At 38.6% G+C, this 72,089-nt stretch overlaps 1 protein-coding gene across 2 annotated transcripts; it reads right to left on the reverse strand.

Annotated features, from left to right (window-relative positions):
- Nucleotides 1-32,522: 32,522 nt before the first annotated feature.
- ppm1bb (protein phosphatase, Mg2+/Mn2+ dependent, 1Bb) lies at nt 32,523-60,202 on the reverse strand. Of its 2 annotated transcripts, none has more exons than XM_065242260.1 (6): nt 59,843-60,202; nt 40,601-41,446; nt 39,736-39,853; nt 38,514-38,625; nt 38,361-38,418; nt 32,523-34,729 (listed from the first exon to the last, which is right to left on the reverse strand). In XM_065242260.1, the coding sequence occupies exons 2-6, from the start codon at nt 41,429-41,431 to the stop codon at nt 34,700-34,702; spliced, it is 1,149 nt and encodes a 382-aa protein (XP_065098332.1). In that variant the 5' UTR covers nt 41,432-41,446; nt 59,843-60,202; the 3' UTR covers nt 32,523-34,699. The 2 variants fall into 2 exon arrangements, with proteins under 2 accessions (XP_065098332.1, XP_065098331.1); XM_065242259.2 differs by lacking the exon at nt 32,523-34,729 and adding an exon at nt 34,738-37,281.
- Nucleotides 60,203-72,089: the final 11,887 nt, after the last annotated feature.

The raw sequence follows: 72,089 nt of genomic DNA on the forward strand, positions 1-72,089 counted from the left end.
TCAAAAGTGTCAAAGGGTCGGCGAGTTTGGGAAGGGAGAGAAATGTGTGTTGATGCCGTATGACTATGCTGAGAAAGATGGAAAGGGGGTTTGGGGGTGGGGGTGCAGTGTATTAAAATTCATGACTCTCTCGGCAGCATTTGTATAAGAAAAAGATTAAGAGGGGCCCGGGTGGAAAAAGAAGCGGCATTATCAGCTTCTCTCCCGCACGAGCAGCTCGCTTCTGTGCCGAGACTCGGGTTTTAAGAGGATAACTGCCCTTCTGAACCATGTGCGGCGGACACCACAGCTGCTTCTGTCTACACTCATAACCCGCTCCATGCTCTACAGACTCCCAGAGGATATGAAATATTTACTCAAGGGTACAAATTCTGACAAGACAAGAGTGGTATTACCAAAAAGAAAATAACAACACTATTACACCAACCTTTAAGCCTGGTGGGCTTGTATGCGGGTGGCCTGGGTTTGAATCTGACTTGGGTCATTTCTTGTTCTTCTCTTCTGGTTGGTTTCCATCAATGCTTCATTGGTGTGTTTACTTATGAAAAAAAAAATATGTTAAATAAGGTGCCTATGTTGATATTTTTACCAAAGAAGTTTTAACTTAAAAGATTTATGTTTACGTTTTTAAGGTTTTAAAATCAGTCAACTTCAACCGAACTATGAATGTACTGAAGATGACTTTAAAAGAAAAGACTGAACAGCACAATTACCCATTTTTGCTCTGCTTAATCATATTTTAAACAATACAAAGTCAAAGGTCACCTATTATGAATACAGTTATGTCTGGAGCTGTGACATTGTTATACTATTACGCAAATCAATGATTCAGTAATGGAAAAAACAAAGCAGAGTCTTAAGGTCTGGTATTAGTGACCTCTGCAAAATGGAGCTGTTAGTCAATTCTCCAGAGACCGGTGAGAGGTGCTGCTCCATTATGTGTGCATGTATTCCCAAGGCAAACAGAATCAGCTCCCATCTTAACAGACTCAGTATTGCCTCCTGTTCTGTCTGACAGCAGATAAGAGGAACGATTCAATCAGAGGCTAATCCTCACCTGCCCGCTCCAGACTGCATCTGCATACTTCACCTCAGCGTCCTGTCCGTACGGCTCCGGTTTACAATGTTCGTAAATGCATGGATGGATGGAATGAGTGAATTCATGTGGGAGAAGTGAGTATTGGTATTTATCTGAAATTGAAAACAAACAAACAAACAAACAAACAAACAAAAGGGGGTGACAGTATGAGTACTACCTGACCGCAGTATAACCTCACAACAGCTACTCAAATCTGGAGATGAAGGCAGGTAACCTTACCGCGTTACTTAATCCCAGGCTCTAATTGGTGTGAAACTCTACCTGTTTCCTTGATCCTGTGCTCAAATTGGAGGGTAACTCCACCTGACTTATTAATCCTGCATTCTAATTGGTGGGTAACCCTAGCCGGTGAACTAATGTGAATTTCTAAGTGTCACACATTGTGCCATGTGTCACAAAAATATCTATCAGTGCTCTGACTGACGGTATTCTGTGTCACTCTATTCAAAGCTGCTGATTTTCCCTCACACTCTCTCACACCTTTGCAAGTCCATACCTGCACTACAAACTTTTATCGTGTACTGATTTTAAACTGAGAATTTAGCGTAGGAGTGTTTTTAAAGCTGGTGAAAATGTTTGTAAATGTGATTTAACTGCAGGTGAGAAAATCAGGGCACATTTACTGTTAAATGTGTAGCACAATGCACAACGCAACATCATCAACCCACAACCCGTCATCATCCATATCAACCCAATATCATGGCACATGTTTATCTGCACTGTGTGTTAAGTCTACATTTGTCCTTGTGTATAGCACGTTCTCTGTGTATATCATGTGTATATCACTGTGTATAATGTATATAGTAATTGGTACAGTTTGTCCTATTGTTTTCGGCACTGTTTAAAGCACGGAGCCATGCACTGTTGGTGATGTGACAAAAAAGTGATTTGATTTTGTAGCACAAATTTATTTACAGTAGTTTACAGTATGTAGTGTTTACTTTGCTTGTAAAATCTATAACAGAAAAAGAGCATTTTCTGTTTCAATGCATCATCTGTCTTTTTTTTTACTTTAAATTTTGTAGATGAAAATGTGATATTCAGACTGAGAAACTGCTGTAATATTCCTCTGCAAGAAACATGCAGATATTAAATAAAAACAAAATCAAACCAGCAAAATCTCCAGCAACAACAAATGTCCACACAATAACATCATCATTTATTATAATGGCAATATATAAAAAAAATAACACATTAATATATGTTTTAATAATACAAATATATATTATCATAAATAAATAAATACATTTATTTATTTGTTTATTTGTTTGAAGTTTACACATAATAAGAAAAAAATCCACAAAGTGAATGACTAATATTATATACATTTTTAGATATAAATAAAATGTTAGATTTTTATGATTGTTTTTACATTATTTAAATATTCAAAGTTTAATATTCACCAATATATAATAGGGAAAAAACCCTGATATTTATTTCACAGTACTATTAAATTAAAGACAAAACTGTTTACATCTAAGCCAATCCTTCTCTGATATACTGTTTTCTGTCATTAAAAGGACTGGCCAAATGTTTATCATTTTCAGCTATTTAATTAATTTAGTTGAAAAAATACTGTCAATTTGGCATGAAATGTTTTTAGTGGCTGTTTATAATTACCGAGGGGCTTAAGAAACAAAAACAAAAACAGCTGTCTGGTGCACAACACACAGCTGTTTACCGGTCAAAATGCTTGATGTTTTTACGAGACACACTCACAATCCTTCATAACCTCGCAGACTTTACTATAAACCCCAGCAATCAAAATACAATTATTTTATGCCAGTCAAATTCATATGACATGATAACAGATTGCTCCTCCATCAAACACGATCGACACAAATTTCCATGTGAATGTACAAGTCAAACACATGAAGGATGTAATCATTTGCTGAACCAAAAACACAAACACAGATTCAATTTTGATCTTGATTTTCAAGTGCATAAAATAAGAAATGAGTGAGGTAAATTTGAACCCAGTTTCCTCGCTCTGCCAATATGTGTGTGCACCTCAAAAAAAAAAAAAAAAAAGGGTTACAAATGAGAGCCGGCCCCAAGAGAGTATTCAATTTGCTTCTTATTTTCTCAGACAAATGTGTCTCTTTATCAAAGTGAATAGTCCAACCTAGGAAAGATAAACAATAATCTCATTCAGCGCTTAATGTTTTCCCATTGCGCTCTACCCAACTCAGCCCTCTCTTATCTGGCAGCCTGGGTGCCAAGGGTCTCCGCGTAGATTAGCCAAAGGCATCAGACAGATAAAGACTATAAATCCAAATTGCATATGAAAAATATTAAAGCATTACGATGTATTAATCTGGTCATTGCATTATTTATCTTAATGGTTGAGTGGCAGTGAGCGAGTCGCTCGGTACAATAAGGACACCTCATCGTGTGATGGGTTCGAGAGGAATTACATAAACCAAAGACCAGCGGCACTACTGCAATACCCAGCCACAGCTGTAGCCTCAAGCATTACAGATATTCCTTAACATTTTAAATTTCATAAAAAACTAATCATTAATGTATCTGTCTGGTGAAAGCTCCATCTGACCTTCACAGCCTTATAAATGGGGGTCCAGGGGCCCCTAAACCCACAGTGTGGAGTCTCAGCAGGGGAAGGGAGGAGATGTCAGGTCATCACTGATGCCGGTCGCACATCTCCCCATAATCTGTTCTAATCTCTCCTCTGCTCACCTAATCAAAGCAATGAAACCTGAGTGTCCGATGGGAACAATGGGCGAGATGAGCATTTACTAAATTACTCAGCTAAAATCATATGGTTCTGCTTAAAGACACTTACTCTAGTCAGTTACAGTACCAGTTTATGTTATAAGCGATTAGGCATTTATGGATATGTGTGGCCATGTGGAAATAATTGGGTTGACAGATTTTTTTGTCCATTTACTTTCATTGAGTGCATTGTAATCAAGTCATCTGTTTTATTTCTTTGCATAATAACTTTGGCTTTGTTTGCATCCATAGTGCTCGGATGTTGTCACAAGTAGCACTTATGATAGCAATAGCTTCATTTCTTCAATGTTTTTACACTCTCCATACTGTTCTGTAAAGGTCCTTCACATGCCTATTGCCATAGAAAGCCAAGATCCGATACACAATTTTATTATACAGTCAAATTTAACACACTTGTGTGATATAAATCTCAGTTTCTCAAAAACTGCATTTACTAGAGACATCTCAAGTGCTAAACACAAGTATTAGCTTTCTATTTTCATATATACTTGGCACAACACCACAAAGCCGGGTTTTCAAAGGAAACCCAAGGCTGCGTACTTAAAGTATGTCAAGCAAAAAGTGTAAAAGTGTCCTTCTTAATTCATGAAAGAAGCACATAAAAAATAACTTATACGATAATAGAACAGGTTATCTAAACACTTCAAAAGATGAAAGATATAAAGCATGTATATGTGTGTGCGTGTATTGACTATATTACTAAAGGCTAGATTTTTAAACATAAGGAGATTTGACATGGCCCTCACATCTAATTCATCCAAATCAGTTTTGCTTTAAATCTAATAATGTCACAGGTTTCTGTGGAGGTTACATTTTGGGGTAGGGTATAGTAAATACTATCCTTGCACTAAATCCATGAGGAGTCCACAGTAATACCATTTGATTTCCTACGCACCATTAAAACTCATGCTCCTCTGCATAATTGTCTGTTTTATGCTGCCATACGCACCAGTTCTTTCTTGCCAACTGATCCATGAAAAATTCGAGAAAAAAATAAAGAATGTCTTTCGCGGCATATCAGGGTGGAGGGGCAATGGTATGATGCAATATATTTTGTTACAGGGACCATCTGATGAATGTCTTTTCTGGTTTGGCACAAGGTTAGAGATACACCCCGGGCATTGACGGGGTGGCAGAACGTGCCTTCACTAGTGACGGCAGTTCAACAGTGCCCTTTGGCCTCTGAACGTGTCAAAAAATGAGAGCTTAACGGAGTCAAAGCCACAAACTGACAGAAACGGGTCCCTACCCGTTAATAAACACTCACAGCCTGCCTGCCAATCATTCTTTACCAGCCTGAATCATTTGTAATTGTCTGAGCTGTGTTTTTCCATACTGATTCTCATTATTTTAGTCTGCTGTTCAAATCTCAATGTAAGTATTGTTTAAAGAGAGAGTTTACCCCCCAAAAAAACAATTTAAAGTCTTTTTTATATATTATAATATATATTTATATATAAAATCATCCTACATGATGTAAAGAACATTCTGTGAAATATAAGCTTAAAGGGATAGTTAAAAATGTAATTAATGACTCATGTCATTCCAAACTCGGAAGTTCATCTTTGGAAACACAGTTTAAGATGTTTTATATTTAGTCCAAGAGCTTGCTGACTCTCCATTGAAAATCTTTGTACGGTTTACTGACCATGTTCAGAAAGGTAATAAAAACATCATCAAAGTAGTCCATGTCACATCATTGGGTCAGTTAGAGTGTGTTGAAGCATTGAAAATACATTTTGGTCCAAAAATAAAAAAAATTACAAATGTATTCAACATTGTCTTCTCTTCTGGTTCTGTTGTGAACTGCGTGCAATGATGCGGCTGACGTATGACGCGGCTGACGTGTTATCTGGTGCGCCCAGTGTTTTTTTTTTTGTGTGCGCCCGAGCTTCGATTACAGTCTAAGGAAGACGCACGCTGTAAATAAAAAAAAAACTTCGCAAACATGTCTGAGGATAACACGTCAGCCGCGTCACTGTCACGTGACTTCAGTCTCAAATATAAGACAATGCTGAAAAAATCTTAATTTTTGTTATTTTTGGATCAAAATGTTTTTTTGATGCTTCAACACATTCTAACTGACCCACTGATGTCATGACTGCTTTGATGGTGTTTTTATTACCTTTCTGGTCATGGACAGTAAACCGTACATAGATTTTAAAGTCGCAATGAAAGTAAAATAAAAAACTGTAATTTGTTTTGTAATATTGTGGTATTTTTTACAAATGATTTATCTGTGAGCTTCATACATTTTTTAAAATTCATGTGCCCTCATAATCTTTAATCAAAAATGCAAATCTCCTACCCTCCTAAAAACGATCTCTCTTTACTTCCGGTCACAATGTATGGCAGGTGGGCGGGGTCCGGGAGAATATCGCTGCGATTAGCAATTAGCAACACGACCAGACTTCAATGATCAGATCTCGATGGACAAATTCAAATCCAGCCCTGCCTTATTTCATTTCAGAGGCCGGTTTTACTCGGATACACGTCACCACGGGCAGGGGCGCTGCTAAGGATTTTGGGCCCCATGAAAAGAATCTTGACAGGGCCCCCAACACAGCTGAGACTTTTTTAGTCATTAATGACATCATTTTCATGTTTGGGTGAAGTAATCTTTTAATATCTTTAATATTATCTGAGTAAGGTCAAAGATTGAAATTTAAATCAATGATTGAAATCAAAATTTAATGCTACTAATCTCATAATTATATTAAGAGACTTTAGCCTGGATTTCACAAACAGGGTCACAAATATGATGGACTTGAACCAGAAATGAACCGAAAAAGAAATTTGATCAAAGCAGGTGGGGCCCGGTGTCACAGTCAACTATTATGTAATCATTACATTGGACCAATGGGAGTAAGATGTTTAACAGCTACACCGTAAAAAATGCAGAATTTTTGTCAAATCAACATATGTTTTTATGTTACTTTAGTTAAAAAAAAAAAATTATTCAATAACAATTTCAGCTTGATTGTATAAGATGTCAACTTATCACAAGCCAAAACTTAAAATTGTAATTGATTTGCAACACCAAGTTGTTTAACTTCATGCTGCATTTTTTTACAGTGTAGTCCAAAGTAAAAAAAAAATAGTCAGTTAGGTTTATCATCATGTAAAAATGTTGAAAGCCAAAAATGTCTTTTTTCATTTCTTGATATACAGGTATATATATATATTTAAACATATTTTAATCTCCAGAAAAGTTAGAAACTTCATTTATGTCAGATACAGGTCATGTCACACCCGAAATATATCGCCCTTTATACCATCATAAAAAGATCTTTACCGAGTAAAAGGAATTTGAACATCATCCCTGAGGCCTCAGAGGAGAAGCTGTGATCAAGCGGCCAGTCTCTGATTAATAATCACTCGTTATTCACACTCACTACACTAAAATTACGCCTGGGGGAAACACTATTTCTGCCCACGGCAGGGTGCCCTTACCAGCCCCCCTTCAGCCAATCACGCTCCAAACTTACGGCCCCCTCAAACTACACGCTCCGACCGTACTCCTAATCTGCAAAGACAACAATGGAGACTAATTACACGTTTACGTCTTCAGTCTCTTCTCTGAGTGTAAATACGTGACAAGATGGGCGTGGCAGAAGAGGCGGAGCACTGCTCAACAGTTCAAAGTCAAAAGCTCTCTGAAGGACAAAATGAAACACTCAAATGCAGACCCCCCCCCCAAAAAAAACCAAGTAAAAACACAGATTTTCTCTCTGCCTCTACGTCTGTCATACATTCAGCTCGGTGCAGCAGGACATATTCAGATAGTATATAGAGATAGTATTGTTCATCCGGCCCAAACTGTATCTGTGTCAGAGGTAGCAGTATGGAAAACGGTCACAAATCCTGTCAATCTCGCAGCACTTTTCTGCCCTTATGTTCTTTTTTCTTACATTCTAATCATTAAGTCACATCAGTCAATAGCTTTATTATCTGGTTGCCTGCGAGCCTCTATCTTGCTATCGCCCTGTAGAGTAATTGCATTGTGACAGGGGATGATGGGGACTGAAGAGCCTTTTATTTGCAGGTAAGCGTTTATCAGTTAGAGCCATCGCACATCGCACAGTGCTGTCACTCTGCCATCCGCTCGCTCGGACCGTCTGATGTCCTTCTTGTAACTTTGTTCGACAGCGATTTTTCCATTTTGGCCTCTTTATTTTGGTGTTTATGGAGATGTGTGTGTGATGGAGAGAGGTTCTTCAGATGTTTCTTGATGAAGCCACTTAGCCAAAAGGTTCTTCAATAGCATCGGGAAGCACTTTTTTCTCAATGGTGTACACTGCAAATACCACTTGCCCGTCACAGGTAACACAATGTAGCTGTATACTAAAAACATGCTGGGTTTTTAAGCCAATGATTGGGTCAAATATGCAATTTTTTTTATTTAATTCAGTGTATGGATTTGTATATATAAGTCAAAGATCCCATATGTGAGAAATCTGTGTGTGACTTAAAAAAGTAAGGAATTCATGCGTAAAAAAACGTCTCTTTTGCATTTTCGTCATTTAATACAAAAGTTATTAGAAACATCAATGCAATGGAAATTTTAAATGACAAGCGGAATAGAGAGAGGTACATCACTTTCACAGTTTCTTTGGTGTGTCCATCCTTTGCTTTAATGCACTCAAGTTTGGCTTGGACTCCATAGTCCTTGTGCTAAAGCTGATGATCCATGTTATCCCATGTGTGCTTATTGTGTGCTTGAATAGAAAGAAATCTGACCTTTTGTACAAATTCCAATGTCAGAAAGTTGCTCATTTAGAGTGCTTTCACGTTTGTAGTTTGGTTCATTTGGTCCGGACCAAAGGCAAAAAATGATACATTGTAGCTTTTTAGCAATTTTGGTTTCTTTTCACACCACACTGATTGCTCTGGTCCGCACCAGTTGAAACGAACCAAAATGCAGTCATGTGATAACATCCACATCACTTATTGGCCACATGTCTAAACTGCTTCTCAATTGGTCAGAATCAACGTGCGGGAAATTCCAACGGAACCCCGGAAATAAAAAATACTTCAATACAGCAGACACCATGGAGAGACAACTGCATGCTGTAATTATGTTCGTAGTTGTTATATACTACATAGTTTGTATACAGCACTCTAGACAAACTATTAATTTCCAGAATGAAGCGCGGATGCGGCTTGAAAACAGCGTTTAAATGCACTGCAAACGGCGAAGCCACCAAATTTCTATGAGGCTCCGCACATCCTCGCAACTCCAGGTATGTTCACGACCTGCAATTGTACTTATATTAAAACTGTCAATAAACACCTCCTCATCCCATAATGTACAGCACAGCTGACTACGGCAGCTGTTTTAGTCCAAAAACTCCAACCTAATCTCACAAATATCTGTGGTATATTTCCGTGGTCATGGATATTTTGCTCATTGTCAAGTATCTCCGCATTGTCCATGTCCATACCACGGATTTTCTTTTCCATGTCAGTTTTACAAATTGGTTACACAGTTGTTTTTCCTATTTTTAACCATTGTCGCTTGGGTTTGGGGTTAGATTTGGATTTCTAGTTAGGATGTCATTTTAACTATTGGTTTATATTATTTTTTCTGATTTTTAAACCATTGCCGCCTGGCGTTAGAGTTAGAGTTGGGTTTGGGTTAGGATGTCATTTTATGTAACAGAAAGTAGTCCAAACCCAAGCAACAATGGTTTGTGGTACGAACACGGAAAAATGCGGAGAACCGTGACAATGACACAGATAAATGAGCAAAATATTCCATGAATATACTACGAAAATTTGTGAGATCAGGCTAAAAATTCGCCTGACTCAAACTCCAAATCTTACCCCAAACCCAAGCGACAATGGTTTAAAAATAGGAAAAACAATTGAGTAACCAAAACGTAAAACTGACACGGAAAAGAAAGTCGGTGGTACGGACACAGAAAAATGCAGAGATTCGTGACAATGACACGGATAAATGAGCAAAATATTCCGTAACTATACCACGGAGATTTGTGAGATACAGTAAGGCTGAAAATTCTCCTGACTCAAACTCCACATCTAACCCCAAACCCAAGCAACAATGGTTTAAAAATAGGGAAAACAATTGAGTAACCAATACGTGAAACTGACACGGAAAAGAAAGTCTTGTGGCATGGATGCAGAAAAATGCGCAGATCCGTGACAATGACACGGATATATGAGCAAAATATTCCGTGACTATACCACAGAAATTTGTGAGATTAGGTTGGAATTTTTCGAATAAACCAGCTGTCGTAGTGGACCAAACAAGTGGACTACTCCACTTGTTTGTTCCGCTTTTGTTGTGCACCAGAGTTCGATTGCTGCATTCTCACCTGCCCAAACCAACCACACCAAGTCAGTTATCGAACTCTGGTATGATTCAACCGCACTAACTAAGGCAGTTGTAAAAGAACCTGAAATGTGCAGAACATTGCGAACAGTACACATTTTACATTTACAACTTCTCATTTTACAGTTCTTAAAACAAATCCCAACACGTTCTATGTTTTTTCACATTTATATCAAAAAATGCGTTTGATACATTTTCATTGTCTGTAGTTTCTAATGTATGGACCGCACTGTTTCACCTTCATCTAAGTTGCCTTCATAACAGGTCTACAAAATAAAAACAAAAGTCTGATCTTTGTCAAATAGTCTAAATTATTCCTCCACATGCTTGTGCTCAGGTAAACTGTGGAAGATTAAAAGGAAATGTGTCAATCAATAGTTCAGACCCAATTGGTTTCACAATTTCAGACATCCATCCTCAGCAGAACGTTGATCTGAGTGCTTCTGAATAGAAATCATTGATTTATGAGCTTCTATCACAGTGTCCCTCATCCTCGAGTAAATCCTCTTTACATTTCACTCTCTCGCTTTGTATTTCTGCCCTTTAGCAGTTCCCAGGTTCAAAAGAATTAACCTTGATTGGGATAATTGAGCCCAGGCCAAAGAGAATTGATTGTGTTTTATGAACCTGTTCTCTTCCTCTTGGTCTCTAACCCCCCACACCTTTTCATCTCTTCTTCACTGACAATTTGCTCACCCCTCCTCATCCCAGCCGTCATCATCACAGAAAAGGTTTCATCTTTGTCCTTTTTATGCTCCTTTAGTATGATTTGAATGATTCAATGCCAAAGCAGACACTATAACGTGGTTCAGGCCTTTGGGTTTCTTAGGACATGGCAATAGCACAGAACCACTCAAGGCTTAGTTCATCTGAACAAACAAAATTATCAAAGACGAACTGACCTTCAACTACTGGTATTAATCAATGCAGTCACCATAAAAAAAAAAGAGTCATTCTGTGGCTTCTGAAAATACATACGGTTTGAGGCATGCGAGACGAATACGAATTTCCTCATGACAACATATGCTCGGGAGTGCGCGAGTGTGTGTATACCCATAAGTGCCTGGGCCACACGCTGAAAAGGAAAAGAAGCAGGCAGTCAATATCATAAGCGGCTTACAAACAGGCGTCTACCGCTTCTCACAACAGATAGAGAGAGTCTTGTGTAGCAGCCCTCTCTGTCAGTTCAAGATTAGTGGCAGCGAGAGGGATTTCATCACCTTTATTCAGAGCGGAAAAAGGGAAGGGAAGATTGCTAATCTGGAAATGTGCATGCACAAACTACTGTAACCATTCCCCCTCCCCTCCAAAATAAAAAACTCCTCTATCCGTTCTCCACAGAGGCCCGTGATTGCTCCACACTTCACTGGACTTGAGGGGTAAAGCCGGAAGGACAATAAGCCTCGGCAGATACATTAAAGGAGGTCTAACACTGTCCAGGTTACTGACGGATGAGTTTCTGATAGCAGAGAGAGGGAACAGGTGAGGAGCTCGGCGCTGAATGTGTGCGATTACAGAACCTCATGAAACCGCACAGCCGTGCACAAAGCTTGGAGAGGTCTGTAGACATCCTGATTATGGGAGACCTTTTGAAGAGCAATATACAGTTTCTCCAGCATTCCGTATTCAAATCACAGAGTTTAATGAAGCAAAAAAGTGGATGGGATGGGGCAAAAAAAATCAAATAAATAAGCCGTGCAGGTGCTGGGAATTTAAATTCAGTGTTTGGAAAATGCATAAAGCTGAGATTCAGCCGGTCTGCTTGGCAAAGCACATCTTTACATAGAGGCTAAAATCATTTCGGCTTCAATAAACTAACCACCCCCTCCTCAACACAGGAGCCAAGGGGAGATCGTTCACATCAGTTTAGGTTAAGGTTTTTAAAGCTGTGCCGAGTGTCAAGGACCTCAAGGGCTCAATCTTGGAACGTATCCCACAATTCTCTTTGAGACTGTTACAGCCAATAGCTTTCTCTACTTTCGCAGAAGGCAAAGTGGACTTTACTTAATTTACTTTAATTTCACCAGGTTTGCATCAGAACGTCTCAGACCACTCATTAAACAGTTAATCTTCTTATAAGGTCAGACAAAGAGTCATTGTGTATTTGACATAGCGAACATTCAGTGCCAGATGAACCTACTGTAGCTAAATAACCCATTTGTACTTACCTCACACTAAACACATATTCTTAGTCTTGTCTTAGTTGACCTTGTCTATTTCTAAAAACCGATTGCTGCCTTTATGATCGTAAGCTCTCTTTTTGTATGACAAAGCTGGCCTTTGGCTGACAGGAGAGGCAAAGTTCAGAATATTGAAAAGGAAATGTGTTTCACTACTCGGACTCGTCGTGAATTGTCTCTGTCGTTCTTTTGATCTTTTACATTCTCCGCTGTTTCTTTCAGGTTAATTGCCTGTTAACCCTCCACTTACAGTAATTACGGCCCCCAATTACCATCTGACAGAAGTGCATGACGACCAGGAAAGAATATGATTTTTTTATATTTATGTCTATTTTTTTATGCATTTTTTATCTATTTTTTTCTATGTGCCTGTATCTTTCCAAGGTTACACATATCTATCGAGATGAAAAATAAACCTTTAGTCAGTAATTAATTACACTTCTTGTTAAAACATCCCTGCTCACCAACTTAAGGAAATAATTGCTTTCCACTGTAACTTAACATTGTGACACCCACATCGGAAATTAAACATTTGTTTCAATAAGCATTGCTTTACAGTGACTTTCAATAAAGGTGAACATATGAAAAGACTAAATAGTTATAAATGAGCATGCATTTTAATTACTTATTTGGCTTTGCTTGTTTACACTTTAAGATCATACAACGAAGCAAGAGCAGGATTCAAAGGTAAAAATGGATTGTGAACAACCGCCTACAAAAAAAGTCTGAGATAAAACCAAGTGCTTGGTTTGACATTAAACAGAACTTACAGGGGACATGATGTTTTAAATGAAAACAAAACTGCCTTTTTGAATATTTTATCTGCAGAAATGATTTTGTGAGAGTGCTGAAATGGCTCCCAGGGACCTTCGAGCACTTTGCATTTTCCTGCCTTTTCTTTCCAGCTATTCCCCACAGACGCTCTTCGTCACTGCCTGCCAGATCCAACATTCGCAATTTTCCACCTCCCTACACCCCTAATTACAGGAGACACAACTGGCACAGAAACTTGACTGTATATGTAGATAACTTGTAGTGTAACAGTTGTCACTGATATGTCAAGAGGCCTTTACAACAGCGCATAATTTGGTAACGTAACTAAAAAGTTAAAATTAAGCGTGTTAAAAGATTTGAACTATTGATTATTAACCTTATCTTCTGAACTCCCTTCAAGGTGCACAGTAATTTTATTCTCAATTAAAACTTTTACCACCATGGTGGACCATCATTTTAAAATCACATGCCACACGAATACTACTCAGCATCCATAATACTGGACACAAATGCTATTTAGCAAAAAACATTTGTATCCATGTTTTTTCCCAAGATAGGGGTTTTTGCATCAATTTCTGGAATGATGAGCACAACAAAGGAAATTCCAGATTGACTACAAATTTTCAAAATTTTCTAAAGAAGGTCTTTAGTGCTAACTAAAATCCATTAGGCTGATTTCACCAATTTCATTTAGTTAGCTTTTTCAATTTTGATAAAACCCATCCACTAGTGGAATGTCATATTTGTGTCTGTGAATATCACTTTAATTATTTGCAAGTCTTACAAACATCAGAAAGTCTTTTTAGATTTCAGTTTGAGAGAATTTTATTAGCAACGTGTTACATTAGTTCACAGCTTGATATTCGCTGCCATTTACTCTCTTACAAGTTTTTTTTTTGGCTTCCCGACCAAAAACGTTTAGAGAATGGTCACGTGTTTCACGAGGTTAATGGATCTGCAGTCCTACAAGTAATCTAGGTACAGAAAAATGACCTCTTGTATTATGAAAGGTTTATTGCTTCGCAAGATCTGACGTTGCCAAGTTGGTTCAGTCTATAGCTGCTGCCATTCACCTTTTAGCTTATTGTGACATGCAGCTGCATTGAAAGAACAGCATCTGCCTATAACCACCGTAGAGCGGAGCGTGCGGCAATGAAAAGCCTGTTATCAAACGCTTTGCACACCTATTCTTTTACCCTCTTTGCAGAGTATTTCTGATTTCAACATTTTCATCTCAGAAAGCATACTGCTACATTTACCACTTTATTCAGATTTTCTGCAGTGCAAAAGTCATATTTTGCATGTTTTGTCGCAGACGTCAGTAAGGTTGTGTTAGCAACTGCACTGTGCAAATGACTGCATAAATATGCACATTGAAAACACACACACACACACACACAGAATATCTGCAATCAGCATCCAGCTGTTCTGCATTCTCTCTCTCCTATCCTGTTAAAATGCAATTTCTGGAGTGGTGAATATGAAAAACAAACACACACATAAATCACTTCCAGCAGTAAATTACCTGAGGCCCGATTGCATCTGACCCTTCACCCCACTGTCAGTAGCCAATTACAACCCCTCTCTGTGAATGTGGCACAACCTTGGGATTGGGACGTCAAAAGCAACTTCTTGAATTCAGATAAAGCAGCGCCAAACATCTCGGCCTTTTTTGTGCAATTTACTATCCCGTTGTTATCTCACGATCTTGGGAATTGTTTACTATTTGGTGGTTATGTGCTGACAATCAGTGAATGTCATGTATTCACATCACGTGGCCACTATTTTATTTACTTCTGTCAAAATTTAACTTGGTGTTAAGAGCAATATTTGATTATATTTCTAATTTCTGTCAAGCCAGATAAAAAAGACAGCATGGCATCCATCTCAAATGTCACTATCAAATACAATATAGCAATTTAATTGAAATAAACACTCAATCTGATCAATAACAAAAATAAATGAAAATAAAATTAAATGTTTTAAACAGTTAACACAACACAAACACCATGAAACATTGTATACATGCCACATAAAATACATCATGGTACATTTTTATTACTTTGTTGGATGTTTTGTGTTTTCATTATGCACTCTCAAAAAAAAAAAAAGGTACAAAAGTTGTCACTGGGGGAGTACCTTTTTTAAAAAGTAGATTGTACCTAAAAGGTGCATATTGATACCTCAAAGGTACACATTAGAGGTACATGCTGAATTAGTATCAAAATAGTACTTTTTTTTAAGGTATCGTCCCAGTGACAACTTTGTACCTTTTTTTCTGAGAGTGTAGATCACTTCATATTCTCTTCAAATCAAAACTCAACTAGGAAATTGAAACTGTAATCTGATTACAGGCCATATTATGCTATTTAAAAGACATCAAAAACAAGAAATCCCTTAAAAAAACTATGAAAATGTTACCCTGTCTGTAAAATGCATGCTAAAGTCTCAGAATCTAATAATAATCAATCATTGATTTCACTTTTATTGCAATCTTTGATCAAAAGCCTTTTTCACATAGACATTATGGAAAATACACAGAAAAAGCATCCATGATTTGTCCGGGATTGTTCGATTTTTTGTTTATTTACACTGCCAATGATTTTCCAGAATCTGTGACTGCATCCGAAACCGCATACTGTGTATTAGATGAAGTACCTACTCATTAACAGTTAAAACAGTACATTCTTATGGATAGTATGAATGAATTCAGACGTACTACATTCGCCATGTTGAAACATCATGTGACATATGTTGTCATAACAACAGGTTAGACGTGAACTGGAATGACGTTAAACTAGCGCAATTAAACCACAAGGGACAGCTGTTAAATATATGTATTTGCATTTGAATAGAGCTCCTTTACCGTTTTTGGAAATTTTTGAATAAAACAACGCCACTCCATCTTCTTTTTACGTTGGATAACTTCATTGGTCCACACTTCGGGATTTTGCAGAAAGTAGTAGGCCATCTGGGCACTTTTCGTCTACTGTTTTTAGAATACTACGAATTCGGACATACTAATCGCCCCTCGCCTACTGCTTTCGCCTACTTTATAGTATGGAAGTTTCGGACACCCTCTGTGTGCGTTCACACAGATACGTAAGACATGTGATGTGTTTAAATTCCTGCACTTTGTAGATTTTATCCACAGCGTCTTAAGTTTGCTTATTATCCATTATTTCTCTCTTCAGAAACCACTCGCATGCATTTTTGTTTATGATAAGACTATAAAGGAGGACGTGATGCGCTGTTCTAGTATGCTATTGAATGATGTCAGCTTCAGAGTGGATATTTGACGAGCTCCCTGATCTCTGCTTCATTCCAGTTCGCAGACATTTCTCATCGTGAATGTTAATATGCATTTAAAACCCCCATTTAAAGAGCTGAATGATTTATCTTGTTGCGATGACGCATGTGCATTTTTGTTTATTATAAGCTCATAGCGCATGACGCTATATTGTTTTATGCTGCTGAATGATTTCTGCTTTATATAGATGTGTGACGATACTATAGGCTATAGATAGTGACGAGCTCCCTGGTCTCTGCTTCAGTCCAGTTCGCCGACATTTCTCATTGTGAATGTTAATCTGCATGTAAATCGCTTGTTTTAAAGAGCTGAACCATAACTTCATGTTGCCATGACACGTGCGTCCTTAATACGGCATGGCCCTTACGGCATTGTTTCTGAGTCTCTTTCACAGAGAGGGCTTTCCGGGTATCTTACGGCAATGTTACTAGGTCCCCTTTCCGGGAACGATCCCAGAACATAGACGGGCCGTGTTTGTGTTCACACAGAAGCCTGTCTGCCAATTTTACGAGTATTTTCTGGGACCAAAGTGCTGTGTGAATGAGGTTAATATTAAAGATATTAAGTTTTTTCAAAGTTGTTTACAACAGTGGTTCTTAAACTGGGGGCCGTGGTAGGGGGCCCCAGTTTTATGACATTTTATCAAATTCCTTAATTTAACATAAATTCTGTGTTAATAAACCTCAGAAAAATAAGGCTACTAACCAACAGCACTACATTGTATAATGTAATATGTTTTGTTTCAAAAAGTTTTGTCATAAATTTTCTTTGGGTAAGCACAAAGGGATGCACCATACACAAGGGGTTCCACACGCCGAAAAAGTTTGTGAACTCCTGCTCTACATTATGTAAAACTGTAAATCACAGGGTCACATATATTGAGCATTAGATGTCAGATTCAAAAAGCCACATTCGTGATGGTGGAGATGAAAAATCTAAAGCATTTTTGGCTGAAGCCCGGTTGATTTCTGATCTTGGTATCTATCATCTCTCACCACCTCACACGCTCATTATCAATGAAACAAAACAATTAAGATTTCCTCTGTCTCATCTTTCTCTCTCTCCTTCTCTCACTCTCTCCTCTGCAGTGCTAAAGCGCTGCATTAATCATCTTAAGTCTCTGGTCAATATGCAGGCGAAGAGCAAAGCAGCTCAGCACTCTGCTTATTTAACGGCTCAGTGCCTTTCCACCTCTGTGGATTAGAGAAGAACGACCTGCATTTACACATTTATTCACTCCACAGAGACCTGCTCATCTTCCACTCTTCGCTATCAGGGGGAGAGAGGGAGAGAGAGAGAGAGAGAGAGAGAGAGAAAGAGAGAAAGCGTGTGACCTCACCGGCCATCAACATACTGTTGAAAACACTGTGTTCTCCTGCTTCACTGCCCGTGAGCACATGCGTCTATATTTTACTGATACCGCTTTGGGATTCGATGGATTGAAAGCACACAGTGGATTAAATTGCTCTGTTATGAAATTGCCCTAAAAGTGATGAGATGAACAGACACAAGAGGAACAGCCTTTAAACATAATGGCAGCTTGATAGACAGCGTGGCACTTAAATTTTAAGAGGCACTTAAGAGCAATAATTGAGTAATGTCTTCGCGCCGCGTCTTATTGAAGGGACGCAACAGGCGCATTGTCGTTTTAAGAGAACTGAGAAGTTTTTAAAAAGTGATGGTGATTGTTTGACGAGTTTATACGTTCACTTTGAATATGCATAATTTCTTAGTCGACGTGGCCAATGTTAACTCAAATGGGGGTGATTCTCACAAAATCCAGATTTAGAAGGTGTCCAGCATCAGAATTTTTAAAAAGCCATTGAAGACATATTTTTTTGTACATCTAAGATTAAGGTCTGAACTTACTATAACTATTATATTTAGATGATTTAAAAAATATTTCCTATAGAATTATTCGATTTTTTTTAGAATATCATTATCAAAAATTATCATTACCGCAACATAATATTACATTAAATATATGCATTTACAAACTCATGTTTCGGTAATGAGAACTAAAAAGTTGTCTAGTTACTATGACAAACAAAATTTAAATTTTTATCTGGAGAGAAAAATAAGAACTGCTTACCTGGTTGTGCAGTTCCTACAATGTCCCTTCCAACATTTTTTAAATATTTTTGAAAATGTTAGTTCTTTGAGGGCTTAAACAATGATTGAAAATTGTTGCGGAGGATGAGAAAATTGGTCTTGGACACATTTCTATTCCTTATTATTGTTTCTACATTTACCAATGATCCCCAAATACCACATGTTTCTTTACTGTAAATGTTTATAGTATAACATGCACTGAAGCTTTTTGTTTTTTAGATTTTTTTAATTATAAATATTTTCATGTCAAAGAACCCAAATCCAGTCATGGACACGTTGCGGTAATGAAAATGTTCCCCTTAAATGTGGAAAAAAGTCTAATTTCGCGAGAATCACCATGGGCATAAGTGCTCTTTAAGACTTTAAGAGGATCTCTTGACATAAATCCAATATAATATACATAACAATATTATCAGTGGTGTATGAAGACCCTACAAAATGAACTGTATTATTTTTATTACCTTAGAATGAGACGTTTTTATCTACATACACCATGGGTCTCCTTACATGGAAGTCTTCACCATGTTTCTACAGTAGCCCTAAACGGACAAACTGTTCTACAGAGCGTGTTTAGTTCCTACGTTGTCTAAGACAATTACATGTTTATCCTGTGGCAGCTATCGTAGCTTCTCATTGCGTTTCTAAATTGAGGATGGATGGTTGCACTTCAAGTCTCTTCTACTTACATTGTAGGCAAAGAAAACTTATTATAGATAATTTTTTATAAAACTGTGGAATGGTTGCCGAAGAATAAGTGGGCATGGGTTCAGGTGTGACTTCTACAAACTGGTGTAATTTGGGGGCATATGCCAGTCCTCCATTCGACCCCTAGGGTACTACGCAATTCTATCCATCAGAAATAGGGCACAGAGAATGCAAAGGCAGGGCTTGTTAGACAGCAATGGGGGCAGCATGCTGGGCACAGCGGAGAGCCCCAGTCTGAATGGTGGGGTCAACGGTTGGGCCTGTTTCTTTATAATGGCCTGCTGAGGAGGAATGAATAAATGGAGAGCAACGAAGGAAAACGTGGGCCATAGGACAGAAGAGGCCCAATAAGCAGTGCGTGGCGACAAGGGGGTCTGTTAAAGGCCATTTCAGTTAACGGCCTCGCGAACATACAATGCCTTGTGCTTTCACAATCTACACGGCAAAGTGAATAGGGTTGACCACCTCTATCTAGTTGATAGGAGGTCATGCTGTAATTACGATCCAATTTTTACCTGCAGGGTTTTTTATCCTCATCCTGCGTGTGACGCCAAAATTGTTAATGTCAAACGCTTCATTGAATAATGAACAATATTGGAGAAATCCAAATTAAAACCCATTAAATGCATGTAATATTCAAAGCTTCTGATTTAGGCTTTTAGAGGGAGCCTGGGTAGCACTAGATGCTTGCAGGATGCCCTAAAGCAAGAGCAATCTGTGCAGCGGAGGACCATAAGAACACCTGCTTGAAATGGTCCCTAAGTCTCTAAACACATCAACTAGGGACTTGTTTAAAGTATGGGAGGTTACTCTGAATGTTGAAGTGTTGAGAGGAATCTCTAATTTTAAAACCAACTCTTCCACCACTAATTTGGGTAGTTTTGGTGCTGCTGGTGTACCTTGTTGGCCTATTTTATATAGTGAGACACTAAAACGAGGCTCTTCCTGTAATGAGAAGCTTTGCACGAATGGTTTAGAGTTTGGAGGAGCTTTGCTAAATCCTGTCCCATTACAATATGAAATTAATCACAAAAAGAGAGCAATTATATCAATATGGTCTTTTGTCATTAGAGAGGCCACACCTGCCACAAGCCTGCTCTCCGTCAGGGTGACCTGGGTAATGGTCCACGGAAACGCACCGGTCCTCCATCAACGAAATTATATCGGCTTGACCCCTCACAATAGGCAGCGACAATGCGTGCATAATCTCTTAATCCACAATCCTGATTGGGAACACCTTTCAGTTATGATTGCATTATGATGGACAGCCGGCCATTAAGCTTGTGGATGCGCAAGACATCAAAAAACAAAAGAGCAGGGAATCATTCCACTTATCCAGCTATTCTGCTGAGCTCCCCGGACCAATCGGACATGATTAGAGAATTATATTGACATCTTTCCACCAACCTGCGCAGTCTAGTCCTGTATCAGTGCTGTGAGCTCTACTCGACCGTCATATCCCTGAGCCAAAACCAGCGGCTAAAAGCAAGCACACCTTCCACTCCAATTAAGACCTGCATCCGATCATCAGAGATCCATCCTTAATCTCATAATACCACCCTCACACAGCAGAGGTGTAGATAAGGCAGCCACAGGTGTATCTTAGAGAGAAGGGGAGCGAGAAAGACAGTAAAATGGAGATTTGTGAAGGTGACAAAGTTCAGGGATTAAACTAGGAAAGAGAGAAGCCTTTCTGTGGGAAAATGGGAGTACGGTAATAGGTACACTCTTAAAAATAAATGGGCTGGCAGCAGCAGTGCCATAGAAGAACCATTTTTGATTCCCCAAAGAAAATGTTTATCCACTACAAAGACTCCTTTGTGCAACAGAAAGGTTCTGCAGATGTTAAAGGTTCTTAATGAAACCATATAGCCCGATAAAGTATCTTGTAGGGGCATTTTTTAAGAGTGTAAATAGGGATAGCGTAGATCTGACCCTGAATTTAGATGTAAAGAGACACATTTAAGAGATAGTTAAAAGTTGTTGCAAAAACACCCTATAGTTGAAAATGATATTAAAGGAATAGTTCACCCCCCCAAAAAAATAAATAAATAAAATCTGACATAATTTACTCACCCTTTAGTTGTTCCAAACCTATAGAAATGTATTTGTTCTGCTGAACACAAATGAAAATATATTGAAAAATGTTTGGAAGCAAGCACATCTGGGGCACCATTCACTTTCATAGTAGGAGAAAGTAATACTAAGAAAGTTAGGGTGACCATATGTGGCATTTTTTCTTGCCAGGATTTCATGTGCGTCCTCCGGAAGTCTGATTTGTCGACCACATACATCATCGGGGTTCTCACATTTTAGTTAAAAAATATTATAAAATTAACATTTATTTAAAACATATGAATTTAGTTGCTTATTTGAAATAGAACCTGGAATAATAAACCTCGATGACGTATGTGGTCAACAAATGTGACTTCTGGAGGACGCACCCGAAATCCTGGCCAGGATGTGTCTGGGAAAAATGGCACTTATGGTCACCCTAATGGAAGTCAATGGTGTCCCAGATCTGTTTGTTTAAATATCTTTATTTGTGTTCAGCAGACCAAAGTAATTTAGTCAAATTTGGATCAACTTGAGGAAGAGTAAATGATAACAAAATATTTATTTTTCGATTAACTATCCCTATTAATTGGTTGAAGAACTTCCAATATAAATAAAAAATGTATTAAACATTCATTTTATTATTATCACACCAACTAGCTGCAACCCACTTGTGTCCATGCTTTACGGTGAGTTTTAAGTGGATTGGGGTATTCTACTGGTGAAATCAATGTAACGAAAAGCCTCTTGTGTTTTATTGCTTTGGCAAATCCTGTGCAAGCAGGTTTGAGAGCAGAGGGATCTCGTATTACCCTCTTGTGCATTAACTACACGTCAGTCCTGTGGTTATTTAGCATAAATTTTAAATGTCCACCTCAGGAAACCAAACAGAACTAATAACATGTGAATGACAAAAAAAGTACCATTTGGCAAGTGTTTTTTGTGCCTCAGTCTTAAAGTTCACTTTCTCCAGTGTGTTCTGCAGAGATTGCTTTTGCTCTGGGGCAACCTGCAAGCATTCAGCTCTTTCAAGCCCAAATTAGAAATACTGAATGTTGCATGTTTACATAAAGTTTTACAGTTATAATCTGTCAGATTCTTAAAATCCACCAGACTAGAGGCCCCTAAATAAGCTCACCATGCAAGAAGTGGAGACTGCTGCCACCCACTGGTGGCAAACGGTGGTGCAGCACAGCAATATACATATATACATCATGTCAGTCAAAATTGTTTGGTTTTTGAGTTTCTTTTTGGATTAAAATATTAAAAATTAAAGAGTATTGCAGGATCAAGCATTTAAAGCAGTAGATGTTTTAATCATATAGTAAAAGCTCCACTAATACGATTCAGGTCTATTTTCCACGTGACACTCATAGTGCAAAAAACACTGTGTGCTGTGGTCATGTGTATAAAACAGTCTGAGTGAACCAGAAGATCAAATCAGGGCTCCCTTGCAAAAGAGATTTGAATATCTCAATGGGATATCACCTGGTAAAATAAAGGTGAATAAATAAAAAAATTAATCTGTTAATCTGTGAGAAATATTTGCATAAACACATATGGGCATCAATAGCATATATTGGAAATTCGTCCACCAATTAATTTAAAGGGATAGTTCTTGTCTAAATTATTTTGTTCTGCTGAACATAAATAAAGATATTTTAACAAACAGATCTGGGACACCACTGACTTCCATTAGGATTACCATACGTGTCATTTTTCCCAGATACGTCCTGGCCAGGATTTCGTGTGCGTCCTCCGGAAGTCGTATTTGTCAAGGTTTATTATTCCAGGTTCTATTTTAAAAAAGCAAAAAAATATATATATGTATTAAGATAAATAAATGTTAATTTGATAAAGTTTTTAATTGAAATGTGTGAACCACGATAATGTATACGGTCGACAAATGCAACTTTCGGAGGACGCACCCAAAATTATGGCCTGTACGTGTCCGGGAAAAATGGCACATATGGTCACCCTAACGTTCATAGTATTACTTTCTCCTACTATGGAAGTGATTGGTGCCCCAGATCTGCTTGGTTCATTTGTGTTCAGCAGAATAAAGACATTTCTATAGGTTTGGAACAACTTAAGGGTGAGTAAATGATGACAGAATTGGAATTTTTGGGTGAAAAATTCCTTTAATATAATTTTCGTGGAAAGTTTTACAAAGGCACAAGTTGTGAAGGTGCAGTATTGCCATAAACCGCCCATTGTTACACATTTAATCTGAAAATAGTCTCTTATGAAATTCTTACATCTAACGTATAACCGAAATTAGGATGTCTATTCGTGTTTAAAACCATGTTTTTTGCCTATGGTTTTTACAGGCCTCATAACAAATAACATGGGATTTATACATATGGGATAAAGTGCTTTCACCATTACACTGCCACTTTTCTGCATCTCTTACTTATTTCTCAAACAGCTGTTGGAAGTAGCAGTGTACTATGTCACTGCCTGCTTCCCCGTCTCAGTCTCTCAATATGACACCTATGTCCCGCTGCTACCTTTCCCCTCGCCCCATAAATAAGATATATGGCCTTGTCTCTACGCTCAGCTGTCATCGTCTAAATTCATACGGCTCATGGGAGACACTTAGCATTGTGTTTCACAATGACTGCCCAAAGGAGCGCACATTGCGTCCAGATAATGCACATACACAATTGGGCAATGTGCATTATAGAGTGGATTAAGAGCATTCACGAAAGTGGCCTGAGGGCACCTCCAGATTTAAATGCTTCAGTTGATTTGAATCAAAACTATTTTTATCATTCTGACCTTGCGGTTCTTCTCCTTCAGCCGGCTGCAGGACAAAGTGTCAAATGACTAACAGGTTGGTGGTGTTAATGGGCAAATCGCAATTGATTCATGCTTAGGCAAGATTGTAAGATTTGGCAAATGCACAGAAATGCATGACTTTAAAGCAACAAAGGTGAAGGAAACCAGCCCGGCGTCTCCAAACACCCGTCGGGAAGCATTGTGGTGAAAGTGTGTGTGCATTTGTTGGGCCGGCCTCCACAGCGATCTAGTGATAATCCACTCCTCTCAGCAGCAAATGAGGTACAAAGAGCAGAAGAGAGAGTGAACCGGAGAGAGGAGGCCTCAAGCTGTGATTACTCTATTTAATTCAACATGGTTTCTGAGGCATGAAACACGCTCAGCCCGTAAATGACTTCCTCCTATGCTGTCTTCTCTCCTGCAAGCCTGAGGACCATGGGTCCTGCACCTGATCGTATCTGTCTCGCTCTCCTCACTTACAAAAGGGAAACCATAATCTGGGGACAGATATTAGGAACACACTGGTCTGCTTCCTCAGGCTAGGGATGCAGAATATGAATATACGATACATATTGCTCTTGATGTGTCATTTTATACAATAACATGTTCACTGATACTATACAAAGATTTATGACTTTTATAAAGGTATAGGTTCACTCAAAAACAAAAAAAAAAACAAAAATTTGCATGATTTGCTTTACTTTGTGAAACACAAAAGTTGTCTTTTTGTAAATTCAATGGAAGTGAATGGTGACCAGCTGACAAGCTAAACTTTTTCATAAAAAAATAAACAAAACATCAATTTTAAAAATGTATTTTCACCCAAAGCTATTAATAATGGCTTCAGAAAAATATGAAAATAGGTTGCAGGTAGTATGAGGTACTCAAATTGTTTCTCACCTTATTAGGGCTTGCCAGCCTCAGGACCCCATTCACTTTGTAAGCAAGAAATTAACTCATACATTCTGTTATTGGACGTCCTACACGTTTGGAATGAATAAATTATGTCAAAATAACTACTGTGTTCACTGTCTTTCTTAATCTAGATCACGTTTAAAGGTACAGTATGGGTTTATTCACCATCCTCAATTTCGACAAACATGTTGTTGTCTAAGGGTGCTTCTCAATTCTTATTTGTGTATCCTCGTTTCCTTTCCTCGCTTTCTTTTCTAACATCTTGGTCCACCCTCCTAGGATGCAAGTTAGGGAGATGCAAGGAAGGAGGAGACAAAACATTAAAGGCAGGGTCTATGATCATTGAAAGCCAATGTTGACATTTGAAATCACCTAAACAATCACGCCCCTACCCCAATAGAATCTGGACCTTCTTTTGATAGACCTGCCCCACACATACGCAACCCAGACGGACGATTTTTGAAAAACACTTTGGAAAAGGGAGTCGGGCCGACTACCAAAACACACTTGTAGCTTGTCAGCAGTAAGGGGGGTGTCTACTAAATGACATCATTGCCTGGGTTGCGTATGTGTGGGTCTATCAAAAGAAGGTCCAGATTCTATTGGGGTATGGGCGTGATTGTTAAGGTGATTTCAAATTTCAACATGGGCTTTCAAACATTGTGCACTCCGCCTTTAAGTGTAATGGCATATCCTAAATAGCCCAAAATATTTAACATGAAAAATAAAATTAAATACACACTTGTGTTAGATCTTATAGCCTTACTACGTTAAAATAAAGTGCTGTAAAATTAATTATACTACTGATCATTTATAGATTGGTGGCCTATACATGAATATCTGAAAGGACTCTACATTTACAATAATTCAATGATTCATGCATGTTTAAAAATGATTTAAAGACGTTACGATGTGAAGGGGGAGGAGATTTATATGTGCGTCAGGTTTAGTTCATAAAACACTTGCGCATAGGATACAGGCCCTGTCCCAAATGTCGCACTTCATGTGGACTTTCTGTCTTGTGGCCTTAAATTGCACGTGCTTGCTTAGTCTACGAGTCCGTAGGTCGTCCCATCTGTCATTTTTACGCTTCAAAGTGTGCTCATCAGCACCCCCTTTGCACCCTTGATGCTGTCTTCGGGCGAAACCCGCACTGCAGCAGGCTTCTCGCACTTTACCAACCCAGAAGTCCTTGCGAAAGACCAATCAGACGATGGAAGGTAGGAGTTCACACTGACGGGCAACTTCTCTGCCTATTTCCGACTTGATGCTCGAGTCTGTCCCAAAAAACAACTCCGGTGCAACCACGTGGACTTACATCAAAGGTCCCTGAAGTCTGCACTACATGATGTCATCAAAGTGTGGACTCTGAGGAGGACCACAAGTCCAGAGTGTGCCATTTGGGACAGGGCCACACTTGTGTATCCTTGCTCATGACTCTTCAAGAAGCCTCCTCACTTCTCGTTCTTCGGCTCTTCATTGGACATTTAAAGAATTAAGATGTCCTACGTGATGGCAGAGCTTGTTCGGTTTCCGGGTCATAGGATGTAAGTCGTAGAAGCGAAGAAATATATTGGGAAGTACCCTAAGACAACATAGGGATGAAACACACTCTATAGAATAGTTTACCCATTTAGGGCTACTGTAGAAATAAGACGGCGACTTCAATGTAAGGAGACCGCGGTGTATGTAAATATAAACGGCTCATTCGTAGGTAATAAAAAATACAGTTCTATATCTAAGGCTTGAAATATAGTTATATTATATTGCATTTCTGTCAAAAGATCCTTCTAAAAGTTAAACATTGCACCTTTAAGCACATACCAGCAAATATACGCCTTTAAAATTTGTTAAAAAATATCTATTAATAGCAATAAAAACTGCTGACAAACCAGCCAAGCCAAGCCAAGCCAAGCTGCATGTGAATGGACAGGCCTGTAATTTGAAGCAAGCGTACGTGAAGATCTTATCCTACCCTCCCAAAATGCACGGTCCTGGCCTGACCTCACAGGGGCTCTAAGTCTGAGGTGTCATGTTCTGATACGCTCTCACCAGCATTCCTGCTCTTTTCAGTTGACTTGACAGTGTTTTGTGGTGAATCGCATAATTAACACAGGGATCTACAGAATTCAGTGACTAAACATAATTACTTCTCCCCTCCTATCCTCTCTTAATTCTTTCCTGCGGCCAGGGGTTTCGGCCTGGCTGGACAAACACAATGGGCTGTCATGTCAGGACAGCGCCGGCTGGTGGGCCAGTGGTGGAGAGGGAGGGGACATTCAGCTCCAATGGATGGTGCATGCTGGGATTCAGGGATATCCACTGACACGGAGGTGACAGCTCTGAGAGGGAGAAACAGAGAAATGGAAATAGTGGGGGAGCGTCGTAATTAACGTCACTTGACAAATACGAAGTCAGATGAGACTGCGAAAGTTCACACACGATCAAATGAACAAACATATTGTAGCTCAGTTGATAGCAGCGCAAAAGGTCATGGGTTCGGTATAAATATTGATAAAGTGTATAGCTTGAATGCACTCATATAAGTCGGTAATGTAAAAATACAATCACACAAACTAAACACATTCATCGTTGAGAAGGCTACCCCACATGACGTTGCAATCCAAACCACTGGCATTCTTCTATTTAACAATGATGTCTGAGAATGCATAGAGCAACAGTATGTCTCAACAGGTAGGAACAAATCCTACAGGAATGAAGGGAAGGTGGAGAAACAACATGCAGGTTAGTGAATGTGCTTAATTAGAGCTGAATTACCTGGCTCACGGTCCCCTGCTCTGTCCTCTCATTTCCTCTGTAATCCCACCAATTGGGCTTCGGTTAAGCTTCGGCCCCCAGGACGTTCGGCTGTTCCAGCCCCGAGTTCATTCTTTCAACAGCTCATTTACTTCTGCAATGTAACTTGGCTTTGGAACGGGAGTAATCCCCTAACACCCCCACTCCCGATCTCCCACTCAGACCCCTACTGCTAACTCTATACACTCATGAGCTCAAGATATTTTAGCAGAGCATTACAGACGTTGATAGTGCTTTTCAATATATTAAACATATGAAAGAGTGCAAACAATGAATCACATTGCAGTGACAAGCTAAACCTCTAGCAAATGGTTCACACCTGTGTTTTGTTTTTTGAGGAGACTCCTTAACCACAAACTTGGGTCACTTATAAGGCTCCAGTTAATGCAAACAAACATCTGGCACAGTGCTGAGCTGTTTATTTATTTACCAGGCATCTGCTCAAATTAAATTTGTGTCTGGAAGAGTGCGCTTAGCAATTATTATTGATTGTAGACCTTCATAAAAGAATATGCTAGATGAATGGGCCACAGGTTCAAAAAGCATTATGGGAAAAACATAAGCCAGTTGCAATACCATTTATAATTGGGTTTGCCCATATTATACCCAACCATGTGTTGAAACAACCCCACATATAGTTATCTGATATTAGACATTCACTTACAAGATCCTTTGATACATGCCAGAAATTTTACAAAGAGAAACCATGCAAATATTTCCAATTAACCAAACTAAACTTTTTCAAGCTGTATTCCAATGTCCCGCTTGCCTTAATCTCCCAATCCACAAACCTGAGATGATGTGTACAATATAGACAAGTTCCCCACCGCCTCAGACTGAAGAGTGTGGATTACCTTAATCCACGTTTGGCATCCTAATCCAGGCTAACAACACGGTGTAACCGCTCAAGTAGACTTTTTAGGGGTGTGGGTGAATGCCGGATCATTAAGGGGATTTAAGAGTTTGCAGTGGGAGACATTGTAATGAGGCGCAGATGTATAAAAGCCTGCTCAGAGCTTTAGAGAGGATGTTTCTGCTCATTGAGGCCGGTGATTAGCAGGAAGGGTGAGAGGTGGTGATCTCTCAACACCCTACAGTCAGGTGAGCATGTGCAGTCAACTGTGGTGTAAGGCATACTGTTTCCCCAAGTCCTCACCTTGGAAAACTCGCAATGGACTTTTCTCACATAATCCTCATAGACCACAGAGGTGGAGTGACAAACGTCCAACGAAATAGGATCCTTTAAGTGTCTAAATAAACTACGTAGAGATACACAAATGGGTGCCAGTCTTTTCTAATTTTGTTTTTAAAGGGACATTCCACTTTTTTGAAAATATGATCATTTTCCAGCTCCCCTAGGTTTAAACATTAGAATCTTACCATTTTGGAATCCATTCAGCTGATCTCCAGGTCTGGTGTTAGCACTTTTAGCATAGCTTAGCACAATCCATTGAATCTGATTAGACCATTAGCATCGCGCTTAAAAAACTCTTAAAAAAGAGTTTTGATATTATTCCTATTTAAAACTTGACTCTTCTGTAGTCACAATTTTTACTAAGACCGACAGAAAATTAAAAGTTGCGATTTTCTAGGCAAATATGCTAGGAACTATACTGTCATTCTGGCGTAATAATCAAGGACTTTGCTGCTGTAACATGGCTGCAGCAGGCGTAGTGATATTACGCACTCCCCGAAAACAGTCCCCTTGGTTACTTTCAATAGCAGGTTAATCCATGTTACAGCAGCAAAGTCCTTGATTATTACGCCAGTTTGAGAGTAACAATGTAACTATAGAAGAGTCAAGTTTTAAATAGGAAAAATATCGAAACTCTTTGGTTTTTCTTTTTGCACTATGCTAATGGTCTAATAAGATTCATAAGATATGCTAAAAGTGCTAGCGCCAGACCCGGAGATCAGCTGAATGGATTCCAAAATGGTAAGATTCAAATGTTTAACTCTAGGGAGCTGGAAAATGAGCATATTTTCAAAAAAGTGGAATGTCCCTTTAATCAAGTATACTCAATTTTGATGTTTTAAGAAAACATTTATGTATTAGGTAGATGCTTTTATTCTTAGCATTTAATGTGCTCCTGTATAACATTGTGTTACCAACGCAGAGTCATGGGTCTGAACCATAGACTGTAAAATATAGACAAACGCATACTGTATAGGTACTGAATTAGATGAAGTACCTACTTATTGTTAAAACAGTAGGTACTGTATAGTATGAATCCTGGTATTATGAATGAGATTCGGACGTACTACATCCGCCATGTTGCTACATCATGTGACATACGTCGTCATCACGTCATGTCATTTCAGCGCGAAAACAACCGCATACCTCGTCTTCTTCGTTGGATAAGTCCTCTCCTGGGCATCATGGGATAGTGAAGCATCCATCGTATGCACACTGCAAAATCTAACCGGAAGTAGTAGGTCATCCGGGTACTTTTCGCATACTGTTTTTCGAATACTATGTATTCGGACATACTACTTGCCTCGCCTACTGCTTTTCGCCTACTATATAGTATGAAATAGGCGGTTTCGGACACAGCAATAGTGTCCTTGACGTTACCTATAAGTTTGTGAAGAGCTTTTTTGAAGCCAATTAAGGGTATGCATTGACGTCACTTTTCCACATGACCACGCGGGAGCTCGTCCTGTTGAGCGGCAAAACGTTCAACAAAATGGCTGGTTTTCATAGCGGCTGCTGCGAAAAATGCCAGTAAAACTATTATCAGCTTAAATTGAATTTAGATGACCTTAACAGTGACCCTAACAACTTGTCGACAACCAGTAGTCTGCGGACATTGGCATGGCCAGACATATATGTTTGTCTTGCCCATAGACTGTAAAAAATATGGACGTAGTGTCCGTGACGTCTTCCATTGGTTTGCGAAGATTGTTTTTGAAGCTTAAAGTAGGTGTTGCCTGCCATCTCCATCTTGGCCGCGTGTCAAATCACTCGTGGAAAACCGAAAATGGGTAAAGAGGTGGGACATGTGTGAAGCTGAGGTGAAACCACTCCCGCCTATCGCGAGTAGTGGCTGTTCAACAGTCACTCCAGTGGCCACGCCCTTAATTATGCAGAAGTTCAAGGCTTAATATAATTTTAACGAATGAGTTACAAAAAAATCCACCCCCCACAGTTGTTATGAAGGGCAAAATTAGCTATATAGACCAAAAACACTTTTTGCACCAGGCTGTAAACACATTATTTTCTACTTTAAAGTTCGACATTTTAACATGTTCGGCAGTTTAAGTCATTTCCGTATTGGCTTCATGAATGTTTTTTTGCTTCATGAAGAAGGCCCATCGACAAAACTTTGCAATTAGACAAAATAAGAGTATTCATTTATGTGTATTTCATGTATTTTTATCCCAATTTTTACATAGGCTACTATTCATTTGAGTGGCAAAACATTCAACAAAATGGCTGGCTGTTCTAGCGGTGGCGGCGAAAATGTCAGTATAACTGACAATTATCAGCAAAAGTTAAATTTAGTTGCACTTTATAGTGACCCTAGCAACTTGTCAACCCACCTGTGGTCAGTGAACGTTGGCATGGATGATTCTTACTTCTCTTTTCGGTGTTTTTTGCCGTCTGTAAAACAATGGCTCCGAATGCTTGTTTAATCTGATAGTACAGTCTTATCGCACAACAGCTTTTTCCAATTAAGACGCGTTTTCGCTGATTTCACACTACACAAATTCTGCCGCACCGTCCACTCAGTAGGCGTAACCGCAGGCAGTTTCGCCGAAGGTGACGTCACGTGCAAACCTTCTATCGGGGCTTGCATCGCTTCGCAAAAAAACTGAAAATGGGTAAAGAAACTGGACGTAAGTGAAGCTGAGGTGGCTGGTTGCTGAAACCACGCCCACCTAGCTCGACGGAAGTGACAGCAATGGCCACGGCCTTAATTATGCAGAACTTTAAAAGCTTAATATATTTTAAACCGACAAATTACAAAAAAAATCACCCCCTCACAGCTGTCATGAAGGGAAGAATTACCCATATAGAGCTAAAACACTTTGTACCAGGTTGTAAGGATTATTTTTTCTGTATTTTAACATGGGATTTATGGGAATTGACTCCCATTTGGAGCCAGCCTCTAGCGGCCAGTTGATGAATTGACATTTAAGTCACTTCAATGTTGGCTTCATCAAATAGATCGGAGGGTTGCCCCACAGTCTGAACCCAGGGAACACACATACACTAATAAAAATGTATACCTTGTAAGTTGCTTTAGATAAAAGTGCTTGCCAAATGTATACGTTTACTTAGTCTGTATGATCAAACCCATGACCTTAAATCTGTTAACTCAACCAGGTGAGCTAAATAAAGAGTAAAGATGACAAAACATTTAAAAGATCCAAGATACAGGAGAAAATATCACATCATTCTTATTATTCCTCACCCATATCTGAAACTCTCAGATGCCTTTAATTCAGTTACCACGCCCTCTTGTGTTAACCTATTGTCATAACAGGTTTACAACATTCAAAAACCCAGTCTACTACATTAAATTTAAATATTTAATAGATTTTAAACAAAGGAAGAGCAAATAAGATTTGCAATGACCTTATAATAATCTTAAAGCCTTAAAAATCGTTTTAATATCTTATCCCCTTGGATCATATAAAACATTTCAAACAAGCAAATCATTGTGTTACATCAAACTTTAGCAATCCTTTATTGAGGAGAACAGATCATATTCACTGTTTGCTACTGAAACATCACAACATCATACTGGGGACGTTCATTACACAGGCTCATTGGATGGTTAGAGAGAATCAGAGAGAAAGAGGAAGTACGCAAGCGCAAGAGAACTTGTCACATTCTCCAAAAAAACAAAAAACAAAACAAAAAACACTTGGGGCAGTAGTTTCCCCCTCTTACAAAGAAGCATCTCTCGCTCTCTCAACATTTAAGCCAAAAACTTGGAATAAATAAAATACTCTGTCTCGATTATTCTTTTCATTAATAATTGTTGATACACACTGCGAAAAAATTGACCTCTACCATCTTAACTGGAAATCCATCTTTAAATTTACTCCATTCTTAAATCTTAAAATGAAGCTTTCAAGCTCATAGCTACGATTTTGTGTACCAGAGGGGGAAAACTGCAAAAATATATATACATAAACAATCATCTCATAAAATTCAATAAACACTCATTTTAAAGCTACACACCAGAGCAGGTGAAGTCAATGAATTGAAACAATAAAGGGAGGGAAGAAAACTTTTTAGAAGGCCTCCAGAGCACATGTCTGTGTAAAAGATATGCACAGATGAGTAAAAAAACGACCCATCTGTGGATTAAATGCATACCATGAAGATAATCAAATGATAAATGCACATATGAAAGTGTGTTATGCACGACCATGTACAAATGAGTGTGTTAAAGTATATGTATCAGTGTGAATAAGGGGTACATTCATCCATAGCCAACTGTCCTGTAAGCACACCCCTGCAGCAATGGACCACCTTTTACAGGCACAGTTCAAAAACAAAAACCAATCCTAGATTAATGATAAAAAAGAAAGATTAGAAACACTCAATGAATATTCAAGTACCTATCATCCAGTCCGAGGAGAGAGCGCCCACGCTTTCACTCCATTGTTAAAAGGAGAAAAAATATATATAGCTATATACACATACATATTTCTGCAGTTTCACTTTAGAAATACTCTACTTACCTTCTCATAGTTTCTCTTTTATAAAGATTTTAGTATTTTTGTTTACCATTAACCAAATGTGAGTGCATTCAAACAATACCAATTATGTCATACAATCTGTAAAAAAACAAAAAATAACTCTGAGTCAAGGTGATAAAGGGGGAAACCATCTTAAATTGTAAAATTTTGTTAGAGAACACAAACCAGAAGGCAAGCTGATGGGAGAATGAAGATGTGGGTTGGAGGAGAACAGAGGTAAATACGGGATTTAGTATGGTTTTACTATTTAATACAGAATGACTGTCTCTTGGGTGACCATGAAGTCACTGCAAAAGTCCCTCCGTATGCGGTACCTCTATTAAAAAGTCCTCTCCATCCAGGGTGAGTTTGCCATGATCTGCCACCAGATCATTGTTCTTGAATTTTTTTTTTTAATTTTAATTTTTTTGTTTAACAGCAAGCACCAAAAATGACACTAAAACAATTCCCCCACCCACCCCCCAAAAAATCCACAACAGATACATTAAATTTTTGTGGCCAGCAGCAGTTATGACACAGCAAAACAAGGTGCATGAGAGGGCTGTTTAATGGTTGCTGTCCAGCTGGATAGTCGCAGGGTTAGAGGGCATCAAAAACTGTGAGCAGGAACTGAGATAATATTTGGTGGACAGTATCTCTAAAAAGATGCACATGCGTGGTGTGAATGAGTCAAAAGGGAGTCCCGTCTGAGATACAAACAAGGCAACAGAGAAGCTCTCCACATTCAACAGAGGTCCAAAAGGCCCCGTTTCCGGTCCCTCTTGGTGCTCGCTGACCCCACCCACCTCCAGATGAGGTCAGAGCTCACGTCTCCAAATAAGCATCCAGCAAAAATTGCTCAAGCAGTCTCGTCACTGCTTTAAATTTACACACCGATTTCAGGAGGGAGGAGGGGGGGTGGGGGATTCGAAATAAATTCCTCTCAACCATACAATGCAGTTTAAAAAAAAATCATAACATTTCTGAAGTTTCTCATCTTTAAAAAACAAGTACGTTTTCCAGACTCGTTTAATATTTCCTATGCCTCTCTCAGAATCAAAACCAAAAAAAGTGTAAGCAAAGGGGTTTTCTTGTGTGAACCGAGGACATTCTCGTGAGGAGACAGAAGCCGTCAGCTGCTCGGGCTACCAGGGGTCGTCCAGGTCACCTCCGCTCTGCGACAAGGAGAAAACAAGAAAGGGAAAGAAATGAGCAAACAGAGAAAAACAAAAAGGGTAGAATACTTGACAAGTGAGAATCGGGGAGTTAAAAAAACAGCAAAGGAAGAGAAATCAAGGAAGGGTGTGAGACAGAAAACAAGAGTAATATAGTCTTGGTTCTGGGATTCAATTTAACCAAAAATTAATAATAAAGGAAAATAATAAATAATTGCACTAGCTATATTATGCATTTTTTTTTTAATTAAGCACAGGATGACAGGAAGTACAAGACAAACAGGTTAATTCACCGTAGGCAAAGGAAAAAACAACCCATTAACACTTTAATATCACAGGAAGTCAAAGAAACATTCATCAGTGAACAGTTAACATGTGTCCAACAGGTAATACGAAGAGCTCCAAAAAAAAAAAAAGTCAACACAAATTAAATGAGGGAAAAAGAGACCTACGACGTCTGACCACTATTTTCATTGCAATTTAGCAGATGCATTTCCTTAAAAACAGCTCTTCAGCATTAAAATTAGCTTTTTGTTTAACTCATGCAGTTCAGGTGCACACTTACCTCAAGCTATTAAACTTCCAATATCAAAGTTATTTGTAAAAAGTTTGCAAATTATTGAATATAAATGACCTGGGGTGTGCTTTGCACATCCAGCCTTCACGAGTATGAGGTGACAAGTTCACAAAATATGCATATGGCTCAGTGTGAGTGTTTTAGCATTATGGGGTGTGCTATTTCATAAGCAGAATGTTAAAAATGACTTTAGTAACAATAAATGGCAGCAAAGACAAACATGAATAGTTGAATTTGATTTATTTTATTTAAAGAACTGCAGCATAAAACAAAATAAATATAAATCTTATGCCCAGGAAAGAAATCAGAACTCGGGGAACAAATAAACCAGCAAACAATAAAGCTCAGCTTTTCAACTCCGCACTGAGGTTTTATATTTATAACACTGAGTTTAATACAACAATGGCAGCTTTATGCACACACTTATGTCACCTGTTAAGAGGATTACAGAATTTGCATTACGCATTGACTTTGAAATCAAGTCCAAGTAATCAGCCTGACATTGTTTACTTTGATCAGTTAGCCTAAGAAAAGACAAATTAACTAATAAACAGTCCGATGATACAATTCATGTAGAGCTCTGTGCAAATTCTGCAGAGTACAGACATTCAAGATAAACCATGTTGCAGAATTACCTAATGTGTAGTTGACAACACGTTCCCCTGAAGGTAATTCATTCTGCATGTAAATGCTTGACTTTTACATTTCAAATGTATAATCATTTGCTGATTGGAATAGTGCAAGAGAAATTATTTATAGACAAAGAAAATACAGCAAGAACAAAAGACTGTGTAGGCTTAGACGAGGTAAATAGTATTGATTAAGCCATCATAATCTCATATGGCCCATGCTTATAGAGCCAGTGCTTTTCCATTTGTGCTTATACCTTAAAGAGACACCTGGATAGTGGAGTTAACACTCAAAGAGCACACAAACTACAATCATATTTGAGAGTGCAGTCCAAATTATAGGCCAGTGAGAATAGAGATGAAGAGACAGAAAGAAAGAGAAGGAGATTATTATTTCACATGTTTGATACACACATCTCATACTCCATATTTAAGAAAACAATACAAGCTGTACCTGATGTTTTCTACAGCGCTTGCTATTATCCTAGAACCAAAACACAAGACCAACCCAGAATGCAGAGTACACATGCATAGCATGGTGGCACTAGAGCATACAGACATATGCATCCTTGGCACAGCCCAGATTGTCATTTTTCTTTCAAATCTTTAAGTATTTACAAGAGTAAAGATGCGCTTAAACCAATAATCAGACTTATACATTCAGAAATGCTTAATTGATTAGGAGGGACCCATTGTTCTCAATATAAAAATGCTGGGCTAAGTGCAGAGATACAGAAAAGTGCTTAATGCAGACAGAGCTGGGATATGCCAAGGTTAACCTCGCTTGCAGTTTCAGAGCAGGTTTTAAGTGCTTAGAATTTCTCATTAATATTAATCCTAAATGTATGCCCAATAAATGGCTAAATAGTCTTTCTGTGTGCTGAGCTCACTTAGGCACAACAGACAAATGAGAATACATTCATAAAGAAAACCAAACACCTGCAATGGAACTGCACCAACCTAGCAACCTGGGCCAAAGAGCAGGTTTGGGGTTCGATATCTGAGGGGTTAGGGGTTTAGGGTTAGTTGGTACTAAAGGGTCATGCAGTGGGGGCGCCAGAGAGCTTGTCTAAAGACGGTGATGTGGTGGCTTCGTCCTGGCCCTCCTCAGAGTTGAGGGCTTCAACGGCTGGGGATGGTGGGGGAGAGGGGGGGTCCTCCGGGGGGGCGGAGCGTGTCGCGGTGCCTGTCCCGCAGGACAGCCGGTAGCTGGAGAGCGCCTGCTCCAGCACGTGGCGGTATTCGCCTCTGTGGCTGAGACGGAACTGTCGTAGCGCCTCCAGCAAGTTGGCGGCAGCGGTGCTCCCATCTTCCTCCTCATGGCCCGCTGCTCCTCCCTGGTTGTCCTGGTGCAAGACCCCAGTGTCAGTGGACAGAGCAGGCTAAGAGACCCTGCTTATGGCAAGCCACCTCCCCATGACCTTACACTGCCCTTTCATTTAGAAAGAAGCAGGACTCTTGAGTGTGAAATAGTAAGCTGGCTTTCCAGCACGCGGTAGCAAATGTGTGTATGAGTGAGGTTTACAGTGAATAAGTCGCAAACTGTTTTCGTGGTGAAACGTTTTAGAACAATACACTTTTACCAAGATGCAGACATACAAATACACACCATTGCAGAGTGGCACAAGCAGAGATGCTCAAAAAAGCCAAGGCGCGCACACTACGCCTCGCATTACACAAATGGACAGGCACTGAGCTTTAAAAAGTTGTGTTTGGATGCTTATAACGGCCTATCTTTGAGTACCAGTTAGACTTAAGTAGGACATACGCTAATCACTTACTAAATGTATCGTTCTTAAAGGAAAACACCACAGTTTTTCAATATTTTACTATGTCCTTACCTCAACTTGAATCATGAATGTGTTAGCATTTAGCCTAGCCCCATTCATTCCTAAGGATCCAAACAGGGATGAACTTAGAAGCCACCAAACACTTCCATGTTTTCCCTATTTAAAGACTGTTAAGTATGATGGAACAAAATAAAACAAGACAATTTTCTAAGTGGATAAAAAATGCTAACTACTCGTGTAACAGTCCTTAAATAGGGAAAACATTTAAGCGTTTGGTGGCTTCTAAATTCATCCCTGTTTGGATCCTAAGGAATGAATGGGGCTATGCTAAATGCTAACACATTCATGGCACGCTGTAAGAAGATTAAGTGCATGCATTAAAAAAAGATAGGAATGTATTAATTTGTCTAAGTTGAGATAAGAACATACTAAAATATTGAAAAATTGTGATGTTTTCCTTTAAATGATCAAGGGAATAAACCTATGCATGATACCGAAAATGTCACATAAGACCTACATTAAGCCAAAATATTCTAACAAGGATGGAGTTAAGTTTAAACAATGAGAAAAGAGTCAAGTCACCGCTGGATCTTATTTGATTTTTACTTCGTAATAAACTGTAAGGAACTACTCACCCCATCTTCTTCTCTATGTGGGTTTAACCTGTTGTAAACCGCCTCAATTACACTACGTCTGGAAATAAGAAAGAGAGATTGCTATTAAATAAACACACCGTAAAATGTTCAATAAAACACATTTTATATGTTGTATTAATTTTGGACCCCTACTTGCTAGCAAGACCCCCTCCTGGTGGCAAGTTGGGGATGGTCTCGGGACGGAGGTTGTGCATGATGTGGCTTAGATCCGGGACGCCATCCTCCCCGGCCTTCTCCATCATTTCTGCAGGGTGAAACAGTTTGCAATCGCATTACACAGATGTGGGGAACCTTTGAAAAAGGACGCCTTAAAATGGAACATTTCATCCATCAGGACTGCTGAAAGCTTAGGCACAGGATCAATCAACCCACACTTATAAAGAGAGGATGAGCCAATAATGTCCAGATGGTATATAAGAGCTGGAGAGAGAATGTTGAACAGGTTTCATCACAGCTGTCCTAACAACATATCTAGTGGAAAACACTTAAGAATTTAAAGATGTGTTCTAAGATTCCCCGGCATTGAGGACAAGACATCCATATGAGGCTCCAGACAGTGCAGAACATGTCAAGATGTTGAGAGAGAAGAACCAGAGGGGAAGAGAGGAGGAGTGTGATTCAAATTGTAATAAAAAAAGTGGAGATCACCAGACGTAACAGGGAGATGCTAAGCTTTGCTGCTATGACTTCTTGTTTGGATTACAAGATTGAAATTTTTATATTTTCTTTTAGGGGTGTCACGATTCTCCAAATCTTCGATTCGATTACATTTTCGATTCTAATGTCACGATTCGATTTTCGGTTTTACTTTTTTTGAAAGGACAAAAAATGCCATTTTTAGACTAGACTTTTATGAAATATAATATCTGACCTTGATCCCGGAGATGGCCTGCCATGTTAGTCGTGCTGCCAGTGGAAAAATATGGTACACGCACATACCTGATAAATCGAAACTTCCTGTCAGATGAACATTCCTGTCAGTACTTTCCACTTTCTGCCGTCAGACAAGATTATAAGACTATACCCCAATTAGTCATGTTTAAATGCTGTTTTCATAACTCTTAAGCAACTGAAATAAGATGTTGTGAAACTTAAACAGATCTGCCATGCTATCATTTGACTGGCTGTAGCTAGCCAAGTTAGGAGGTTGACTCACAGCAATGTGTTTTTTTCCCACTTGGCAAGCCGACCGGATGTGACATGGGGGCGTGGCAGCATCTACGATTCCATTTTTTAATTCAAAGTTCGAGGTTGTGACTTCATTTCAATCAATTTAAAATCGAAATCGTGACACTCTTATTTTCAATAAAGGGCTGATGTCAGTACAGATCAAGGGCATAGTTTCATGTCTTACCTTCCACTCGAGCCTCCAGGGACTTGTCCAACTCTGCCTCTCTCTTTACAGCCTCATCCGATACCTTTGGCGCATTGGGGAAACAAACTAGAACAACACTCATGTTGTCACGGCTTCCCTGGTTAAGAAATAAAAAAGATTGCATATTAAAAATAGATTCCCACTGGATTAAAACCTAACCTGTCAAGTAACTGTGCATGTGTGTTTATACAACCGCTTCTACTGTAAACCACTATAAATCTAGACTGCCTCCTATTTCGCCAATATTTATCTCGGATGGAAATTTGTGACATCTATTCATACTAAAGACACTAACCAGAACTTCACAGTGACACATCTTCCAAGTGAAAGGGGAAAAACAAAAGCGTAGTTTCCAGTGTATGTAAGTGCCATACATCATGAAAATGCAAGGGGTACACTATACAAGTCAATAATAAATTCAAGAACTGTGACCTCACTCGCAGGGTCTCTGGCTCTGTCCTAACATCTGGAAAGCTGGTGTCTACGCAGTCAGAGGGCATGTGATTTTTGGAGGGTTTCTTGATGGCCATGAATGATGAGACCACAAAGAAATCATAAGCAAGTTGGTTTAGGGGGACACGAGGCACCAGAATTCTTAAACGCAGAAGTCAATGGAAAAAGGGAGTGGGGCTTTTTAAAATATAATCACGAGTTTTACACAGCAGGTCTGTCTAATGAGAATAACAGAACCCCTGCGCTTACGTAAAGCCTCAATAATTCGGCTACATTAAGCTGTGCAACTAATGCAAACCAGAACAAATAGACTCGCAAAGAGTTTTGATTATGGATTCAAAGAAGAGAAACTAAAGTGAAACCAAGAATGCTTAAGATGGCATCTCCTCACCTTATGTAAACAAGTGTCCACTACAGAGTTGCAGACCTTCTCCAAATCATCGCACACCTCTAATCGAGACCGCACAAAATCACATAGCTCCTCGTTGCTCATCACATCCCAGATGCCATCGCAAGCGAGCACCACAAACTCATCCTCATCTGAAACGCGGGGGATCTCAAACACATCCGGTTCCGGAGATACCAGCTGTTCAGTAGGACCCTTCCCATCCACGCACTTGTAGTCATAGTCCCCCAGAGCCCGGGACACAGCCAGAGAACCATTCACCCTTTGGATCATTACAGAACCTCCCGCGTTCTGAATGCGCTCTTTTTCACGTGGGTTACAGGGCTTGTGATCTTGAGTAAAGAAACGGACCTGCCCGGCACGACTGAGCACGGCGCGGGAGTCGCCGCAGTTCATGAAGTAGAGGTGCTCGGGTGACACCAGCACGCCGACTGCGGTGGATCCGCTACGGTCCAAGCCGTTGCGCAGGTCGGCGAAACTGCGCATATACTCGTCGATCTTCAGGAAGCCAGAGCGAATGCCGCTTTTAACACTCTCTACGGAGTCTGCGCCTGAACGGAAATCTTCACTGTTGGTTATGATGTGATCCAAAAGGTGTTTGGAGCAATAGTTGGCCACGCGGGAGCCGGCGTGACCATCGTACACGGCGAAGAACGACCAGTCGTCCAGGCTGTGGGGAAGACCCACCACAGCTGTGTGCGCATCCTCCATCTCAACCCGCCATCCCTGCATGCTGCTCAGGCCGTAAAGCAGACCGTTACCCGCCCCGTGAGCATTGTGTTTTTCCGTCTTCGGCTTGTCCAAGAAGGCCCCCATGGCTTAGGACACCGTCTACAAAATAAAAAGAAGACTTTAAATTATATCGAGCAGGACAAAACGTATACAGTACTCATGTATTAAGTAAATATTTAAAAACTGCAGTATAATATAGCATTGTTTGGAAGGTTAACAACTTTATTTAAATCACAGCCGTGCACATGTAAGTATCTGCCACACACTTAAGAAGGACATTTAGAAGGGGGAACTACCACAGTGACAGCTTGGGACCATTTTTTTTTCTAACACTGTAGAAAAGTCATTACTAACTTAGGAGTAACAAAAACATTAGCATACACAGGAAAATATTTTAAATGACGCTAAATTACTAACTGTATTTATTTATATAAAATGACATCAATAATCAACAGTATAGTATTGATTATTGATGTCATTTTATATAAATAATATTTATATTATTTATATAATATATATTATTTATATAAATAAATTCAACTAGGGAAGCATAACAATTAATCACAAATAATCTATAGAAGAATAAAAGTTTTTGTTTATATCATATACGTGTACGAACGGAGTATAATAACTTTGTATAGATAAATGCACACACATGCATGTTTATCAAGAAATGTTTACATGTGTACATGTATTACTTTATAAATTTATGTATAATTTATAAATACTTAAAACTCTTCATATATATAATTTTTTTTTCATAACCTTTATAACTTAAAAAATACAGCTAAGTAGCACCATAAAACAAAATAATAACATGATAATAAACATGTTTTGACAAAAATGTTATCTCGTTTTGCAACATATATTAAATATATATTATTTAACTAAAAAAATTATACATGCATATTAATTTATATATACATAATTATTATACACAGTTTACACACATATATGATGTAAATAAAAAATTTATTCTGCTATAGATTAATCGCTATAAATTGTTATGCATCCCTAAACTTGACCCAAGCCATCATAACCTGAAATGAAAAGTATCTTTTATGCAATGTAAAATGTATCTAAGTGAGAGTGGAAAATTTAAGAATGCTTTAACAAAAATGATTCAATATTGCAAACAAAACTTTAGTGAAGGAAATAAAATCACAGCTAAACAGTAGCATAAAAGCATGTTTTCTCTGAAATGCAAGATCTGTCCATTTCACAGAGGAGGCAAGTATAAGAAGGGCTGGACAATAAAAACAGCCAGATGGCCTGGGGTCAGCCTGAATGATGCTCGGGCCAGTTGACAGAACTGTCATTGGCCCAATTGGGCCAGTGCGGCACAGTCACGGAAGTTAATCATTTGCACGCATTTTGAGGCCTTGCCAATTTAAATAATCAACGAAGATGCAAAACAGATGTTAATGTGCTACTCACGCACTGTTTAAAAAGTTTGGTCTGTGCGCACAGATACAAAGCTGCTTCTCAAGAAAGACCATGTATATGCGTAAATGGTTCAAACAGCGAGCAAATACCAAGTTACAATTCAGAAATAAAAAGTATATTGGATCTTTGTGCATTATAGCTTAATATAATAGGACCCTACATCAAATTTGCACTAGCTTTAGTGTAGATTAATCCAACAACAATAGAAAGAAAAAAAAATATTTATTAAGAAAAAAAAATTTCATTTATCAATTTGTACATTTGTTTTGCTGTATTAATTTGTGCGATTGCTCATAAATTTATTATTTGTTGTTATTTTATTACTTTTATTATGGTCTTAAACAATATTTAAGATGTATGGAGGTAGACTAGTAGTTTTTAGTGTTATAACCTTATTAATCAAGGCTACATGGGTCAAAAACAATAAAGGCAATAAGTAGGCCTGTTTTACTTTAGTGCTTTTTGGTGGGGCCAGTGCAAATTTTGGCAAGGCCAGTAGACGCGTTAGTGTTGAGCCCTGATAAGAGTGTTTAAAAAAAGGTCTCTGGACACATGGGCAACACAGACAGATGGGGTGTGTCAGAACCGTAACACAAGGTCTTGCATCATGTTTCATCTCAAGTGTCATTTCTATCATAGACTACTGTACGCTTCTGAGACAAACTGTCTTCTGCTATCTTTACCTCATCTGCATGACGCACATGTACGCAGGCATCAAACGCATGCATGAAAACAGACACGTACTGCACAACCATCAACCGCACATAAACATTCGATAAAGGCGACAGAAGCTAAACGTATTTTTTATTCAGAGTCCCCATCTGAATGCAGGATTAGAAAGTGTGGAGCAGCTTTAAGCTGCTTTGGGCAAACCTCAACCTTAAGACCATTACATGACTCCAGGAATAGCCACTGAAATGTATTACAAGCCCAAATAAGCCATTAGACAAATGGAACAGGAGCTACCCCGTAAGCTATGCGATCACCACCCGGGACCTTGACCTAGCAAACAATAAAAGCTAGTAGGCGACTAACCAGCAGTCACTCAAACTTTGCCAGTCGATATTACAGAAAGGGTCATGGGATAGGTCAAACAACAGTGTGCCCAGCCCAGCCCTCTCTCTTTCTCTTGATACGCTCCTCTTTGCAGGTCTGTTTATCCATCAGAAGAATGGGAACTGGCAACAGTCAGCAGGAACGACTTCCAGTGAAAGTTCCAGCAAACATCAGGGAGGATCAGGGTCTCATAGCCAAAGCATGTGGCCTACAAGGGACTAAGCTAGACAAACTCAGATGGGTGGTGCCTATGCCCAGCTTCTTTGCTCACAACTCCACACACGACAGGCATGGAAGGCATGTGCCCAAAAAAGGCGGTTGGGTATTGGAGAGCGAGGCTGGATCGGGGCACTGGTTGTTGTGCCGTGTCATGGCTCGGCTGGCCAAGCTGTCGGCTTGACCAGACCACCCCCCTGAGCAAGACACTATTTATAACCCTTCGAACCTGGATTGGGTTACTTGCTTCTGAAAGTGGACTGGGCTATCTGCATCTTTAGGGCAGTCATTCATGCGAGGATGCATGGCTTCTTTCCAGCCTTCACACAGTCCAGAGACCAGAGTCCTTGTTAGATCCTCCTTATTTCAAAGCCTTGAAGGTTGGATGATCTCTGTCAAAAGTAAAGAGGCTAATCCATCATGCAGTGCTTGCTTTGATCAAACCCTGCCATTAGCATGGCAGATACGCTTGAGAGCTTTGTTAATGCTCAGGCTTAAAAAAAAGGCACACAAGACCAGGTGCAGAAAACATATGCGTATATCAGATCAAACGCTAATGAACAGGTACAACGTCAGGAAATGGGGAGCTGGAGAGGTGGCTTGGTGTGAACCTAAAGAAGGTTGTGGGAAAGAGAGCAAACCGAGTTTACAAATCTCCCGACCACAAACTTAACAGAAAATGTTTACTACAGAAGTTGTGCTTTACTCAACTGTTGAAACCAAGCATTTTCAACTGGTGAATTTCTTTCTTTCCTTTAAAACGCAGTGCCAGCTTCTAAGGCTATACTCATGGTCAGAATAAAGTCTTATTATATAATGTAAGATTAGAGAAAAGATTAATTTAATCTAAAAATCGTAGAACTATGTTTGGATTAACTTGATTAAACACTGGTGAATTTAAATAAACCAATTTAAATATCATTCCCAGCTATAGTGTATTACAAAAAGATTTCACAAGGATTATGGTGCAGCAAAGTTGTGACAAACTGACTGAATCTGCATATAGTACACACAATAGACCTGACATGGCTCTTTGCACAAATTTACTAAAAATTAACTAAATTAGGTTATCTATAAAATTTCAGTTTGGACAAGTTCAAGACAAAGGCAAGTACATGATGATTTACTTTAACCACTACTTTAACACTGTAAGAAAGCAAGTGTCAGCATAAAAAAAATTGTGACTTGCTGATCGTTTAAAACCGGCTTTAAAAAAAGATATTAAATTTTAGCACATTCAATCAACTAACTAGATTCATTTGAGATGGGACTACACTAATGATTATCATGGTGTAAAAGCAGGACTGATGAAAATTTCCAGATCCCACAATGCTTTGCATGGGACTGCATTAGGAGAGTACATTTTTTAAATAAGTGTTATTTTATGCAATTTTCAGTAGAGAAAGACTTGCTAGAGTTTAAAGTTCATCCATGTCAGAGATTTAAAGGACTTAGTTTCACCCCGGGGAGGCAGCCTTTTTGGGCTTTACCTAGCTTCCTCTTCTATACGTTGCTTTAGTAATACGTGCAATTATAATATTGAGTCATAGCCACAGCAAATTTAACTGCTCATGCTATCATGTATTCTGTTGTGCTATCTGTCGTTTTCTGTGCTTTTCACTGCTTCTATTTATGTAAAGCTGCTTTGAAACAATTGACTTTTGTGAAAAGCGCTATATAAATAAAATTGAATTGAAATAATATTTTTGAGGTTTGAGGTTACCAATTTGCAGAAAAGTGGTGCTTGTGCTTAGGCTGTGGAAGGTGTATTGCTTCACTTAATAAGTGGGCTAATGCTAGTACGGAAACAGCAGTTACTTCTGGTTTGCTATTTTGTTTTAAGTTGTATATAAGCTACAAGTTTTGAAAGCTGTTTGGCTTTTGTGTGAACAAGAAAAAAGAAAGAAAAAGAAAAAAGTAAGAAAGAAAGCTATATACTGAGTTTGGAAATGTTAAGACACATTAACTAAACACAGTTTGTAAGTAAGCTTCATTTATATAGCACCCATCACAGATACAAAATCACAATGGCTATGTTTACAAGCAGGGCTCAACGCAAAGAATTTTTTATACTGGCCCGTTCGGGCCGGTAGTTCAGGTTTTCACTTGCCCTGCCAAAATTTTCACTGGCCCCAATAAAAAAATGTCAGTGTCTGTCACATATTAAAAACTAATAATTCAAAAGATAAATATAATTGTATACACAACAGACGTTCCAATGCTGGAACCTGTCAAACTGACAGCAAACTGTGCAAAATATTGCATTGTTTCTTTCGTCATGTTTTAACCAAGTAAATGTCTGCTTCCAAGATGTTAAATGATGAAAATATATTTTAGTGACTGAGGGTGATGCACTGGCCCGATCAGGCAAGTGACGATACTTTTTACTGGCTCGAACGTCTCTCACACTTGCCCCGGTCCTTTATTTTGAGTCCTGACATTTTTTTCAAACCGACTGAATTTAATCCGATTGGAGGTTACGACAATACAGTTTACATGCACCCTAAACACTACAATCTGATTAAAATGTTGGTTTACATGGACATTCTATATAATCAGAACGAACGTCTGTGCAAGCGCACAGCCAGGTTTGCCAGATTCACGTATTAAAACCATCCCTATGGACATTCAAAACTAGCCCAAAAGCATAATATTTACAGCTCAAATACCAATAACCAATGAACAAAATCTTTTCTTTATTTACCCGCAGAAAAAAATGCCAAATCTAAACTCAAAAAATTCAGACTTGGCAACGCCACCCAGCGCACAGCATCTCTGGTCAAGTTCATGCTTTATCTCTGGATATAAATAAAAATTTCTTCCAGGAAAAAAAATTCTATAAATATATAAACATTCAAATATATCAAATGAAAGAACAAACCCTCTGCTTTCAAACAAACATTTCATCCCATCGTCATTTGTTCTCTTTTTATAGCCTCCTAAATATGGTGAGGTTTCTTCAAAAATACAAACCGGAAATAATTGCATTTTTGTTAAGGAATTTTGATAGAGATCAGACTCAGAACAATTATCAAAATATACACAGAGTTTAAATTGTTGTTAAATTAGTTAATATGCTTAAGTTATTCAACTCAAATGAAAAAAATGCTGTTACATTTGGACTGACTTGGTAAAAGACTTTAAATTATCAACAGAATAAAACTGGCTCTTAACAGGAGTAGGTCCCGTTCTTTCTGTTTTTTGAAGCTTTGATTGTGTTTACAGTGTGCAATATAACATGTGTTCATGTTTCATGTGTAAACAAATGCGGTAATTTTCACACAATTTACTTTTCTGTAAACCACTGTTTTCACTGTCCTCAAAACAGTCTGATGTCTTCCTTGTTCTATGAAGTCCCTCCTTCAAAAAAACATAATGAGTTCTGATTGTATAGTTTGTTTGGTGTGTTGTGATTCGATAGCAGCTTAGCTTAGCTTGCCGTTAGCTTAGCTGGCGACTGACGTATTCCTGTGGGCGGAGTTTAGTCAAAAAACTGTTCTACTGACGTCATTAAAGTAGGAGTAGCATGGTCCAACCAGACTCTCGTACATTCATTTCATTTGTACAGAGAGTCTGGCCACGCTCCATTGCAAAGCGTTACTTCCGTTAAGGAGGGTCCATTGTTGAAGTTTAAAACTATTGGATCTGCCCAGAGTCACTCAGGATCTGCCAAAGCCAATCGCTAACGTGTGGTCGTGACGTATATCATGCACCGAAACCGGACGGAAACAACAAGTCGGAATAATCAGACAAACAAAACTTAGCAAACCTGGTTCTTGCTCCGGCTTTAACTTCTGTATATTCGGCAGTTTTGCAACAACGGACCGAATAGCTTTTCTCACGTCTTTCTCCGCTGCCATTACTGAACTACAACTCAAACTGACGTACGACCTCAACGTCATCGTTCTTAGCCACCCCCATCTGTTCGCTGATTGGTCCTGCAGATTTTTGCAGGAGAAAACGAAACTCTATAGAGCCATCCCAGACGTACTGCTGAAGCGAAATGGAAATTAAGCGGAAGCATGTAGGAGGGCGGAGCCAGGCTAAAGTAGGAGGCTTTGAAAGGCGAATTCTGTTGAAGAAAATATATCGCCTGGCAGTGAACTTTGAGCTTTATCATTTTACAGGTATTATTTATGCTATTATAGCAACATTACACACTAACAAGGGTTTAAAAAATGGGATCAGAAAGAACGTGACCTTTAATAGATAGTGGATTATGATAACGGTGCACTCATATCATACCTAACTAGGGTTGTTCCAAATCCAATGCTATTATCAGAAATGCCACCAATGCCTGATTAAGCATTTAGGATGGTACACCTCTCAGAAAAGTACAAATAAAGATCATTTCAGAAGTTTAATGACTATTTAGAGCATTGGGATCATTAGACTAGGGCTTAATTTACTTATTGTTATGAAACCCTCAATTTCGACAAAAAATGATATTTACACTTTTTCGCATGCAGATCAAAATTAGACTATGCCGACTCGTTATGCCAGCATGGGACACACACACACGCACACAGACACACACACACACACAGAAATGGTAATGGGGACTGTTTTCCAGCCAAATGTTTGTTTAAACCCCAACGCTTGTCCTGACGAAGCACAATTATGACTCCTACCCTCGTTTTCATTGCATGACTTCATTCTAAAAATAATGTAAACAGCGTGGCGTCACCAAGCAACTCCATTGCTGCTCTCTAAACAAGGGACTTTGCTTCATCCAGTGACCTAGCTGCAAGCTCGGCATCTTTTTGGGATATGAGATGACCTGCAAACATTTCCGCATTAGCGCTTCATAAAGAAGCTTTGAGCTTTACCACTAGTAAGCTGATGCTGAGTCAATCTTAACCACTCAGCTTTCTGTTTAAAAATGATAATGCTAGGTTGGGCAATAGCTTACAGTGTTGTTACACACACAGATAAAATATACATCACCATAAAAACTCAATTACTACTTTGAAACAAAAGTTTTATTTTAATGTGTCATTAACTAATTCTTGAAGTGTTACACCAGCCTTCAGATCATAACATTTTCAGGGTACTCCCTTAGCTAAGGAAGATGTGTTACATCACCAAGGCACCAAAACAAAAGAAGAGCAACCAGGCCCTTTATGGAGAGAGCTATATCTGTCCAGCCACCCTCAGCTGAATAAACAAAGAGTTTGGAGAAAGACAACCTACCCCTCATGTCTATCAGTCATACCATATGTGGGCTCCATTCTTTTGGAGGTATGATGAAAGATGCAATGTTGGGTTCCTCTCCCCATGCACACATGAAGTGCAAAAGAGCTCTCACTTCTACTGTACGCATTATCCACCCACTCACACACACACACAGATACACACACTGTAACTCCCACTCGTCCTATCACAGTTGGAACCGCAAGCACTCGAGATCTTTCCTCTCGAAACTGTTGTCAGTGGCTAGTCATTCGAATAAAACCACAGGGTGAAACCTGACGCTCAGGCCTCTACTGCAAAAATGCGGCCAAAATACACTGTGTCGGTTTAAGAGGGAAGTGGATTTTGGCAGGCTTACACAAGCACTGAGGGTGTGAACTGACAATCCGCATGCCGAAAGGGCTAAACGGACAGTGGGGAGAGAAGGCAATTGAAAAGTGATTAAAAGAGGGAAGAATTAAAATAAAATAATGACATTTAGATAGTTAAACACAGTCTGATGTAGCCAAGCAATGCTAAAGTAATACATGTTGGAGACATTTGAACTATTGCTCTGCAATTCCAATTCACAGTATTTGTTTTAATGTCTCGCAAGAAGACAGGAGACCATAGGCATAGGCCTGGTTCACACTGCATCTGAGTTTTGCCAATTAAAAAAGTCAAACTGAGTGACAGCACAGTGCTAAAGATTCTGAAATGTCACGAAATGCTGCTCTACAATACACTAAATCAGCTTTTCTAGTCTATTAACTCACAAAAAAATTTCTAAGGGTGCACTCACACTATCCAAACCAAACCACGTGTTTGACCCACAAAGCCTGGTTTGTTTGACTAGTTTGATCGTTCTATAACGCGCCCGGGAACGGTTTGGTTAATCGCGTCCTGGGCGGCTTGCAGAGGTGGGTTCGAGTGTGGTTCACTTGGGCAAACGCCAGAGCGTGTTTCAAAAGCAGACACGTCAATTGGGGGACCACAAATTTTTGTAAAAACCTTTTTATATGCGCAGCTGGGTTACATGAATGTCTGAGCTGCACACATGACACACTAACTAGCAATATGATGGTATGTGAGAGGGCTGTGTGTCATCACGCACCAAACGCCTCCGAATATGAAAAAAACACAGACTTGGCATTACGATGGGTTCCAGTGTTAAGACAGCGCTTTACTTCCTGCTTTGTTCAAAACAATCAAATCCTAATGACAAAAGCGACAATCATGATTGGGCACAGTTTGGCTTGGATAGTGTAAGTGCGCCCTAAATGAGATACCCACTGAAAAGGCAAACTAATGGCGCTTTTCCATTGCATAGTACCCCACGGTTTGGTTTAGTTTGGGTCGGGTCAGCTTACAGTTTTTGGGAGCCTTTCCATTGGGTGCAGTACGTAGTGCCCAATACTTTTTTTCATACCACCTCGGTTGCGTTCCAAGCAACCCGAGCTGAAACAAAACGTGACGTGAAAACACTGTAGATCACGGATTGGTCTGAAAGAATTGTCACTACCAGCGTCATCGCTATAATGTAAATGTTAGCGATGAAAAACATCCACAGGTTGAGAATCAGGGACACCATACCAGTTTTTTCCAAACTTGCAGTTTGTGGTGGAACATTCACGACACACACGTCCACATATATGCTTAAATGCAACTTCACTGAGGCTCAGCAGAGCGCCATCGACTGATGCCACAGGTGTTTGTATAGAAACTATCATGTGAGACAGAGGTAGTGATAAACGCGATATGAAAACATCTATTTGTGGTGCTCAATTTTAATTTTGTGGCGGACTGAGAAATAAATAAATGTATGGAGATGTACAACGACACGCTCACTTGTATGATGTCACAGCACTAGGCAGCAGCGCAAATATAACGACACGCCTATAATCCCTCCCACTGCAAAGTGATACTAAACTCGATGGAAAAGCTAACCATACCAAAGTGAGGTGAGCTGACCCAACCCAAACTAAACTAAACCGTGGGGTACTATGCAATGGAAAAGCGTCATAAGCCAATGCAAGTGGGTGTAGAGGAAGTGTAAACACTGCAGAACATTGGGATATATAAACTTTGGATGCTTATTGTTGATAGCGTGCCACGAAGTCACTCAATTGGCTTAAAGTCCAAACTCTACCTACTCAAACCCTCAAAAAGTGACAAAAATTGCCCTAAAATTCATAATACAGGGGCAAAATAAAATGTCTGCATAAAAAAAATACTATAGGATCTGATATAATTCATGTAGCTCAACAAGTAAAACATTGTTTTATTAGATGAGATTCATTTATTTATCCTTTCGGAAACTTGTTCTGCACCATAAAGCATGCCTGATACATCCATACATAGCGACAATTAGGGCTGTGTATCGCCAACAATTGCCCGATACGATACGTATCCCGATACAAGGGTCCCGATACGATGCGCATCACGACACAAGACTATTTTGAATTACATTTTTGTTCAGAATTTAGTAACATTATTATTATTATTATTTTTATTATTATTTGTTTATTGTACATTGAATAAGCCGTGTTGTAACAGTTGTGTTTTTGCGATTCATTTATTAGCTATTAGAAATATTTAAAATCGCAGAGTTAGTACTTAACTTATGTTTTTTTTAAAGCAGTTTTACAAAGATGGTGCCTTACTTTTGTCTCTCATTATTCTACATCTATGAATATATCTATAATCATGCAGTCAGACTTTATACTATTTAATAGAAATCAGATTATTAATGTGACAGTTATAGTTTGAAGTAGCTCTGTATCTCTTCTCTAGACGTACACTTTTCACATGCAAATCTTTGTCGTGTTTCTTCTCAAATGCGTTAGTACTGTTTTATAAGAGCATGGCTAATAAAGCCCTTTGCAGTAGTATAGGCTAAGATATCTGCGCTTTCATACTGAACTCATGCGTGCGCGAGAGAGAGCGCACGAGTACGCGGTTCACTATGCAGACACGTGCGCCAGCGAGACAGACACGTAAAGTGAAAGTATACCCCGCCACCTTTAACTCGACGTACTCCGCGGGACACGTGCGTCCTTTCCATATGAATCACGGATCAACAGCAATTCGTCATGTTACTTTCAAAATACATCCGAATCGATACGGAAGGTGCTGTATCGATGCGCGCATCGTCAGGCGTCCATGACGATGTATCGTCGTATCGATATTTTGAACACAGCACAAGCGACAATTAGACAAATAACAAAACAAACACAAAACAAAATAAACAAGAGTTTCCCTCGCCCCAACAACCCCTCAGTCATGTACAAAACTTCAGGACAAATATATATATATATATATGGGGTTTGACTGCCAGGGAACACACATACTGATACAAATGTATACCTTAAATGCAATGTAAATCACACTGGATAAACCCCACAGCCAAATGTATAACTGTAAATGTAGTTGCTTATATCCTGCTCTAGGCCTTGTTACACTTTGAGATGGTGCTTTCCGTTTTGAGAAGTAACAAACAAGTAGTAACAAACTCCCTAATACATCAGATAGACTAATAATTCAATTCTCAATTACTTCACATTTGCTTCACATTTCACACCTAAAACCACTCGGAAAATGTGACCGCGAAACTTTCCTCCTTTCCAAAGCGCTTGGGCGCTCCAGAGCATCTGCAGTTGCTAAGTAACCCAGGCATTGCTTGACGTTGTGACGAGCACCCACCGGCAAAAAAGCAAACGGCACCTATTAACGTCCATTAAGAAATGTATATCTGATCCTCGTTTACATTTATACATTTCAAAATATATTTATCCGCTATATATAAGCCTATATGCATCAATGCGTGCGCACACACACACTATTACCACCCACAACTGCAGTGAATTGGTGCATTACCTTTACAGACATAGAAGTGCCTAGAAAAAGTTCATACATTTCAGACACTATTTCAAAGACACTTCAGGCAGACACTTGTCTCCTTTTCACCACAATGCTGGGGCTCAGACACGCGAAGGAGAAGTTTCTATGAGCACAGAAGTGCTGGGAAGACAAAACGAGCCAAAAAAGCATATAGTTTCAAACTTGCACATGACAGGCTAGAGCGTGTGAGAGTCATCTCCAACCCAGCACCGAAACACGCAACAGTAGTGCCAGAACTAATGCTTAACTTCTGTTAGAGCACAGCTATGTCCTGCTACTTGCCATAATAAAAACAAAGTGTTTTCAAATATCAACATTAAAGACTGAAAGCTCATTCTGACAACATTCTTGGTCAAGAATGCGAAGCACAAATAACAGTGGTATGACCCTCTATGAAGGGGAATCATGCAAATTGGTGATCAGAGGGCTGGGTGATAAAACTTCAATGTCTCAATTTTGCTAGCCTTGTGACAATGTGAGATATGTCAATACTTGCATAGCTTGTGCGCTTTGTAAAGTGTGTTTTCCAATTAAAGAAACAATGATTTCAACCACATAAAAACTGTTGCAAAGTAGACTTAAAGGTGCAAAAGAGGATGTTTGTTTTATACATTATTGCAATATTACTTGAAACTGTCTTTACTTAATGATAAAAGACTATTTATTAGGTGCAGTGAAAGTAATAATATTAATATACGTCATCTGTGCAAAAATTGGCCCTCTGGCTTGTCAATCACTGCCATTAAGATCCTTGTGAGAGACGTGCGCACTCCAGTAACTTTACAAAGGCGGCGCATGCGCATAGTGCATAAAACTCCATCTTTAGTTTCGGTTTGTTTTCATTGTCGATCCTGCTTTCCTCCTTGAATTTGCACCATGAAAGAGAAAAAACCCAAAAGGAGGGTACAAAAGAAATGCTTAGTCCCAATTCGACTACTTATACTACGACCTAAAAGTAAGTACTGTTTTTGTGAGGAAAAAGTACATACTTTTGTGTGTAGCAAAAGAGTATGCACGTTCTGGGACATACTTCGATGACGTCATGCAACATGAACGAAAACGTGGTTGCCTAGTTACGCACACCACGACTATTAACAATATTTAAATTAGTGCTGCACAATTAATCGCATCGCAATTGCAATCGCAATGTCAGTCTGTGCGATTATATGACAGCAAAATGTTGCAATTATATTAAATAAATAAATGTGTGGACTTGTTAACACAAACCTTCTGATAACAGTTTGATGATTTTTCTTGCTGTTTAAAAAAAGAAAGAAAAATGAACAAAAAAGGCAGTGCACGTGTGGCATGCACGTGTGTGGCGTGCGTCGTCACTTGTGTGTGCGCAGCGCGGAAATACCAAAGCGAAGATGGATGCAGAGGAGATTGACAGTGATCTGGTAGCTGAAAAAAAAACTCTACGTATATGTTGTATGGCGGTATTTTGGATTTAGGATTACTGACACTGAGCAGTTGCTACATCACGTGACAATACGAAAACATTTCTAGTTTTACAAATACACATTTTAGCATTATTCCTAAACTGTGTGTGGATTTTCCTTAAAACCCATCAAGTTGACTCATGATACCATTTATTATAATCGCAATATTAGCATCAATAACCGCAATGGGAAAAATTACCCAAATCGTGCAGCCCTAATTTAAATCATTCTTATAACTTATGTCCAATATAATTTTCTTTACCATTCCCATCTTTTTTCTCATCTTTTTTTTCACAATACATTTTACAATGTGTTCTACCAAGTTGAGGAGTGAAGCAGGGCGTCGTAGAACCAAACGCAGGTCGTTTGTGAGGCGGCTGGTTCTGACGTTCATGTGCAATGTGTGTAACGAAAGCTACTTATTTTAAAGTTAAAATATTTAAAGTTTATAGTATAACTATTGTTTTAAGTATTTTATACTTATGTATATAACTCAAAAATACACCACTGAAAATTAACCATGCTTTTACTATAGCAAAAGTGTAGTAACCATGTTTGTTTGGTTGGACTAATAAATTTAACATTTGTACAGCCACAGTATTACTACGAATAACTCAGTGTGGTTAAGCTCCTCCCTCCCGCACGCAATGGGTTGTGGGCAATATTAGCCGTTTGAGTGTGCATTGATCTGCACTTCGAATTCTAATCGGAAATAGTAGACCATCCGGGTATCTTTGGGATACTCATTTCAACATACTACGATTTGGGACGTACTAATTCTAGTTTCGCATACTATTTAGGACGGATAGTATGCGAATTGGGACTCAGCAAAATACTTTTTTTTTAAGTCGCTGAAAAGAGGAGAAAAGTGTCAGAAGAACGTAACCTAACCAGAGTCGTTATTGTCGAAACAATTCAACGCTGGAAAGCAATGAAGGAACAGAGAGGTGTCAAGACAGACGCGCAGTTCGCAAAAATTCTTCCCGACAAGTAACAGTGATTATTCATTCTTTGTGGAATAATTATTGTTGTATTGTTATTCAGATACATTGACGTTAGTTCTTGTACTGTAGTTGTTAGGTGACCAGTCTGCTACATGCTAGTTAATATGGGAGTAGCGTTGACTGATCTAACGTTACGTCTTATCTGTTTATTATCATATCATTTCACATAATGAATCCACTGACGCGACACAGCATATGCCGGTGGTAAACAAACATTCGTGCTCAAATACTCGTGACCCAGGCTGGGAGTTTTGGAAGGCGTTCCCTAGAAATGAGTGGTGAAGGAGGGAGGCTATTCTTACGCATGCACTCATTTTAAAAAACTCAGTAACCGTTTTTCGATTCTCAGTCGGCGAAAAACATCCTCTTTTGCGCCTTTAACAAGGTTTAAATGCAGGGACTGGGGGTTGTTTCCCGGTCAGGGCTTAGTGGATAACTCCACCCCCAAAATGAAAATGTACTGATTATTAACTCACCACTGTCATCCAAGATGTTTATGTCTTTCTTTCTTCAGCCGAACACATTCAGAGTTTAATTAAATAACATCCTTGCTCTTTCCTGCTTTATAATAGAATTGACTGAGGTCAAAAAAGTGCATCCATTCATCATAAAAGTGATGCATACTACTCCAGTGGGTTCATAAAAGTCTTTTAAGATAATAAACAATCATATTTTGTTCTTTTCAACTATAGTTATGATGCACATTAATGTTAACAGACAATACCAATTGTAGATTCAAATATGGCAGCATGTGAAATATCATTTCTTGCATGTTTCATGACTAGATCACATGCATCGAGATGAAATACACAATAACGAGACATGCGAAAACCATTAAATTTCAGTATTATTACATTCTGCCATATTTAAACCTCAAAATAAGCTCCAAATGTCAATCCTTCTCTCTCAAAAACATATCACTTCTATTTGGATTACAATTATAATGGATGAATGTGCTTTAGGGATGCAACGGTGAAAACATTTTCCCACCAGTTAAGCAACTTGTGACAAATCCAGTGATACCGGTATCACCGGAGGGTGGGTTAAACTGTTTATGAATGCCTGTGCAGCCATGAACATTTTACTTTCACTTTTGAATTAGTAAAAAAATATTTTGAACGAGGTGTTTGCGTTTAATCACTTATGAATCCGTGTGTGGCAGTAAACCTTTTACCTTTGCTTTTGAGTTAGAGGCAATGTACTTTGAATGAAGTGCTTGAAGTGACCTGGTGCACGCTGGTTCTTCTAAAATGTTGTTTGAATCAAGTCCGCCCATCCCAAGCTTTAGCGTATTTTGGGCTGAGCATCTGGACAACTGGCACTTTATTTTCTTGATTTCAAGCGCTGCTTAAATGGTGAATCCATTATTTTTTTAAGTGAAAAACACAAAACAATGATGAACTTGTTTACATTAAACATAAAACTTTATTAGCAAAACAAATAAGCACACAGCTTCCAAAACACTTGCTACCGCAACAAGCCTACCATTCAGTTGCATAACAAATCTAGTTTGAGAAAGAATAGTATTTAACATAACTGAATATGTTCAACTAAAGGTTGGGATCTGGGATGGAATGGGGATTAATAAATGATATCAGAATTTTCATTTCTTGGTGAACCGTTTCGCTAATTCATTAAAACCACCAGGCGGTGAATCACAATGCAAACCAACCATGAAAGTGATTACAAACCATGAAAGATCTGGTGACTAATGTAATTAATGACCTAGTAAGTAAGATTGCTTCATGTTCTCATGAAACACTTCAGCCCTGTCAAGGTGCTATCATTTTTTCTAGCAGAACTTTTGGTCCATCCATTTTATCCATAGGCCAAATATATAGAGGGACAGTATTTTAGGAGCCAATCGTAACTTCAGAATCAAGGTCTACTAAAAAAGGCCAGCTGGCATCAATCAGTCAAAGTATATGCAAGCTATTTTTAATTGTCAGCAATGTTACATTCACAGCAAAACATGCATTATGCACTGAGATATACATTGCTATGAATGAAACAAACTGCATTTCTCTGCCTATTGATTTCTAATATGGTCGGCTACTTAACATCCATTAGTGAATTTACCATCATCGCATATCAAAGACAGGGTGAGTGGACATGCTTTTTATAGAACCTAAGCTATTGCTTTTACTGAACCACCCATAAGGCCAACTAAGAAATAGTCCTTAACATCCAGCTTTTAAAACATATTTGGGTGATTCCACTAATGTGTAAAGCAATAGAGCTATCCAACTGAAATTCAACCTGCAACGCAACTTCTTATGCGCACTTTTAAACAAATAAAATGTAAAATAGAGAGGAAAATACAGTTAAATATAAACCTAAAACAAATCTGACCAATACGGCCAACAAAGAGGTCGATTTTGACTATGGCGGCAGGTATATGTCATTAAATCTATGCACGAGCAAAAGCTAAATGTATCGTTAGGCTAGGCCTAACTAAAGCTCCTCTTTACGTCAGAAAATCAGCATAAACAAGGACATACACACCCTCTTACACACCCACACAAAACTCACTCGTCGAAGTAGAGAGAAAAGAGTTAATTCTGAGTCATTCTGAACACCACCCTGCCAAACCCATAAAACATACAAATATTCTCACTGTATAGAAAACAATGTATATACATTCAAACACTGCCATTGACCGGCATTATGTGATGTAAAATTAAGTGAAACATTAGCAGATCGCCTAAACAAGCTACATTAGCTTAGGCCTCGTTTTGTCAACTTTTTTGCGCTCTGCCAAGTTTTGCCACTTAATGATGCCAGCTCATATAAATTAGTGTGAATTACTGATTAGATACAAAGATTTTGTTAAATCGGCATGCAATGCATGCGCACAGCAACCACATATCTATCTCCTATAAGTAATAAGGGAGGAGCTTAATACATTCACAAGATGACATCACCAGTGCCCAAGTATTTTCCCACAGAGCCAAGCATCCCATTGCCATAAGAGATGTGGATGGCAGGTTCATGCTTCAGTTACTACCAATATTTCTGTGCCTGTCACAAATATGGGCAGACAAAGGTGTCACCTCATCTGCTTTTCTTACAATGTCAGCCCTTCATATTTGACACTTGTGTAGAAACCTGACCTTTCCTTTACCAATGCAGAATAGCAATCCGTATCTGATGTACAACTGCAAACTCAGCACTCTCTAAACTGCAGCCTGGGTCAAAGTTTCATACCATGATCAATCAAGATAAAGAAAGAGTAGGTTATGCATGTTGTCATGTCACGTCACCAGCTTATAGTTGCAATGTTTAAGATAACAAACAACGATCAAAGTGCTGGATCTACAGTTGTAATCAGGTCTCTAAACTCTTTGTAGATGAACTCTGTGTCAAAGTTTAGGTTACTTTATTTGCAAGGCACCAGACAAGATATTAAACATCATAAATATGGGCTACTAATAAGACAGTTATTAGCTTTTCAACAAAACTGCAACAATATTGAAGCAGAACAATATGTAGCAATAATGCTTAAACCTCAGTGAGGTTTGGACACAGATTGCATAAGAAGAAAACATTGTTAACCTATGACAAAAAATATCAAAACACCAAGACAGCTTTTTTTCTTTACCCTTCCTGGGGTCTCCAAATGTATCATCGCCATACATTTGGCGAGTAATCAGATATATGCATATAACACAATCAGTTTGTACAGTTATTGGATGTTATAGACCTTGTAAAAGAAATCAATTTAACAAACACAAATATATCAATGACAACACTTTAAGCACGAACAACCTGCCATGCAAAAGTAACTAGTAAACCTGAAACCAATGGTAAATGTGAGCCAACACAATTTAAAGGACAAACGAAGCTTCAATTCAAAACAATAACTACATGTCAGTTTTGAAACATGACAGGTAACGAGTCTCGGTGTAATTACATAATCCCATGAATTCTTACTAACGCTGATCGCGAGCCGATAGGATTATTTATGACGCGCGCTTGTTTATCTCTAGCTCGCGCTTCGGTTGCTTCTGGACAAACAAAAGCAATAAAAGTCTGAACCCACACACACCACCACCAACAACATAACGTTCCTTTGTCGTGCTCAAACGGAAAGTGAACAACGTCAGTCTAATATCGTTATACTCGCGCTTGTGTCAACTGGCTCGTTACACAACAAGCCCAGAAACACTTAGCAATTAAATCACGCGGAGGCTTGCGCTTGTTAGCTTAGCACAAGCTCCCGTCGAACAAACCCGAGGCCCGCTCGTCCCCATACTCACATTTCCAGATATCGTGAATGTCAGCGTTTCTTTCCACTTCGGACTCAAGGCGGCTGTTATTTTTCGGGGTCGATACGTTTTGATCTTCTTTTGAAAACAAACAATCAGGGTGACTTCACGTGAGAACCGATCATTCCGTTTACGGCGATTCTCTTCTTTGAAAGCGTGAATTTTTGCTCATGTTTGACGCCAACGCAGCAGCCTATAAACAAATCTATCGACTTTATGACTCAATCTTTCTAAATATCCAATCAATACGGTGTCATGATGTGAAATAAATCATTACACATATCCGAATAATGAGCTTCTATGGGAAGGCCAAAATTTCCTTCGGTTCAGAGTCTTGTGCGTCTTGATGAATGGGAGGGATTAGTTTAGTCAAGTGGCTCGATGATTGGCCAAAACCCGACCGAGTGTGTTCGCTAATTGGGTTATTTCGGTGACAGCCAACGCTACGGACGGTAAATCCCACGAATTGATTGGCTTTCGTGTTGTCATTCACCGTCCTAGGGAGAAATTATACTACGCGAAAAAAATTATCCTTTAGCTTGGAGTGGTGATGATAAACATGTTCACAGCTTCGCAAGGATGAGACGGAGGTCACAGAAAATAGCACAAATCAGATTAATAGTCTGTGTGATGTGAATAACAGTAATACACCAACAACAGATTATAAATATATTTGATTATATTATATAATATTTATTGTAATGCTATTTCATAGAATGCTATAGCCTATATTAATACAAGCAGCAAGTTATACTCACTGGTTCACAAATTCAATTATTAAAGAGAAACTGTTAAATAATAAGAATTACAATTTTTGTTGCCTGATATGTGTAGCTAATTACTGAAACAATAACAGTATATGTTTTTAAAACCTTTTTCATAGTGTCTCATTTAGGTAAATCATTATTTAGAAAGTAACATAAACAACGACTTCATTTACAAACTGAAGGTTACCTTTACACATATGGTTAATTAAATGTAGCTAGAAGTAAATGATTATCATGGGAAGTAAAACACAATAGTTGTATTGTCGTTCCACCTTACTGAAGCACTTCTGCCTGAATGTTTGGTTTTTTTGGACACGTCTGGTGATCTGCCTACTGTGTCTACATCATACGCACTGTGGTTAACAAACCACAGACACAGCAACACAAATGCCTTTATGTTATGTGTCTGGGGATCATGTTAACAGTAGCTGGTGGTGTGCCTTTACAGTTTTAATGGTGATGCTATCATTGACTGCTTTACAGCACCATCAAGTGGTCATCAGTAGCCTGTCTCTTTTCTATGATCATACTGAAAGTGGTTATAGCACAGGATTAAGTATCAGCAGGGAAATACCCAATGTCTGGTCATGTCTATAAGTCAATGACTCAGGATAGTAATTAACTGGAAATGATTAAACCGGGGTTCCCATGATCATGGAAAACCTGGATGTATCAGGGAACAAGGAGTGATTTCCAGGTTTGGAAAATGAATGGTCTGCATAGCCAGACACTTCTTTGCAAGTCTAATGTAAACAAAATGTTTTGCTCCCTTGAACTGTACAAAGTCATTTCAACTTACTATTTTATATCTTCAATTTGAATGAGGTGTAAAAAAGATGAAGTAATTTAATGAGTTCAAGTAATGTAAAACATATGTTGTCATGACTCATTGATCACAGCATTTTTTAAAGGTTAAGTTGGTACACTGTAAAAGGTGAAAGTTGGATCACTTTAATTGGTAACACATCCTTGTCCCAGACTAGGATGGATGTTTGAGCTGCCTTCATTTAAATTGCACTCATCTTAACATATATATATATATCAGTACCATTGTTTTGTCTCAAGATGTATACCAATAATGTTTTTTGTAAAAACTACTTAAATGTCACAATAAAAATAGGCCTAGTCCTGGATTAATCTAAAAACCCTGTCCAGGATATTGGCCCCTTAAAAATCATTTTCTATGCTTAAGTAAAAAATAGTTTTTAAATTAAAATTAAAAAATTTAAGTTGGAAAAAAAGAAAAAAAAGATATTACCAATTAAAGTCATTTTTAAAAACTTTTTACAGTGTATTTTATTTTCTAGTATTTTTCTAAACAGATTAAATCAATAAACATAATGGCTTTGTTGATGCTTTTTGATATTAACTAATTTCTGAGAAATGGTATTGCATGGGATTATCAAAAACTGAGAAAAACAGGTTGCAGGTACATCCCTATAGTTATCATAGACACCTGGAATGCTCATTGACATTGTTGATTTGAAAAGAGCTTAAAAAAACTCAGATGATAGTGAGCGCCCTTACCAACACTCCCAGTCTTGTTAAATGTATTCTGTGCTGCTCTAAGGCAGAGTTAGATCATGATTACTGGTGACATCATGCAGCTGTTGCTGACTGGACAGTTTTGCCTAGAAGCAACATCATGTTTAAATATTTGTGAATGTTTGCATTATTACATCTAGCATGCATGGTTAAATATGCATGAATGTGTGTGTGTGTGTGTGTGTGTGTGTGTGTGTGTGTGTGCGTGCGCGTGTCCGCGCGTGCGTGCGTGTGTGTGTGTGTGTGTGTGTCACAGAGGAGATGGCACAATTAGAATGCACAGTCAATACCTTTTCTGACTTTTGTCCTTATGAATAAACACATCTCTTCCCAAATAGTTTCAAACTTTTTACTGTCTTGTTCTCAACTCATTAAATTAATCTGCTTTACCTCAACAAACCCACAAACACTTTATGTTGTTTGTGCCCCCTGTTTTTCTCTTACGTTAGTCAATCTGCACTCTTCTCTGATAGATAAAGAGTGATTTAATTATTTGTGATTGTGAACGCTTTAGGGATTCACTTCATATTAGGCACACCCCTCCAAACAGCTAAATGTTGAGCGAAAGGGTCCCTTTGTTTTTATAATTTCTCTTCCCACAGGTGATGTTGGCAGGCATAACTTAGAGACCATGAGAGGTAACTGCATTTTGATGAGGCATCAAGTGAGTGAACAAAACAGGCTGGAGGCTCAGCGCTGCTGCGGACCAGGGGGTTGTCTAGTTTGTTTCATTACTTGTGACAAAGAGCATGCACACGGATAGTCCACACTTCCCTGCCTGGTCATGTCTTAATGTTTCCTGAAAGATACAGCAAAGGAAGCATGTCTTTATCTTTGAGCGCTTTTACGGCTGTCCTTGTGAAAGCGTTCTTCTCAAGCAGCACTCCATTCACCTTTATTCCACATCTTCTCTTCACTGTACCCAAGCAGTAGAGAGATTGATAATTCAATAGCAAATGGCTTGTTTTTAAGCGAGTGGTGGGGAAAGAAAACAATGACTGGGTTGCACTTCCATTTTATAAGCTTGTGTAAAGTTAAATGGAGGGCAAGCTATTCTGATGAAGAAATATGTAAAAATACAAGAGTAGTTCAGACAGTCAGGGCATGTTTCACATAACTGCTGGTTCGACTTAATTCACATGCTTTCTGGATCCCCACCCCCTTCAAACATTTTAGTGGCACCTTACAGTATAAAAGCAAATTCATCTTTTATTCAGCATAGGGTGAATATTCAGACAACATGACTTTAAAGTGACAGGGGTCAGAGTTTAGCAAGCACCTTTTTCCATGAAATGCTGAAACATGGAATTACAAACAGCCTTCCTGTTCACCAATGTGTAATAAAATTTTCCACTGAGGTGGATCAAGCCATAACCCATAGACCCTGTTGCATATGCATAAGGCTGTGCTACAAATGCCCAGGGCACCTACAGTATTTACCACTGTCCAGACTAAAGAGTCTCCTACGGTCTGACGTTAGGCAAGGCCATGGGTTTAAAGGCCTTAATGGTGTGAATCAGTGGACCAGTGATGTGATGAGCGTACGGTTGATCTCACTCTTACTCTCTGGAACCTCCAGTCTCCCTGAGGTTTGTATGATATATTGCATATTAAACCTTAAATGGAATCACTGTGTTGACTGGTGTTGTCATTGAATCTCAGGGAAGGACCAAGGTGCAATTCTACTACTGTCTTAAATGTTTTTGTGCTGTTTTCTTTCATTATGAATACTCTATGTAAGATGTGACAGGTGACAGAAATTTAAACACACAATGAAAAACGTTCCTCCCTTGGAAGTAAGTTTAATAAAAAAATTATGTATTTCATTTAAAACAAGGAAAAAAATGAGGAGGCGGGTCAAGACAAGACAGGAGAACACATCTAGAAGCAACCAAAGGCCATGCGTTTCTAACACACTGGGCCGGCCCTATACCTTAACGTTACGCGAGAGGAAGGGTGGGAGGAAGAGGCCAAGAGGGGCAGAAAAAGCCATTGGAGGAGGATGCTGCCAAATATGCCATGCTTTCCGATTTATTTTCAAAAGGACAAACACAAGTGGCAACAGGTAAAGAAAGATAGGCCTATAATTAGCATGAGCAACCCAATTATTCGGCTAATACCGTTGACCACCTATTCAAAAGCAAAATTTAAAATTTAATTAAAAGCCTTTGGTGTATCATGGCAATACATGGCGATTCATAGACTTTGCAAATATTATGTAATTTAATATTGATAACAAAACTCAAGCTTAATCTGTATATGCAGTAAAATTACTTTATATTATAATTTTATTTTTATGAAACCTTTACATTGTAGTGAATAAGTGAATTACTATTAATTTTTTATTTAACCTTTACATTATTGGTTGAACCATGGTATTAATAAAAACTATACACACTAGTAAGAGCTGAACTGTTGCTTCATTTAACCAATTTGGAAAAAGTGCTAATTTGGAATTACACCATGGAAAAAGTGGGCCAGTCTTGGGCCTAAAACTCCCGGGCCGAAAAGTGGCTCCACTCTGGCCCTGACTAAACCACACCTTTAAAGGTGCAATGTGTAATTTTTAAAAGGATCTCTTGCAGAAATGCAAAATAATATACAAAACCATATGATCAGGGGTGTACAAAGATTTTTATAATGAACCATTATGTTTTTATTACCTTAGAATGAGATATTTTTATCTACATACACCGTGGGTCCCCTACATGGAAGTCGCCATTTTGTGACGCCATGTTTCTACAGAAGCTCTTAACGGACAAACTTTTTTTTACTAAGTTGTCTCCGACGATGACATGTTTGTCTGGTGGCAGCTAACGTAGCTTCTCTATGCGTTTCAAAAGTGAGCAGTGGACTGAGCCGTTGGTTGCAATGCGCAACCTCACCACTAGATGCCACAAAAATGTACAAACTGCACCTTTAAACTCATTTTATTAATTGGACTCCAGTTTGCCAGTTTATGACACAAATTCGTTTTCATTAAAGTAATTAGTCCATGGGTTCTAACATTGTGTGTGTGGTTTTTTTTAAAAAACACAAGAAACTAGAATTATTTGTGTGTTGTCAGCTTATGCACATTGTGTTTGTCTATTGTTATGACCTAGACAAGGATCAGATCACAGAACCAATTCATTCCTAGGGTTCACATACTTTTTCTTGCCATTGTAGGGTCATGTTGGTATACTATATGCTAATCGCTGTGATCTTTTCCCAGTCCCGCCCACCTTTAGGCATATATTGTCCTACACTATGTCTGGTGGTGTTTATTATGTCCATATGTTTTTGCCGCTGTATGTTGTTGTCTATACTTGTACCGTACATTGCACATTGAACGGTTGTGTTTGGAAAAAAGCAATTAAGTTCAACTGTACACATATATGTTGAAAACAATGAATTTATTTTACAATTCAAAAGTAAATAAATTGATAAACAATTTAGTCTCCTATCTCTCTCTCCTCTTTAAATCTGCCTGGCAGTCTTAACACTTCTGTATGACTCAATCGGACAGTAATGGAGGAACGTTTTGAGCATTTCACACACTCTGCATAGAGCCAAAGCATTATGTTCTCAGGAGGCATAGCCATTAGCCTGGCTGCCGACCAGCAGACCTGTCACCCTTGTTTAATGTGCCTCACTGGGCGTGTTTGTGTGTGGGGGGGTTATGTACAGACACAGAGATGGGTCCAGTGTGTGGCAGCATGGAAACCCAAAGGCAGAGGGTTAATAGCATCAAAGGCCATTCCACCTCCCTCAACATTTCTGCCACCTCCAGACATCAGAAACACTCAGCTCAGAGGGTCGCGTACAGGCCGTCCTATGTCGCTCTTTGATAATGTCAGCAGCCATTTAAACGAAACTCTACATGTGCTAATTGAGTGATCTCTAACCATCCACTCAACCACCCGGGCAGAGCTCCAGTAAACCTTGTTTGCTCCGCTCATCCTCCGCGGCCCCGGAGCCTTGGCATGTCCTACTTTATTGTTAATGACCCTCTGATAGAGCAATACAGTGCCAAACACCAAACAAAAGAGACCCAGCATGACCCAGATGATGCCCCCCTCCGTGCCCGCTCTCATTGTTTGGACGAGAGAAAGAGGCCGTGCTTCATTTGCATAATAGATGGGAATGAAACAGCAAGAGAGCGTGCCACTCCTCACTATAAAACAGTGCCTGTTTCAGCATGCAAATGATATTCATCATAATCTCATCATCATTCAAGGATTCGCATATGGGTTGATCGAAACCATCCATATGGTCAGAGAGTTTCAGAATCTGTGAGTTTTTTATAATGCAGGATAACCAGCATAAAAATAACAGTATAGCTTTCAAATGACAGGGACAACAGACATCCTTGTGTTAAAAGCCTCCTTTCACATTTAACCCAAAACAGAAATCAGCACCAGAGCTGCCAAAACGTCTTTGTCAGCCTTACAATTTCTGGTGCAAATGGCAAGGTTAAACATCTCAGCAGTTTCATTTGGTTGCCAGGCAGTGGTCAAAAAAATTCCTATCAGCTATTCAGAAATTTTAGCTTGCATCAAGAGGTTTGAGGCTTTTTACATTTAATATTTTAATCATGTTTTCTCCTAGAGCACATAACATTTTGTCAGACGGGTCACTTAAATGCAAGCAAATTTGGCAAACACTTTTTGGAACCTTCTTTTCATTCTGCAGGAAACTAATTAAAGATACATCACACTATATATTTAAAAACTCAGTATTCAAACACATTTTGACTCAACATATTTTTTAAATAATAAGTTGAATTAACAAAAATTATTTTAAGATAGCATGCACAATTACTTTTTAAAGTTGAAATAACAAATCTTTTTACAGTGTACACAGTCAGAAAAAAATGTCAAAAATGGTCACAAGCTGTCACTGGTGCAGTACCCTTTAAAAAAAGCTCACAAACATACCTTTGCATTCTTTGGTACTAATATTTACCTCTGAGGTACTAATATAAACTTTTTATATGCAAATGTGTACTTTTTTAAAGCGTTCTGCCCCAGTAACAACCATAGGAATAATTTTTTGAGCTTTTTTTAACTGTTGGATACCATTAATGTGTTTTTTGTGTGTACGTGTGGTCTTCTGATCCTCACAGACAATGTGCGGTCGGGATTACATTCATGTCACGCCAAGATTATTCTCCTTGCCTTATCCTTGCCAAAATATGATTATTATTGTCATAGTTGTTTTTTGTTATTCTCATGCAGTATATAGTGCGATTAAGTTCAGTCTTATTAATAAAAAACTCATCGGATATCAGTTCCTGCTCATGTGGGATAAGTCAATGTTTATGAGACAGGTCCCCATGCCAGGCCTGAATAATTCCCTCTGCATGGATCACAGATTCAACTTTACAAGATAAGCTATCATGGGCATCTCAGGTCAGGACAAACTATAACTTTACGTCTGCAGCACATATGCGCTCTGTGCCTGTAGTGAAAATTTGTTCTTAAATGTCAAACAGAAGAGTACTGTGCATATATTGCACCTGCTTATATGACACCTAAATGATACATATACAAATGTATGTGAATTTGAATACATTACATAGTGTTAATGAAATACATTTCACGTGTGACTGAAATACCTAACTGTGGTGTCATAATGCATGATGCATGTGTTTGCTTCATTTTTGTGCATGACACTCGTGAGACAAATTAAACTTCTTAAAATGTGAAAAAAGATCCTCTGATCTTAAAAATTCATCTGAGCATTGAGCCACACCAGCATCTTTAAAGGATTCTTAATACTCACCAGTTTAATTTGTAAAGTGCCAGTGATTCCCATGATCCTCATCTCTGGTGCTTCTTATCCATCTGATTGCTCAAACCCTGATTTGGCTTCTTCTCATAAGAATATCAGACCTTCTGCTATCAAAAGACAGTGAAGGCATTATCGTCTTATAAAACGGATTCAGGGACAAATTAAAAATTGTCATGTCTAATCTTCTTTAACCAATAAAGTACCAAGTGCAAGTGGTACATGTTCTTAAATCTGTGGCTTGATCTGAGTTGTTTACAACACTAAGCTTCAGCGGGGATCTGGTTGCTCATAAATCTGGGGCTTTGATTATGTCGCAGTGAAGATGAGACACAAAGCCACACTCTCATTTTCAGTTCTTACTGACAAGAACATACATTCAGGTCAAATATTTACCTTTCCCTGACCATATACCTGCCGTTTAATGTAAATATATTATTTTGAAGCCCTGATAAACACTGCTGAGTGAACTCATTCAAAAGGAATCTTTTAACAGAAGTCTCAAAACTTGTTTGTGCAAACATGGTTTGGTATTAATCTGATCTGATTATTAGTAGCAAAATGTATACTGCATACTTAAACCTATAAAAAATTAAAAGAATGAGTATTAAAAAGTAAGACACTCAATAAATCGATATAAATAAGATAGATGTGTATTTTAATATGTCTAAATTGTGTTTATGTGTAGATAAAAGTTTAAAATACTATTTGTAAATGTATAGATACACACAGCAATATATACTGCACAAAGACACCATACAGAGGTAAATGTGACAATCCCACAAAAAGACATTCTGATCAAACTACTCAAAGCACACACACCAATGTTAGAGAAAATAGTTGTAAGTAACAAACAAAGATTTTATATTTTATAAAGCTCTTGGGGAATGCAAATGCAAACCTCAAACTCCATGCAAATTTGCAATAATTAAATGCAATGCAAACATTTTGTCTTACATGTTTTGCTGCAGACAAATACATTTCTGGACGGATGTTGATGAAGTGAGTACATACAACAAAAAGTAGAAAAAAAGTGTAAAAATATAAACAACAAAATATTAGTAAAAATAAGAATGAAGCATAACAGTGCAGTTTGGCAGAGAATAACAGGAATATTCTGAAGGAAGCCATTGAAAATAAAAAAATATATCTGAGAAAGTAAAGAAGAAACACTAATTTGAGCTGATTGAGATTTTTTTCATGTGTGAAGGTGCAGGTTGTGTCTTAAGGCTAAGAAATGATGCATTTGCAGGCAGTATTCAAAGGAAAAGGCCACAAGGCAAATCTAAATGTAATTGTTTAAAATCAATTGAAAAATAGCACAACACTGATCCGTTGAGAGGGATTTATAATATAGATTTATAAATGTCCAATTGTTGGAGTGTATTTTCCAGAGAAATAAGCATAGTCACTACATATTTGATCAGTTATCACTCACTTGAATTTGATCGAAGTATTAAAGGGACAGTTTACCCAAAAATGAAAATTCTGTAATCGTTTATTCACAAATTTACTCACACATTAAATGTAAAAAGTAAAAAGTTGGATCAACTTAAAAATATATATTTTAATTGATAACACCTAAAAATGAAAGTTGAAGTTTGAAGATTTCAACCAATTTTCTTTTTTTAAAGTTAAAAATGTTTACTTGTCTCAGGTGTTACAAATTGAATCATTTTTTAAGTTGATCCAACTTTACTCTTTGCAATGTAACCAAACAGATCTGGGGCACCATTGTCTTCCACAGTAGAAAAAAACAATACTATGGAAGTCAATGGTGCCCTGGATCTGTTTGGTAACAAACATTTTAAGAATATACTTATGTAATGTTTTGTGATTTTTTAAAAATATCTACATTTGTGTTTAGCAGAACAAAGAAATGTATAAAGTTGAAACAACTTGAGGGTCAGTAAATTCATTTTTCATTTTTGGGTGAACTATCCCTTTATCATCCTTTTGTCATCCAGATCCAAATCTTGACATGGATTATCAAACATGAAGACACACCTTAACAAAACAGTTCAAATCTTATGAAAAATGTTGTGTCCACACTGACAAAATCTCATTTTGGGTGATGGGGGTCTTATGTCTTAGCGTGTGTACATATGGATTTACATACGAAACCCATGCAAGGGGTACTGTATATTAGATAATATTCACCCCAGCTCTGCTCTTTTTGTTCACATGCCCTGCAGAAGCAGTTGAACTGAGCAGCGCAAAGGCTTACTGACCGATTACAGAGATTGCTGGTGCCATCCAGAGCTCACTTGAACACAAAAGTCAAGTGGCCCGGCAGCAGGACTAGATTTTTTCTTGGGATTGTGTGGAATTACGCAGAGTATTAATTCAGGTCCCCACAGGATTCTGGCGGCTGGCCGGTCGCTACGGCGATGATTAGGATAAGGAGCAGCTGCTGATGCTCAGTTCAGCATCCGGATTAGTCGGCCGAGACTCTGTATTAAAAAATAAACCGCAGAGCAAGTTTGATTGAGACTTAGGCGGGGGGATGAAGACAATCCAGCTCGCAATGAAAGTGGTTAAGAAAAGATGAGTTCATGGTACTTATGAATATATCTCTAGTTTCATTATAAAAAACACTCCCTAATCTATATCTGTGATGTTCTGTATCTTGATCTGGAAGAGATTATTCCTTTCACAATATTTAAGTGTAAGAACACATTGTGTATGGTTTTGTATAGCATTCAATAAGCGGCTTAGCAACAGTTTAGCAGATGAATACTGTATGTTATTCCAAGCTCTGTTCATATTTAAAGCACAGGAAATAAAATAATAATAATGAAAATTGTAGTGAGAGATCTGAACTGTATTTAACTTCGTACTTCATATCTAATATCATGCAGTGTGTAAAACTACACTGGGTGTTGGTGGATGTGAAGAACATGGCCTGACACCATAACCCCAATTCTAACACACATAAATAAGCATATAGACCACACATGCATAAACACATCACTACTCTCCATCCCCTACATTTCCCATCCTAAGCCCCACTAGCATCTATGAATATTGAAGTGGAACACTAATAACAACATGTTTGCATTGTTTCGACTGTTTGGTCTAAATTATTTACTGGTGGACTCTTAATGTGACTAAGTTAGGCCGCAGACCAGCGAGCACCCTTTCCCGCAGTCAGCTCCACTCTGCCGCTTCACCTTGACCGTGTCACTACAGCTTAGGTGCAGACGGGGGTCAGAGTTCACACTGCCAGGTTGTGTGAGCTTGTGGGGAGGTTCGAACCAATCAACCATGAGACAGCTTTCGCTTCCAGTGTCCGTTAGGGTGCCTCGGCCAACAAGCTTCCTGCGCCTTGCACATTAATCCACTCAGCAGCATTAATATGCCAAATGAAAGTTTAATGTGCGAATAGTCAGCAAACAGTCAATGCTTTTAAAGCACAAATGTGACCCTGCCTGTAAAAAAACAAGTTAAAGTCATTTTTTTCTACATAACATTATCCTACATACTATAAAGAATGTTGCGTGAAAATATAACTTTGATATCTTTAATATTGACTGGGTAAGGCCATTCAAAGATTGAAATCAAAGTAAAATCAAACTTTGATGCTCCTAATCTCATTATAAGATTAAGACTTTAGCCTGGATTTCACAGACAGGGTCACAAAGTGTAAACTGTCGTGTGACCCAGGGCCATGGGCACCATAGAAATTAAGGAGGGCACATAAGATTCAGATTATTTCTGTAAAGGTAATCCCTACCCTTTCTCAATAGAGGTAAAAAAAAAGTGATATCAGGGCATGACCCAAGACAGATTCAAACCGCTTGCATCATCACCTCAAATTTAAATAATTCACTCTAAAAATGGCTGGGCTATTTTTTACCCATAATGGGTAAATATTGGACATAATCAAATATTGTCCCATAATGGGTCAAATTTTTACAGTGTTTAATTTAATATTTTAATTTTTATTTTAGCATTTACAGATTTTGTGATTTTATTTTTATTTTAGCATTTAATTCATTAGTTTAAAATTGTCATAAAAAAAACTTTCATACCTTCCCCTAACCCTATATCTAAACTACACTTTCACATTTTGTATTTTACAATTAATATTTTCGTTTTAAACACTATTGTGACAACACTTTGCAAAAAGGTTGTAATTAGTAAAAGCATTA

This window comes from Paramisgurnus dabryanus, chromosome 1 (genome assembly GCF_030506205.2).
Source record: "Paramisgurnus dabryanus chromosome 1, PD_genome_1.1, whole genome shotgun sequence".
NCBI lineage: Eukaryota > Metazoa > Chordata > Actinopteri > Cypriniformes > Cobitidae > Paramisgurnus > Paramisgurnus dabryanus.

Bases quoted from the DNA above. Each gene is read 5' to 3' on its own strand.
- ppm1bb (XM_065242259.2), bottom strand. From the start codon at position 41,431: ATGGGGGCCTTCTTGGACAAGCCGAAGACGGAAAAACACAATGCTCAC. The intron at 39,854-40,600 runs GTGAGGAGATGC...TTTCTTAACCAG, and splicing joins TGGACACTTGTTTACATAAG to GGAAGCCGTGACAACATGAG. The intron at 38,626-39,735 runs GTAAGACATGAA...TTCACCCTGCAG, and splicing joins CCTGGAGGCTCGAGTGGAAG to AAATGATGGAGAAGGCCGGG.